We start from the raw sequence: 72,089 nt of genomic DNA on the forward strand, positions 1-72,089 counted from the left end.
TATTGTGAATCATCCTTTATTGTCCCTAACATCTTTCACAGCTTCGCAACAGTTGTGGGATACACACATACACCCATTCACTCACACACACTCAACCCTTTCCACACACACAACCATAGGCTCAAATTCTCAAAAGTTGCACAATCCCAGAGCCCAACTCAAGAAAGGTATTGATTTACGAATGCATATACAGTTGCAGCTGTACGAGAAGGCCTGCCAGACTGTGCAAAAAAATGGGCAGAAATGGAGAGATTTTATTAACCATTGTCACGTCCTAGATGATGGAGGTCAAATGTATACCTTTTCCCTGAAACACCCACAACACGGCCCCCCATATAGACCATATTCCCAAGCATCTTCATGCAGTCAGACTTTGATTTTGTGCCACCAGGGCCATAATAATATACCCCCTCTCTGAATGTCCGAGTGTGACCCCCCATGGGTTACTGCAGCTAGTGTTGCCAGCACTGCCACTGCCTGGCTGCCTGGGTGGGGGCACCCCACCGGAATCCCCACCGGCTAGGTACAAGGTCGTCAAGGTTCTCATTATCAGCTTTGAGAATTTCCTTGTATAGTATGCTCTCCCTTTAGGGGCTTTGGCTTTGCAGGACAAACCCTGCCAAGCAGGCTCAGAATCTTGAGGGGGCAGTGCTGCTCTAGGTCTCTGACCACATTTTGGCTGCATACAGACTGCTTACAGCAGGCCCATAAAACAGTTAGGGACTTCTCCTTAGTATCTGCGTCATTCAGGTGGGTGTCTATGGTATAGGGTTTTGGACCGTTACATCAATATAGGATCATAAAGTATATATCTAATTAATTAATAAATAAATACAAATTTGTTCCCCATTATAGGACAATAAATAGATTTAATGTATAATTTATTTTAAAACACTGTTCCACCATGATAGAAAAATAAATAAATAAGATGTATAATTCATTATAAAAAGTATATCCATCATCTGAACAACATTCAAAGCTCTCTCACACCCCCACTCACAGCAATACATTGGTTCTGGGATATGCAACCATTTCCTTACTCACTCAACACCACACTTTCCCAAACATAAAAAACACACACCACACCATCCACACATACTGTGTCTTCTGTTTACTGAGTTTTTATCTTCACCATGTTGAATTAGTGCTTTTGTGTTCCAATTAGTTATATTTGAAAATATATCGATACGCTATATTTTTTATTGTATTATCACAATCCATTACCGGGCTAGAATTGTGTTTCATTATATTCCTCGTCTATAAGAACTTTGTAATTTTTTAAATAGCCATGGAGTAGTCTTTGTGTCTCTGAACAACTGGTTATCAATATATAGTTTATCGACAACGAGAGCTAAAAGAAAATGGTGACGTCTGGTTTGCTTAATATAACGAATTTGAAATGATCTATACATTTACTTGTGATACTTAAGTATATTAAAACCAAATACTTAAATTTGACTTTTACTCAAGTAGTATTTTACTAGATGACTTTCACTTTTACTTGAGTAATTTTCTATTAATGTATTTTTACTTTTACTCAAGTTTGATAATGGCACTACATGCCATGTGGTGCATGTATTTTGATGCGGACTGGTGCAATACTTTGCTGCCATCTGTTGATTCTGAAAGGAAATTGTCTACCCTCGTTTTCCCTGTGTGTGTGTGTGGTGTGTCTGTGGTGTCTGTGTGTGTTTTAAGTGTGTGCGAGCGCAATTCCAGAGGAGGCCACTAACCTGTAATCCATCACACCATCAAAGAGGAGGTCATACTGACCTGGACTCACAGGAAAACACACACACGTATACAAATAAGTAGTATTGATCAATCACTCCTATCACTTCCTGGGCTGTGGGAGGGGATGGCGAAAGCATGTTTATCCTTCATTTGTAAAGAATTCTGGGATGTGGCTCGAGGTTTCATTCCCAGAAGTCATTGGACATGCAGGGCCGGTGCCAGAACGAATCAGTTGTATGGGCATTTGATTTCCAAGGGGGGCCATGTTTTTTTCACGGGAGCTCCTATGTGTGCATGAGCTGCACACTTTTTTATTGGTGCTATAGTGAATACCATAGGCGGCGCATGAGTTTCAAGTTAGGAAAAGCTTCGATTTTATCCTACCATTTCTACCAATCTGCGTGTCAGTTACATCTGCACGCCATATTCGTGGAACAATTTTGTTTCAATATCTCAAAGTCATTGTCACGTGGTTAATCATTCAAATCTTAATTAAAATGATACAAATCCCAAAGTAAAAATGTAACTAATGTGAAAGCACCAGCCTCTGCCAAATGGACACATTGATACACCGTGATCCATTGGCGGCTAAAGAAATGAGCGCATTGGAACTAAGATATCCTATAGGCCAATGCAACAGTAGGCCTTTAACTTCCACCGCCAATTAAGTAAAATACATAGGCCTAAAGCCGACAAATAAAAACAGTAGAAAATAAACTGATGAAAATGCAGGTTCTTTCAATCGCATTCATCTCTTTACTCTACCTGTCTGCCTTCATTTCTATTGGTCTTGACTTGCGCTATCACTAGTGAAGTGCTACATTGTATGAAATCAATCAACTGGTTCCTGCCTGAGGCTGTGGCTAGCGAACTTGCAACATTGTATCAACAGTCTATTCTGGGCCCTCAGAGTTTCCTGTGCCAAGGGATCCCGAGTGGCGCAGTGGTCTAAGGCACTGCATCACAGTGCTAGCTGTGCCAGTAAAGCCTTTGAGTTTGAGTGCAGTCTTTGTCGCAGCTGGCTGTGACCGGGAGACCAGTGGGGCGGCGCACAATTGGCCTAGGGTCATCCGGGTTTGGGGAGAGTTTGGCCATCAGGGATGTCCTTGTCCCATCGTGCACTAGTGACTCCTGTGGTGGGCTGGGTGCAGTGCACACTGACATGGTTGACAGGTGCACAGTGTTTCCTCCGACACATTGTTGCGGTTGGCTTCTGGGTTAAGTGGGCGTTGTGTCAAGAAGCAGTGTGGCTTGGTTGAGTTGTGTTTCGGAGGACGCACGGCTCTCGACCTTCGCCTCTCACAAATCTGTACGGGAGTTACAGCGATGAGACAAGACTGTAACTACTGATTGGATACCATGAAATTGAGGGGAAAACGTTGTAAAAGTACCAAAAAAGTTAAAATAAAGTTTCCTGCGCCAGGAGAGCTCGCACAGAAAGTTTTGTTGTAATTTTATGGCGTTTCAGTTGGATATATCAGATCATGATATTTTGCTCTTTTACACTTGATGATTATCAAGGCCGGGAGAGTGATGGAAAGATTTTTTAAATACTGTGAGGTACTATTATCATTTGCAAAGTATGTAAAAAAAAACAGACTTTGTTGACTTACTGTGTGAGGTGAAGAAAACATTCCTGAGAAGCTAAGCTTATTAGTGGTGGATGTGGTGAGTTATGGCAATCAGAACTCAGACATGGGCCCAAATGGGCACTTTCCTACATTTGCACGCAGCAGGCCAGGTATTTCTGCATGCTCATGTGCGCGCGCTCCATCAACAATATCAGGACAGAGAAACCAGAAACATGCTCTTTGCTCACAACCCTTACAAAAAAGTCCTACATGAAATCCTGCATGAATCCTACAGAATATGCAGTATATGGTGCATGAATCGGAAGTCCTGCTGGATATCCCACAGGATTTTGGGGTAGCAATTATTGTCGTTGTCCTATAAGACAATTCCTGCAGGAATCCTGCAAGATTCTGTGGGAATCATGCAGGAAGTCATTCAGGAAAACAATCCTACAGGTATCCTGGAGATAGTCCTCAAATAAATATTTTCCAGAAGGGTTATCTGATTTTTGGGGCCATTTCCGTTCTTCATCTTTCAGAGAATTTCATGTTGGACAATCCACAGTCTTTCAAAAGAAAGCAGATTGCATGGCAATTGTATTATTCAATGCAGCAATAGCGGATGTTTTTGATTGTCCATTTCACCAGCACTGCATAAAAGATGATTCTTAGGAGAAAGAAAATATGAGATTTTGAATAAATCTGGTAATGTCACGTTCTGACCATAGTTGTTTTGTATTTTTCTTTGTTTTAGTATGGTCAGGGCGTGAGTTGGGGTGGGCAGTCTATGTGTGTTTTTCTATGTTGGGGTTTTGTGTTCGGTCTGGTATGATTCTCAATCAGAGGCAGCTGTCAATCGATGTCCCTGATTAAAAGTCATACTTAGGTAGCCTGGGTTTCACTTTTGGTTTGTGGGTGTTTGTTGCCGTGTCAGTGTTTGTTCGCCACACGGTACTGTTTCGTTCGTTATTCTTCGTGTATTGTTTTGTTCCAGTGTTGTTGTTTATTAAAAAGACATGAACACTTACGACGCTGCGCTTTGGTCCGATCCTTCTTCCACCACAGACGATCGTTACAGGTAAAATCATACTATAAATATTTTTAAACCTTGTTTTTGTTGAACACACTTTTTTTTTTAAACAACATAAAATGATTTTTGAAAGGTCTGGCAGGTACAGCACACGTCATATGTTCATCAGATTAGTTACGGTAACATCGTCTTTGAATTAAGCAATTTTCAAGTACGAAATCCATGTTTCCCAGTATTCCTGGCATCTCTCCTCGTGAGTTCTTAAAGTAAAGGTCATACGCACCATATAACATATTTCTTTGTTTCACAGTGGAAGGGTCTTTTGGTAGCCATTTCCTAGTGATAGCCTTTTTACTGGCTGCCAGTTGGACCTTCAACAGGTACTTTTCTCTATTCAAATTGTATTGGTCACATGACACATGATTATCAGATGTTATTGCGGGTGTAGCGAAATGCTTGTTCTACTAGCTCCGACAGTGTTGTATTATCTAACAAGTAATATCTAACAAATTACACAACATATACACACAAATCTAAGTAAGAAAATAATTAAGACTATATACATATGGATGAGCGATGTCAGAGTGGAATGGACTAAGATGCAGTTGAATAGTATAGAAAACAGTAGATACAGTTGAAGTCGGAAGTTTACATACACCTCAGCCAAACACATTTAAACTCAGTTTTTCACAATTCCTGACATTCAATCCTAGTAAAAATTCCCTGTCTTAGGTCAGTTAGGATCACCACTTTATTTTAAGTTGGTAGAGCTTAATTGAGTCTCAAATATGTTCAACCATGTTTCATCAGTTATTTCAATGTTAAGTTCCTCCTCCCATTTCAGTTTGATATATTTTGTACAGTGTTTCTTTGAGGATAGAATTGTCACGAATCGCGCTTCCTGAGTCTGTTTTTGCCTGTGTTTTGTCCTGGAGTGTTTTTTCCGGTATCCTGGAACGCACCCTGTCTGGTTGCCGGGCGACGGAGCTAGTTGGGAGATCTCTGAGTACCCGCACCTGTATCCCATCAGCTATCTGCACACCTGGTCCTGATCATCACCCCTCCACTTCATAAGCTCTGACCTCACATCCATTCCCTGCCGGATCGTTAGCCATGAACAGTATGTTGTGCCAGTGTATCAGCCTCCAGTTTGATAGAGTTTGTTTTGTTGTTTTGTACGTCTTGCTTGCCTTGAACTTACCTCCGTTTGTTCTGTCTACAGTCATTCACCCGGAACACTCACCCCATCCCTGCCTGGTCGTCGGTGGTTTCTGTTACTTCCTTGGATCTGCCTATTCACTCCCATCAACTCACCTCCACTGCCCGCTCCGCCACCAGGATCTTCCTACCGCTACGTTTAAACTTGTAAATAATTACTCACCTTCGTCCTACTCTCCTTGTCCTAGTCTGCTTCTGGGTTCAACTTTAGAAGAAGCGTGACAAGAATACCCAAGTAAAGATTTGAAATTGTTTTTTTTGATACTCCCCAAAGGTGCCCGAGGGTCAATCGCTTTTTTTATTAAAAAAATTGTGTAGAACTTGTAGGTACCTGTAAAAAATCTTGTTTATCCAAGCCATGTTTTTTTACTTAGGTCATGGAAGTTCTCTAGATCCCCATTCCTTATAATTGTACAAAATGTTGTGATGCCTTTTTGTGTCCACTGTTTAAATCTGCTATCCTACAAGCATTTCGCTACACCCACAACAATCTCTACTAAACATGTGTATGTGACCAATACAATTTGATTTGATCCTGAATTGCAGAGATAAAGCTGGGTTTGTAAGCGGGCCAGCTCAGTAGTTTTACCTCTCTGTCTAAATGAATTTGCTTAACTACCCTAAACCATGTCTTAAGAGAGAAATGAATCCACAGATTTTGTCTATTGTATATTTCTATTACCATGTCCTTATTACCCAAAACTGACTGTATGGGTATCTCTGTCAAAGTAGTATCGATGTCTTTCCATTTGGATTCGTTTTCTGAATTGCACCAACACACCAGAGCTCTCAATTGGGCTAACACGAAATAATGTTTTAGGCTTGGCAAGGCCATACCCCCACAGTATTTTGGGAATTGTAATGTTGTATATCTAATTCTTGGCCTCTTACTGTTCCAGATAAACCTTGATATCTGTTTATCCCATTCTCTGAACTGTTTAGGTGGGATTTCTATGGGCAGTGATTGGAACAAATACAGTAACCTCAGCAGGATATTAATTTTGATTGTTTCAATTCTACTCCAAAGGAAGTGAATTCCACCTGTCCAGGTCATCGTATATTTTCTTGTTGATGTGAACGTAATTCATGTCATAGAGTTTGGATATATCTTTTGGTATATTTACTCCAAGATATTTAATGGATGAAGAGGTCCACTGGAAGTTATACCTACTCTTCAGCTCTTGCTGTGGGGTATAATTATATACTAGGGCTTGTATATGTTATTAAGCACATACCCTGAATATGTTCCAAATGTTTGTAAAGACATCCGTCAATCTTGGTACACTTGAATCGGGGTCTTTAAGGTTGGCAGGGGATGATGCTAATGATGGGAAAATAGTACCTCCTGAACAAAAATAGACAGGGTAAGTTACAGGTGATGTAGTATTTGTTGGAATGTTCTGATTCATACAGGTTTATTAGTGTCTGTCTGGGGCAAGGCTATAATCACAGTCACCTTTATTTGTCAAGTACATCTACACGTACCAGGAATGTGAGCTGGTGAAATGGTGCTGCTTTTACCACAATAAACAGAATATACAGACATAATATATAGATGAAGACTTTACTCATAATCCACATACAGTATGTATACTATAGTGTAGTAGTTATAGTGCTCGATCACAGAAAAAACAGACGCATTTGTACACAGAATTGCAGTCTTTTTCCACAAAAATAATTAAGCCTAGTCCTGGAAAATGACCTTACTGCAATTACTTTACTGTGGTTGGAAAAGCAGTAATAGCCTTTTCTAAGTTAGTTTCCCCTGGGATTTCATGAGGTAAGGATCATCATCGTCACCTGACCCACTTGCCCTCAGTCATACATATTATTTCTGTATTTAGTTATTTTTGGGGGGGTAAATCAGCCGCTCACACTCTCAGGCCTGTGACGTCAGATACTGTCAACACATAGTGTCATCAAAAATGCCAGTCCTATTTTTGGACAGAATCTGTAAACATTTTGAGGCTGGTATAGAGGGCATTTGAGTATTTGTTTAAAAAAGTGGGTGTCTAGCACATGGCAGCTTTAAAAGTGGATATGATATCTTAGAGATACAGTATCTGGTAGTGTTTGGATTGCGGTTGGGTTTTAGGATGAACTACTTTGGGCATCTGAGGAAAAATAAAGTGGATATTTGATATCCTAGGACATTCAGCTTTGCAGAGTTATATTAAATTGTAAGCCTACTCATTTACTCAGTACTTCACCTCAATATCTATATTTGACTATATTGCTTTCTGCAAGTCCACAGTCTCCACATACTGCCTTTGGCCGAGTCCACTATTGTGTAAACAAGCCATACTTCTCTGTGGAGAGAGAGAGCGGCATTGCATAAGCCCACTTAGTATTGAAGTGTGAGTGAGAAAATAGCACCCCAGTGTTCTAAAAGCAGACTCTCTCTAACGCAAATAGCCCACGCTTTCCGCCAGTGGGTCAGTGGGTAAGGGAGGAGAGGAGTGCAGGGGAAGGGGAGCAATATGGATTTACCCAGGGAGGGAGTGGGCGGCGTGGGCTGCGGGAAATCTGGAAGGTCAGGAGGCTTCCAGGCAAATAGGCAGAGGTTTACATGAAAAGATAAAAACAGAAATGATGCCAAAGCAAGGTCAGGCCAGCTCTTTGTCATCAGCTATTTCAGCACTGTCAAACAAACTGAAGAGAGGGAAGTAGGAAAGTGTTGACATCATCATTCCGTACGTTCCTGCCATTTGCCCCCGCATTCTTCCGTTCTTCCCTTGCATTCTTCTGATTTATTGTGTCTCAGCATACAATGACAAACACTTAATTAATACAATGCATATTATTTTTATCAGTGGACAATATCATCATAACATAACTATTATAACAGTAACTCAATTAATGTTTTTACTTGTATTGTTTAGTTCAGTTTTATCCATTGATCATTTCAACTGATAATGTCCAATACACATTGGATTTCTTTGTTCATTACATAGGCTTGTCATTCTATAGTCACAACTCAACAGCTCAGACAGAGGACGTATGTGGCAGGGTCTACAGACAATCATGGATAACAAAGGGAAAACCAGCCACATCGTGGAGACATCTTGCTCCGGACAAGCTAAACACCTTCTTCACCCCCTTTTGGTGATAACACAGTGCCACGATGCAACCCGCTCTCAAGGACTGTGGGCTCCCGTTCTCCGTGGCCGACGTGAGTAAGTAATTTACATTTACGCGTCTTAACCCATACAAGGCTGCCGGTCCAGACGGTATCCCAAGCCGTGTCCTCAAAGCATGCGCAGGCCGGGCCTCCCGGGTGGCGCAGTGGTCTAATGCACTGCATCGCAGTGCTAGCTGTGCCATCAGATACTCTGGGTTCGAGCCCAGGATCTGTCGCAGCCGGCCGCGACCGGGAGGCCCATGGGGCAGCGCACAATTGGCCTAGCGTCGTCCGGGTTAGGGAGGGTTTGGCCGGCAGGGATATCCTTGTCTCATCGCGCACTAGCGACTGCCGGGCGCAGGGCATGCTGACCAGGTCGCTAGGTGTACGGTGTTTCCTCCGACACATTGGTGCGGCTGGCTTCCTGGTTGGATGTGCGCTGTGTTAAGAAGCAGTGCGGCTTGGTTGGGTTGTGTTTCGGAGGACGCATGGCTCTCGACCTTCGCCTCTCCCGAGTCCGTACGGGATTTGTAGCGATGAGACAAGACAGTAGCTACTAACAAGTGGATACCACGAAATTGGGTAGAAAAAGGGGGTCCATTTTTAAAAAATAAAATAAGAAATCATGCGCAGGCCAGCTGGCTGGAGGGTTTACGGACATATTCAATCTCTCCCTATCCCATATTCAATCTCTACCTATCCCCGCTGTCCCCATATGCTTCAAGATGGCCACCAATGTTCCTGTACCAAAGAATGAAAGATAACTGAACTAAATGATTGCCGCCCCGTAGCACTCACTTCTGTCATCATGAAGTGCTTTGAGAGACAAGTCAAGGATCATATCACCTCCACCTTACCTGTCACCCTAGACCCACTTCAATTTGCTTACCACACCAATAGGTCCAGAGATGATGCAATCGCCATCACACTGCCCTATCCCATCTGGACAAGAGGAATACCTGTGTAAGAATGCTGTTCAAATCAAATCAAATTTTATTGGTCACATACACATGATTAGCAGATGTTATTGCGGGTGTAGCGAAATGTTTGTGCTTCGAGCACCAACAGTGCAGTAATATCTAACAAGTAATACCTAACAAATTACACATATACCCAACACACAAATCTAAGTAGGAATGAATAAAGTCTATATACTGTACATATGGACGAGCGATGTCAGAGCAGAATGGATACAGTAGAATAGTATAGAATACAATATATACATATGAAATGAGTAATGCAAGGTATGTTAACATTATTAAGCGAATGAGATACCGTATAATAGTATAGAAAACAGTATATACATATGAGATGAGACATGAGTAATGCAAGATATGTAAACATTATTAAGTGGCTAAGATTCTAAGACTAAGATTCTAAGAGTATAGCTCAGCATTCAACACCATAGTACCCTTCAAGCTCATCATTAAGCTTGAGGCCCTGGGTCTGAAAACCCGCCCTGTGCAATTGGGTCCTGGACTTCCTGACGTGCCGCCCCCAGATGGTAAAGGTAGGAAACAACACCTCCACTTTGCTGATCCTCAACACTGGGGCCCCACAAGGGTGCGTGCTCAGCCCCCTCCTGTACTCCCTGTTCAACCATTACTGCATGGCCAAGCACTCCTCCAATTCAACCATCAAGTTTGCAGATGACACAGGCTTGATTACCAACAACGATGAGACAGCCTACAGGGAGGAGGTGAGGGCTCTGGGAATGTGGCGCCAGGAAAATAACCTCTCACGCAATGTCAACAAAACAAAGAAGATGATAGTGCACTTCAAGGAAACAGCAGAGGGAGTACCCCCCTATCCACATCATCGGGACAGCAGGGGAGAAGGTGGAAAGTTTTAAGGTCCTTGGCGTTGTCACACCCTGATCTGTTTCACCTGTCTTTGTGGTTGTCTCCACCCCCCTCTAGATGTGGCCCATCTTTCCCATTATCCTCAGTGTATTTATACCTGTGTTCTCTGTTTGTCTGTTGCCAGTTCGTTTTGTTTCGTCAAGCCTACCAGCGTTTATCCCATGCTCCTGTTTTTCTCTAGTTCCTGTATTCTAGCTTACCTGGTTTTGACCATTCTGCCTGCCAGGACCCTGAGACTGCCTGTCGTTCTGCACCTTTCAGACTCTGCTCTGGATTACTTACCTCTGCCTGCCCTTGACCTGTCGTTTGCCTGCCCCGCTGTTTTTGTAATAAACTTTTTGTTACTTCGAAACTGTCTGCATCTGGGTCTTCTCCTGAGCCTTGGTAGGCATACACATCACTGACAAATTGAAATGGTTCACCCACACAGACAGTGTGGTGAAGATAGCGCAACAGCACTTCTTCAACCTCAGGAGGCTGAAGAAGTTTGGCTTGTCACTAAAAACCCTCACAAAATGTTACAGATGCACAATTGCCGCCCTGTATGGCCACAACTGCAGGGCTCTCCAGAGGGTGGTGCAGTCTGCACAACGCATCACAAGGGGCAAACTACCTGCCCTCCAGGACACCTACAGCACCCAATGTCACAGGAAGGCCAAAAAGATCATTAAGGACAACAACCACCCGAGCCACTGCTTGTTCACCACGCTATCATCCAGAAGGCGAGGTCAGTACTGGTGCATCAAAGCTGGGATCGAGAGACTGAAAAACAGCTTCCGTATCAAGGCTACCAGACTGTTGATTAGCCATCACTAGCCGGCTACCACCCAGTTACTCAACCCTGCACCTTAGAGGCTGCTGCCCTATGTACATAGACCTGGAATCATTGGTCATTTTAATAATGGAACACTAGTCACTTTAATAATGTTTACATACTGTTTTATTTATTTCATATGTATATACTGTATTCTACTGCATTTTAGTCAATGCCACTCCAACATTGCTCATCCTAATATTTATTTATTTATTAATTCCATTCTTTTACTTTTACATTTTTGTGTATTGTTGTGAATTGTTAGATACTAGTGCACTGTCGGAGCTCGGGACACAAGCATTTCGCTACACCCACAATAACATCTGCTAAATATGTGTATATGAACAATACAATTTCTATTAATTTGATTTGATATAGGCTCTTCATCTTGACCTTATCTTGGCCTACTCTCACCGAAAGAAGGGACATAGTGCTCTCCTGTGGCAGGATTTAAAATGTTATTATTTTCTTTTTTTAAAGGGAACTAGAAAAGAGTAGTCTTTTTAAGAACACCATAACTCTTGAAGAGCTTAATAAACTGATAATTAGCAGTTACATGAATGACTCAATTTGTTTTGAAATATTTCAAATAAATAAATAGTGGGGGGGAACTTTTTGATGTAGTAAGTGTATAGTAAACATTTCAAAGGGAACTCAGTGCCTTGTCAAGGAAAAAACATAGCCTTCAGTATTATGATGATGGAGCCACACATTCGGATTCACTACAATTAGCTTGGCCCGAAGCCAAGCTCAGGGTTCCTTGTAAAGTTACCAGGTCAACGACCGGATGTGTTACTAGTTAATGGCAGTGGTGGGAAAAGTACCCAATTGTCATACTTGAGTAAAAGCAAAAATACCTTAATAGAAATAGTAAAAGTGAAAGTCACCCAGTAAGATACTACTTGAGTAAAAACCTAAAAGTATTTGGTTTTAAATATACTTAAGTATCAAAAGTAAATGTAATTGATAAAATATACCTAAGTATCAAAAGTAAAAGTAAAGTATAAATAATTTAAAATTCCTTATATAAAGCAAACCAGACAGCATAATTTTCTTGTTTTTTAAATTTACGAGTTTTTTAAATTTGTGAATTGGACAATTTTCCTGTCATGCTAAGCATTCAAAATGCAACAAGTACTTTTGGGTGTCAGGGAAAATGTACGGAGTAAAAAGTAATAATTTTCTTTAAGAATGTAGTGAAGTAAACGTAAAAGTTGTAAAAAATATAAATAGTAAAGTAAAGGACAGTTACCCAAAAAAGCTACTTAAGTAGTATTTTCAAGTATTATTACTTAAGTACTTTACACCGCTGGGTAATAGAAAGCCTCTCTCTTCCTCACACACACAAATAAGCAGTCAACAGACCTTTTCAGTTGTCTGAGCTGTATTGTAGCCTGTATTCTCAGAACCAAAAGAAACACACACATGCACATACATGCTTTAACACCCAAGCTATGGCCTTTTAAGACAGGGTTTGGATATTCAGAGAGTAAGAACTATAGTATGCTCTATCAAGATGTAATGGTGCAGAGTTGAGAGAATTTCACCATCATGTGTTTTGTGTTACTATTATGCATCGCTTTGAATTTCAGAGTTGCGATATTTAGGGCCTGGACACAGATTAAGCTCAGTCATGGACTAACAAACATGCTCATTGGAAAATCACTAGAACTAGCTTAAAAACTTGTTCTATGTAGTATCTGGGATCTAGATCTGTTTATATTATTTACTATGCTGTTACTAAGCAGTGATGTATTACGACAGTGTACACCTAATAGGAAATGCACATGCGCACTAGTGTGCCCGGGAGAACTGTAGAGTGAGGAGGTTTTGACTAAAGGAAAACTAACTGTACTCCCGTCTCCTGCCTTGTTATTTCTCCACAACACAAATATTACAGTGGCGACGAGGTGGTTAAACTTCTTTAACGGACATTGCTTGAAGGGAAGAATGTTGCGTGAGTAATGAAACTCAAAATAATTACGTAATTCGTCAGTTATTTTTTATTTTCTTTCGCCAGTAAAAAAAGGCTGAGCACTGCTAGCAGGTACAGTGTTCAGGAGCTGCCAAGTAGCAAGACTATTGGAGTCCAGAATAGCGACACTGCCCTCTGGTGGTAAAATAAAAAGAACTGTCATTGAACCCATTGAAATTAGGCGATCTCAGTGGAGAAATATTATCAAGAAAGAAAAAAAAAGGAAGAAGGAACGTAACACGGTGTGTACACTATTACAAATGAGTGCAGTGAACGAAGTAATTGCAGAAACTTCTGAAGTGAAGAATTAGATGAAAATTAAGGAATACAAGGAATAAGGAAACTGAACAATTAACTGTGAAAATGGCAACCATTGGTCGAGTACCAGAGTTTGAGTCTACAAAAGAGGATTTTGATTCCTATTTGGAGCGTTTTGAGCGTTGGCTGGCTGCAAATGAAATCAAAGAGGAAAAGAAAGCAGACATATTTCTCAGTGTTTTGGGTCCAACTGAGTATGGATTGCTGAAAGGTCTCATTGAACCAATAAAAGCAGTGGAGTTGAACTATGCAAAACTGACTGAAACTCTTTCAAGGCATTTCAAGCCTAAGCCAATTCTCATTGCAGAACGTTTCAGATTTTACCAACGTCACCAGAGTCAAGGGGAAACCGTGGCTGACTACATCCTTGCTTTGAAAAGGCTGGCAAGTACATGTGAGTTTGCACAATTTCTTAATGATGCTCTTCGAGACAAGTTTGTATGTGGTCTCACAGGTGAAGCATATCACAGAAGGCTTCTGTCAGAGAAGGACCTGACCTTTCAGAAAGCCTGTGATATCGCACTTGGACTCAAGCTTGCCCACAGGGATACTATTGAGCTATCGGGATATGCAGAACGTCAGAAAGGTGTTCACAAGGTCAGTGATGCACATGGTGAAAAAGGCTCACAAAAGTCACACTTTTCTCAGTTCCGTCCTCAAGGTTACACAAGAACAAAGCAGCCCACATCTCAAAGGTCTAAGCCAAGTTGCTACAGATGTGGGGGAGATAATCATCAGCACAGTGAATGTCGATTCCAAAATGTAAAGTGCCACAATTGTGGAAAGGTTGGACATTTACAGAAAGTGTGTAAAGCCTCAAAACGCACAGCAAGAGCGCACAAAGTGTCAGACGCAGCACAAGAAGAGGAAGGTACTACTGAAACAGTATCGGAACTGTCCACAGTGTACACAGCTCAACAACAAAAAGATGGAATCTATCTCAACATGGAGTTAGCGGGAAAACCAGTAAAAATGCAGCTGGACACCGGAGCGTCTGTATCTCTGGTTCCAGAGAGACTCTACAAAGAAAAACTGAAAGAGTGCCCTCTTCAGCCAGCGTCCATCCGCCTTTCTTCATACACTGGTGACACTATTCCTGTGTTAGGGCAGATCCAGGTACCAGTCCGGTATGGGGGGAAGGAGTGGACGCTACCACTTGTCATTGTTAAAGGAGAAAAATCAGCCTTGCTAGGCAGAAACTGGCTACAAAAGATCAAGTTGAACTGGGGAGAAATCTTCAGTCTGAGAAAGGACAAACCAGTGAGTCAGGCTACACTCACTAACATGCTGGAGAAGCACAAAGAACTTTTCAAAGATGGCTACGGCGAAATACAAGACTTCACAGCAAAAGTCAGAGTGCAAGAAGGAACCAAGCCTATCTTTCACAAACCACGTCCAGTTCCCTATGCTCTTAAGGAACCAGTAGAGAAGGAACTGGACCGCCTACAGAAGAATAACATAATCACGAAAGTAGCGAGGAGCGACTGGGCCGCTCCGATTGTTGTAGTCCCAAAGAAAGACAAGACCGTCAGAATGTGTGGTGACTACAAGGTCACAGTAAATCGCTGCATACTACCAGAGGAATATCCACTACCAAACGCTGAAGATCTGTTTGCCACTCTAGCTGGTGGGAAGGTTTTCAGTAAGCTGGACCTGGCATTCGCTTATCAGCAACTGAAGCTGGATCCGGAGTCAGAACAGTATCTGACCATCAATACACACAAGGGGCTATTCAGATTCAATCGCTTGGCCTACGGAATCTCGACAGATCCAGCGATATTCCAACACACAATGGATCAGATCTTGGACGGTATAGACAACGTTGTGTGCTTCATGGACGACATCCTCGTGTCAGCACGAACCATTGGAGAGCACCTTGTAGTGCTGGACAAAGTGATGTCAAGACTGGAGAAATGCAGAGTGAGAATGAAACGCAGCAAGTGTGAGTTTCTCCAGGACTCAGTGGAGTATCTCGGATACAAGATTGATGCACAAGGCCTGCACCCAACCAACAGCAAGGTGGAAGCAATCGTAAACGCACCAGCACCCACAAATATCTCAGAGCTGAGGTCATTTTTGGGGCTCCTGAACTATTACGGAAAGTTTGTGGCAAACTTGTCCACATTGTTGCATCCGCTTCACCAACTGCTGCAGGCCGATACAGAGTGGAATTGGTCCCCACAATGCGAAGAAGCATTCAAGACTTGCAAACAGCGTCTGCTAAAGAGCAAGTGGCTTGCCCACTACAACACAGAGATGAAGCTGAGACTCGCGTGTGATGCATCTCCATACGGAGTAGGAGCCGTCATCTCACATGTTCTATCGTCAGGTGAAGAACACCCTATTGCATTTGCATCACGGACTCTGTCACCAAGTGAGAAAAATTATGCTCAACTTGAGAAGGAAGCCCTGAGCATAATATTCGGAGTGAAGAAGTTTCACAAATACCTGTACGGAAGGAAGTTCCAACTGCTGACAGATCACAAGCCTCTGTTGGCCATCCTTGGACCAAAATCAGCTATACCAACCCTTGCTGCACTTAGAATGCAACGTTGGGCTCTGATATTGTTAGCCTACGACTACGAGATTGAGTACAGACGATCCAGTGATCACGCAAATGCAGATGCACTATCAAGACTACCAGGCAATAGTGACTCCGACAGTGAAGATGATAGAGCAGTCTTCCAGATCTCTCTCATTGACGAACTGCCCATATCTGCTTCAGACATAGCAGAGGAAACAAGGAAAGATCCAGTGCTTTCCAAAGTCTTGGACTTAACATTAGGAGGTTGGCCAAACTTCGTAAATGACGATAACCTTCGTCCATTCATCGACAAGAAAGACCAGTTGTCCACTGATCAAGGATGTGTTCTGTGGGGATCAAGGGTGGTGGTACCTCAAAAATTCCAGAGGAGACTGCTATCTGACCTGCATGAGGGACATCCAGGGATAACTCGAATGAAAGCACTCGCTCGCAGTTATCTGTGGTGGCCTGGACTGGATCAGGACATTCAACAGCATGTAGGCCACTGCTCACCTTGTGAAGCTGTCCGCAACAAGCCTGCTGCTGCACCTCTTCATCCATGGTCCTGGGCTGCGACACCTTGGGAACGCATCCATGTGGATTACGCCGAGATTGACAAGCAACATTTCCTTGTTGTCGTCGATGTCCATTCCAAGTGGATGGAAGTGTTCCCTACTCAACTGACCACAGCTGAGAAGACCATCAATCTTCTCAGACACCTGTTCGCATCCTTTGGACTAGTCAAGGAGCTCGTATCGGACAATGGCCCTCCTTTCATGTCAAACGATTTTGAAATGTTTCTCAAGAACAATGGGGTAAGGCACATCCGGTCACCACCTTACCATCCGGCATCAAACGGAGCAGCGGAGAGAGCCGTGCAAACCTTTAAGAAGGCCTGGACTAGACTCGAGGTTCAGTCTGTGCCCACCCACCTAAGGCTTCCCCGGTTCCTGTTTACTTACCGTAACACACCACACACAGTAACGGAATGTACACCGGCTGAACTGTTTCTGAGACGCCAACCACGTACCCGCCTGACATTGTTGAAACCAGACTTGTCAAGCACTGTGGCAAAGCACCAGCTACAGCAGAAGAAAGCTCATGACAGACACTCAAAGACTGTCAGAGAATTCAAAGAGGGAGAGAGGGTGATGGTACGTGATTTCAGACACCCCAAGAGCCTGTGGAACTCAGGTGTGATCTTGCAACGCAAAGGACCTTTGACTTACCAAGACCAAATTGGTCATCGCCAGGTCAACGTTCATGTGGATCATCTGCTACGGTCCAACGCCCCAGCAGAGACACGCCGAGAGAACAATAACGACCCCCAGGACTATTCTCCTGACTGTGGACGTACGGGAGAGACAGAGCCTGACCTTCCACCCGAACCTGGCCCACCACCGGAAGCCCAGGAGGAGCGGAGATATCCTATTCGACAGCGAAAGGCACCTCAAAAGCTTGACCTGTGAGTTGAGCTGTTTGAGGTAACAGACAGTAAAACAAACAAACACTTTAATATGTCCTAGATAAAAGGAAAGAAAAAGGACATTACCTGGGTTAGTTATTAGGACACAAACTCCATCTTCGGGGCAGAATAATCCCCTGGATTTGTGCTGGGCTCTGAAAAGTCTGCTTCAACCCAGTAGTTGAAAAATGTTAAGAATGCATTGTTCAGATATTGCATTAGTAGTTCCCTAACATATTTACCTTGTTCTCTGGGAGTTAAACACTATGGGGGAGGAGTGTAGTATCTGGGATCTACATTTGTTTATATTAGTTACTATGCTGTTACTAAGCAGTGATGTATTACGACAGTGTACGTTACTACACCTAATAGGAAATGCACATGCGCACTAGTGTGCCCGGGAGAACTGTAGAGTGAGGAGGTTTTGACTAAAGGAAAACTAACTGTACTCCTGTCTCCTGCCTTGTTATTTCTCCACAACACAAATATTACATTCTAGAGGATTTAAAATTACCTTGTTATTTTGTAAACCTCCCGTTTTGGACTCTAAGTCTCAATATATGGCTCATACATGCATAATAAACCATCTGCAGTCCTCTCCCAACGGAGAAAGGCACCAGAATTCTTCCATTCTTACTTGGCATCATTTAGTGCATGAGATATGCACTCTTTCCTGACGTGTAGTGAGCATGCGCTCTGAATCGAGTGGGATTGCCTGGTTACATGAGCTTACCATTAGTTATTTCAATAGCATTGAAAATACATTCAAATCCATAAGTTAGAAAACATTTGGCATTAGAAGTTAGATCTATTAGACCTCGGTATTAGTTTCATTTCTCTCTTTCAACAGCCTACATTTCTCTGGTAACCAAGTGTCATGGTCCCACCTGTCACCAGAGGGAGGCAGAGACCGTCCTAGAGACATTAATGACACTCAGGTTTGTCCTTAGCAGAAGCATAAATTGTTTACCGTGTGTGTTTGTTTCTTGAGTGAGTTTTCGAGACTTGTGTGTTTGTTTGTTGTTTTTTCAAGTGTACTGTGATCCTGCGGCTACCGTTTCTCAGTAAAGTATTATGTTTATCCTTAACCACTGATTCCTCGTCTGTTCTCTTCACCTGGGTCCAACGTCACCACGTCACACCAAGCAGAAAATTATGTGCTCTAAAGATGGCATTGTAGCCAGACAAATACATTAGAAGACCATTGTCAACCCGATCAGAAACACTATGCTCACAAGTCACAACCTGTACAGTATCTCCTAAATAGTTACAATGTTGTATATTGTTAGAATTTCGGAATATATTACGTTAATAGACTATACATTTTATGAATCACAACACAACACACCTATAACTTTGATGTGCTCAAGAAATGTATACTGCAAACTTTCACCCACTTTTTAGATACGAAAATATTGCCCTACCTTTCTGTTGTCAACCATCCATCCAAATCAAACAATTCCATGTTTCCATCTGTCCTGATAATAATCCAACACTGTAGTTGAGTGCCAGCGATCATCATTGATCATAATTAATCACGTAGGCAAATGCTATATACAGTTGAAGTCGGAAGTTTACATACACCTCAGACAAATACATTTAAACTCCGTTTTTCACAATTCCTGACATTTAATCCTAGTAAAAATCCCTGTTTTAGGTCAGTTAGGATCACTTAATTTTAAGAATGTGAAATGTCAGAATAATAGTAGAGAATGATTTATTTCAGCTTTTATTTCTTTCATCACATTCCCAGTGGGTCAGAAGTTTACATACACTCAATTAGTATTTGGTGGCATTGCCTTTAAATTGTTTAACTTGGGTCAAAAGTTTTGGATAGCCTTTCATAAGCTTCCCACAATAAGTTGGGTGAATGTTGGCCCATTCCTCCTGACAGAGCTGGTGTAACTGAGTCAGGTTTGTAGGCCTCTTTTCTCTCACATGCTTTTCCAGTTCTGCCTACACATTTTCAATAGGATTGTGGTCAGGGCTTTGTGATGGCCACTCCAATACCCTGACTTTGCTGTCCTTAAGCCATTTTTCCACAACTTGGGACGTATGCTTGGGGTCATTGTCCATTTGGAAGACACATTTGCGACCAAGCTTTAACTTCCTGACTGATGTCTTGAGATGTTGCTTCAATATATCCACATAATTTTCCTTGCTCATGATGCCATCTATTTTGTGAAGTGCACCAGTCCCTCCTGCAGCATAGCACCCCCTCAACATGATGCTGCCACCCCCGTGCTTTACGGTTGGGATGGTGTTCTGCGGCTTGCAAGCCTCCCCCTTCTTCCTCCAAACATAACGATGGTCATTATGGCCAAACAGTTCTATTTTTGTTTCATCAGACTAGAGGACATTTCTCCAAAAAGTATGATCTTTGTACCCATGTGCAGTTGCAAACCATAGTCTGGCTTTTCTTATGGACGTTGTGGAGCAGTGGCTTCGTCCTTGCTGAGCGGCCTTTCAGGTTATGTCGATATAGGACTCGTTTTACTGTGGATATAGATATTTTTGTAGCCGTTTCCTCCAGCATCTTCACAAGGTCCTTTGCTGTTGTTCTGCGATTGATTTGCAGTTTCTGAACCAAAGTACGTTCATCTCCAGGAGACAGAACACGTCTCCTTCCTGAGCGGTATGACGGCTGCATGGTCCCATGGTGTTGTTACTTGCATACTATTGTTTGTACAGATGAACGTGGTACCTTCAGGCGTTTGGAAATTGTTCCCAAGGATGAACCAGATTTGTGGAGGTCTGCAAAAAAAATTCTGAGGTCTTGGCTGATTTCTTTTGATTGTCCCATGATGTCAAGCAAAGAGGCGCGGAGTTTGAAGATAGGCCTTGAAATACATTCACAAGTACACTGCCAATGAACTCAAATGATGTCAACTAGCCTATCAGAAGCTTCTAAAGCCACAACATAATTTTTTTACATTTTCCAGACTGTTTAAAGGCACAGTCAACTTAGTGTATGTAAACTTCTGACCCACTAGAATTGTGATACAGTGAATTATAAGTGAAATAATCTGTCTGTAAACAATGTCATGCACAAAGTAGATGTCCTAACCGACTTGCCAAAACTATTGTTTGTTAACAAGAAATGTGTGGAGTGGTTGAAAACCTAGTTTTAATGACTAAGTGTATGTACATTTCCGACTTCAACTGTATAATCATTACACAACTTTCAAGGAGTAGGACTTTGATGCAAACACATACTGAAAGTAGGCTATCACTTTTCTATTATATAATTGCAATTATTACAATTGTTTGCTTGCCAGTCTATAAAACAACGAGAATTAGCTAGAGACCAAACGTTAAGGGACAATGTTGATTGGCAGGTGGAATGATGCTCAATGAGGTTGCAAGGTTAAAGTGGGAGGCGGGGTCAGATCGGCACAGCATTGTCCAATGAGTTTGTGGGGTGAGCTCAAGCAAGTGCACAGCTCATGAACGACACACAGGTTATTTTTATTATCTTTGTGTACGCCTCAGAAGCAAAGTGATGACGAAGTACACCATTTTCGGGACCCGTTTTGGCTTTTGAGCACTACTTTCAGAACTACTGGCTAAAAGTATATAAAAGTACCAGAAAATCTCTTTAATTTGGGTCTAGACACTGGCCAATACAGTGGTTAGAACACTGCTGACTTTAAATAAGGAGGGAATGGTAGCCTGGTCCCAGATCTGTTTGTGCTATCATGTCAACTCCATGCCAAACATGTTTGGGACCAGGCTAAGGGTCTGGGACCAGACTAAGGGAATATTTGCATTTGATCAGTATTCGAACAGGGTAATAGGGTATAATAGTGTTTGTAGGGCTGAACAGTGTCAAAGCTCTTCTTTGTGTGTTCTCTCTGCCCTGTGGAGCACTATGTGAATGTACTAGCTCTGATTACATCTGTTGAAATACACTCATTCTGTCTATGACCGGTGAAATTGTAAGTGGCATGTTGGTGGAATAAGTGAATAAAGATGCTTTTGAAATATGGAAGTGCTGACTTTAATCTTTTACTGAAATGACTCAAAAGGAATTGATTCAGAGGTCTAAGGCACTGCATCTCAGTGCAAGAGGCGTCACTACAGTCCCTGGTTTGAATCTAGGCTGTCATTGTAAGTAATAATTTGTTCTTAACTGACTTGCCTAGTTAAATAAAGGTTACATTTAAAAAAAAAAAATGTGTGTCTTTTGGTAGCAGTTGCAAACCATTGCTAACATTTAGCTTGGAACTGGGTTGTGTGAGCTTGTTTCGTAATGAAAATGGACAAGGCCAATGGCAGCCAGCGTGCTGCTTCATAAAGAATATACCCATGACACACGCATGCATGCACGCACGCACACACATATATCCATGCACACACACACACCGTGACACACGCACACACATACGGCGGCACACGCACACATGCATGGACACGCATGAGAAGCATGCACATGCACAAACACAGATTTTGATATGCGGTTTTCGGATAAATCATGTGAAATATGTCACATGTAAATGTTCTTTTTTTTAATATGACATTTTCACATGAGTCAGACATGTGGTTTTCAGACACGTGACATTTCACTTGAATTTTTCACATGTGAACAGACAAGTGTCTGTTCACATGTTTCACGTTTCACAAGGATCAGACACATGTGGTTTCCCAACATTTCACATGTGATATACTGTTAATTTGGCATGTGTGCTTTTGTAACTGGACAAGGGGCTTCCAAGGGAGAAACCAACGTGTTGACCCTGGCCAGGAGGGCCAACACAAATTTTAAAGTCGCAGGCGAGGCTACCTCATCACGTGAGCACCCATGGCACCCATGCATCAACCTAAGTAACATAATAAAAAAATCTCCATAAAAATCTGGAAGTTAGAGATATCCATTTATTTGCATGGGCTGCGTCTCCATTCACCGCATCCACCTATGTCGGCCTTCTTCACCTGCCGCGGAAGGTGGCCGAGCTACAGCGTTGTTGGTCAGACCATGAGACATCCCAAAAATCTGTCTTCTCAATCTGTCTTCTCTACAGACGTTTTTGGAATGTCTAATGGTCTGACAAACAACCCTGTAGCTCCGCCACCTTCCATTGAAGATGCGGAAGGCCGACAAAGGCGGATGCATTGGATTTTTGTGAGAAGACCGATTTATTTGTGAGGAGACTGAACGGTTTAGCCTACAAAACAAATATGACCACTCTATGGAAATGGGAGACTCTGTCAAGGGGACACTTCTGAAGGTAACCCACACAAACAAATGGAAGTGTGGACCACAAGTATGGACCATAAGTATGGCCCAAACAACCATATCCCCGGTGCATCCCGCGAAGGCGGAGGTGTTGCTAACATTTATGATGAAGTTTTCGTCTTTTGAGCTTCTAGTCATGAAATCTATGCAGCCTACTGTTCACAGGCCTCCTGGGCAATGTACAGCGTTCCTCACTGAGATCCCTGAATTCCTATTGGACCTTGTAGTCATGGCAGATAATATTCAAATTTTTTGTGACTTTAATATTCACATGGAAAAGTCCACAGACCCACTCCAAAAGGCTTTTGGAGCCATCATCGACTCAGTGGGTTTTGTCCAACATGTCTCCAGACCTACTGTAACGGCTTTCTTCCTGGGATGAAGGAGAGGACCAAAGCGCAGCGCGGCTAGTGTTCAACATGATTTAATAAAGAATAAGACGTGAACACTACAAGCAACAAAACAATAAATGTGAAAACCGAAAACAGTCCTATCTGGTGCAGAACACAAAGACAGGAAACAATCACCCACAAACCAACAGTGCAAACAGGCTACCTTAATATGGTTCCCAATCAGAGAGAATGACACACACCTGCCTCTGATTAAGAACCATATCAGGCCAAACAACAAACCCAACATAGAAACACAAAACATAGACTACACCCACCCAGCTCACGTCCTGACCAACTAAACAAAGACTAAACCAAGGAAATAAGGTCAGGAGCGTGACACCTACTCACTGTCACAGTCATACTCTGAACCTAGTTTTGTCCCGTGGAATAAATGTTGTTGATCTTAATGTTTTTTTCTCATAATCCAGGACTATCGGACCTCCATTTTATTACATTTGCAATCGCAACAAATAATCTGCTCAGACCCCAACCAAGGATCATCCAAAATCGTGCTATAAATTCTCTGACAACCCAAAGTTTCCTAGATACCCTTCCAGACTCCCTCCGCCTACACAAGGACGTCAGAGTACAAAAACCAGTTATCCCCCTAACTGAGGAACTCAATTTAACCTTGCGCAATACCCTAGATGCAGTCACACCCCTAAAAACAATAGAACATTTGTCATAAGACACTAGCTCCCTGGTATACAGAAAATACCAGAGCTCTGAAGCAAGCTTCCAGAAAATTGGAACGGAAATGGCGCCACACCAAACTGGAAGTCTTCCAAATAGCTTGGAAAGACAGTACCATGCAGTATCGACTGCTGCTTGATCATCCTATTTTTCCAACTTAATTGAGGAAAATAAGAACAATTCAAAATGTATTTTTGATACTGTCGCAAAGCTAACTAAAAAGCATCATTCCCCAAGAGAGGATGGCTTTCACTTCAGCAGTGATAAATTCATGAACTTCTTTGAGGAAAAGATCATGATCATTAGTGTGACGACCCTCCCACTCTGTCTGCCATATTCTCTCTTTGTTCTTGTTTCCTTATTAGGATGCTGGTGGGCGGAGTTGGGAGGGTCGTTAGCTACATGGGAAACACCTGGGCCCACTGTCATAGGATAAATGCACCACTTCCCCATTCATGGAGGAGACTCTCTCCACGCAGACACCTTTATAGATTTTGTTGTGTTTCTTGGTGGTTTTTTGGTTGTTTACTTTAGCATCTTTCAACACCCTGCATTATCACATTCATGCATGCAAAACACTCACTTACACTACTGATTACTGATTACACACACCATTGTATATTATACCTAGTTACTTTATTTAATAAATATATATATTGTTACTCCTTATCTCCACGTTGTCTCCCGTTTGTTACGGGCTTTGAGCCGGTTCGTGACATTAGAAAGCAAATTACGGATTCCTCTTTAAATCTGCGTATTCCTCCTAAGCTCAGTTGTCTTGAGTCTGCACAACTCTGTCAGGCCCTAGTATCAAGGGAGACATTCAAGTTCTTTAGTACTATATCTCTTGACACAATTATGAAAATAATCATGGCCTCAAAACCTTCAAGCTGCATACTGGACCCTATTCCAACTAAACTACTGAAAGAGCTGCTTCCTGTGCTTGGCCCTCCTATGTTGAACATAATAAACGTCTCTCTAGCCACCGGATGTGTACCAAACTCACTAACAGTGGCAGTAATAAAAGCCTCTCTTGAAAAACCCAAACCTTGATCCAGAAAATATAAAAAAAACTATCGGCCTATATCGAATATCCCATTCCCCTCAATTTTTGGGGAAAAAGCTGTTGCGCAGCAACTCACTGCCTTCCTCAAGACAAACAATGTGTACGAAATGCTCCAGTCTGGTTTTAGACCCCATCATAGCACTGAGACTGCACTTGTGAAGGTGGTAAATGACCTTTTAATGGCGTCAGACCGAGGCTCGGCATCTGTCCTCATGCTCCTAGACCTTAGTGCTGCTTTTGATACCATCGATCACCACATTCTTTTGGAGAGATAGGAAACCCAAATTGGACTACATGGACAAGTGCTGGCCTGGTTTAGATCTTATCTGTCGGAAAGATATAAGTTTGTCTCTGCGGATGGTTTGTCCTTTGACAAATCAACTATACATTTTGGTGTTGCTCAAGGTTCCATTTTAGGACCACTATTGTTTTCACTAAATATTTTACCTCTTGGTGATGTCATCCGGAAACATAATGTTAACTTTCACTGCTATGCGGATGACACACAGCTGTACATTTCGATGAAACATGGTGAAGCCCCAAAATTGCCCTCCCTGAAAGAATGTGTTTCAGACATAAGGAAGTGGATGGCTGCAAATGTTCTATTTTTAAACTCGGACAAAACAGAGATGCTTGTTCTAGGTCCCAAGAAACAAGGAGATCTTCTGTTGAATCTGACAATTAATCTTGATGGGTGTACAGTCGTCTCAAATAAAACTGTGAAGGACCTCGGCGTTATGCTGGACCCTGATCTCTCTTTTGATGAACATATCAAGACTGTTTCAAGGACAGCTTTTTTCCATCTACGTAACATTGCAAAAATCAGAAACTTTCTGTCCAAAAATGATGCAGGCAAATGTATCCATGCTTTTGTCACTTCTAGGTTAGACTACTGCAATACTCTACTTTCCGGCTACCCAGATAAAGCACTAAATAAACATCAGTTAGTGCTAAACACGGCTGCTAGAATCTTGACTAGAACCAAAAAATGTGATCATGTTACTCCAGTGCTAGTCTCTCCACACTGGCTTCCTGTTAAGGCAAGGGCTGATTTCAAGGTTTTACTGCTAACCTACAAAGCATTACATGGGCTTGCTTCTACCTATCTTTCCGATTTGGTCTTGCCGTACATACCTACACGTACGCTACGGTCACAAGATGTAGGCCTTCTTACTGTCCCTAGAATTTCTAAGCAAACAGCTTGAGGCAGGGCTTTTTCCTATAGAGCTCCATTTTTTGGAATGGTCTACCTACCCATGTGAGAGACGCAGACTTGGTTTCAACCTTTAAGTCTTTATTGAAGACTCATCTCTTCAGTAGGTCCTATGATCGAGTGTAGTCTGGCCCAGTAGTGTGAAGGTGAACGGAAAGGCACGAGAGCAACAAACCGCCCTTGCTGTCTCTGCCTGGCCGGTTCCCCTCTCTCCACTGGGATTCTCTGCCCTATTCTGTAACCCTATTAGAGGGCCGAGTCACTGGCTTACTGGTGCTCTACCATGCCGTCCCTAGGAGGGGTGCCTCACTAGAGTTGGTTGAGTCACTGACGTGATCTTCCTGTCCTGGTTGGCGCCCCCCCCTTTGGGTTGTGCCGTGGCGGAGGTCTTTGTGCTATACCCGGCCTTGTCTCAGGATGGTAAGTTGGTGGTTGAAGATTTCCCACTAGTGGTGTGGGGGCTGTGCTTTGGCAAAGTGGGTGGGGTGTTATCCTGCCTGTTTTGCCATGTCCGGGGGATCGTCGGATGGGGCCAGTGTCTCCCGACCCCTGCTGTCTCAGCCTCCAGTATTTATGCTGCAGTAGTTTATGTGTCGGGGGGCTAGGGTCAGTCTGTTATATCTGGAGTATTTCTCTTGTCTTATCCAGTGTCCTATGTGAATTTAACTATGCTCTCTCTAATTCTCTCTCTTTCTCTCTTTTTCTCTTTCTTTCTCTCTCCATTAGATGACCTGAGCCCTAGGACCATGCCTCAGGACTACCTGGCCCGATGACTCCTTGCTGTCCCCAGTCACTACACTAGGCTTTACACTAGGCTTCTTCCATCTGTCACTGACCAACGTATGAAAAGAAATAGCTCAGAAATATTATTATTTGGTTACGTTTTACCACTTTTGCTCCCCAATTTCATGATATCCAATTGGAATAGGAAACACCGTACAGCTGGCAACCGAAGTCAGCGAGCATGCACCCGGCCACCATAAGGAGTTGCAAGAGCTTGATGGGACAAGGACATCCCAGCCGGCCAAACCTTCCCCTAAACCGGACAACGCTGGGCCAAATGTGCGCTGCCTCATGGGTCTCCTGGTCACGGCCGGCTGCAACACATCAAACCCGGATCTGTAGTGACGCCTCTCGCACTGCGAGTCAGTGCCTTAGACCGCTGAGCCACTCGGGAGGCCACTAGAAATAATTATTTCTAACACTCTTGCATCCCTATATTCATGTAGGTTAACGTGAAAGTGATATTTTCACGTGGAGTTTTCTTACATGTGAATCTGCAAAAAAGGTGTTCACATATGAATGTTTTTCACATGAACTTTCAATTCCACCTGTGAAAGTGAGATTTTCACATGTGAACGTTTTTAACATGTCAAACCACAAATTTCACATGTAACTGCATTTCAGATATGAGGTGAAAACATGTTTTTCTAAATGTAAAAATGCACTAGCCGGAAATTGCTACACCCTTTCCTGGTTGCTAATATTCTAATAGTTCGCCTAATATCACTTTAAGTGACAAAACAAGCAAGTATAGTGTAAAAAATCATTGTACCATCTAAACCGCTGTGAAATATATTTTCCGAAACCAAAAATATTGTATTTTCAGCTGTTTAAACTGTTGTACAAAACGAAAGTAAAAGACGCAAAACTAAAAAAGGCACAGGAATAGCGTAAATAGAACAGATCCACTGCTTCTTAGACTTGCTTTCAATAAGAATGACATATCTATAACACACATTTCTTTGTGAATATGGTCAGGTCGCCCAAAAAGTTACATGTTGCAGCTTTAATACATGTGAAATTTAAGCTCAACATGTGAAAACGGCATGTTTTTTTGTAAGGGAGAGGATGATGTCATTGAAATACTCTCGCCAATTATTCCGGATTCTCTCTCTATCCTCCTCTTTCTCCCCCTCTCTCTCCCTGTCACTTCTCTTTCCTACCCACATCTCACTCTCTCTAATTTAAGTTCAATTGTCTTCATTCGCATGACAAGAAACAAATCCAATGCTGTCAAAGCTAACACGTCACAGAACCGACCAGAAGCAACTCAAAGTTAAAGTAATAATATGAAGACAATTGTAAGTGACATATACTTAACTCTCCCCCATCTTTCTTCTTACCCTCCCTTCGATGCACTCACTCACTTACAGTAAATGCACAATATGGAATATTTTGTGCTATACAATGGTCATTCAATTTATGATATACCCATTGATTCCTGAAGAAACTAACTTATAAATGCCACATGGGCTTACTAAAACTGTATTACCCTATCATAACTCACAATATAAGTTTGTAATGATGCATTGTTCATATTTTGTGGTCTATTTTTCCATTGTCACGGTTTAATGAATAAATAAAGTGATATTCTATTCTCTTTAATTGTATTCTTTTTTATTCTATTCTAATACATTATATTATTTTATATTTAAAACTAAGTAGGCTATTTTATAGTTCAAATTCGAAACTTGACACACATCATCCTAATGACAGTTCCCAAATCTAAGTAACCCTATTGTTCCTCCAATAGATGAAAATTGGCTGAAATACATTACAGATTTAGGCCGTATATAAACACAAGGCTTATCGTTCCATGAAAACAAGATATGGCTTTAAGAAATAGGCAGTCACCCCTCCCTCTACAGAAAAAACCCGACATAATTCCGTGGAGAAGCCAATGAAAAAGCCGGATCCATAACGGAGAGAAGTAGTATGTCTGTTCTTGTAAACTAGCGTGCCGTGTAGCCTACATTTGGCTGTGTGTGTATGTGTGTGAGAGTGAGTGCTGTGTGCGTGTCTAAATGTGAGCAAGTTCAGTAAAAGTAACCTACATAGTTTGCGCGCTGTTCCTACAATTATTTTTTTGCAAAGCAGAGGAGGAGAAAGTCGAAACTACTATAATGTATTAATTTGGGACATGGGAAACCAGCTACCAGGACTGGCTACGTCGCTACCAAGCTAAATGAACGCACAAAACGTCGGTTTTAGTTCAAATTCGTTCTAATCCAGCCTGTCACAAATAACGGATTTGGTCGCTATCATGTCAAGATTTTGACCTGCACAGTAAATCTTCAACCTGATATCGGGGCTGATTCTTCTCTTCAACAGAAGTTGAGAGTGCCACCTTTGTGTGTGGTGTGTGCGTTCATGTGTAAATGTGTGCGACTGATGTGCGAACTGCTGTACATTCGCAATGAATGCACTGTAGATGTCGCATGGCTTCACGCCAGTGTACATTCAGCAACAAGTTTAGTTTGGTGAAGCCATATTCGTAAAATTTCAGGATGTTGAAGACTCTAACCAAGAAGCTAAGAAGACACTCACTCAACGAGATACATCCCTTTCAGTTCAAGGTAAGCGTAATAGGTTCACAGTATTGTCGAATTTTCCCCTCCCTCCCCCCTACAGTAACATCGTCCCCCTGTCGAATTTACTCTCCCCCCTCCCCCCACAGTAACATCCCTCCCAACATCCAAAAATATACATTGTAACAGTGTTAAGTGCTATTATAATAGTATCATTTAACTAAAATAAAGAATACAACAACCACCGCTTGTGGGTTGATAGCCAATGGATTGCAGCAAAATGATGTAATATTTTTGATTGCAGCAACATTTTGACCCTTCTATATTAATTAGTATTGCATTATGCAGAGTGTTTTTGCTAGGGCCTGTGGTTTTAGGTGAATGACCTGGTTACTTCGAAAGACTGCAACCACACACACCTGAAACAGCATATCAATTACGTGGGCTGTACAGTATTTTTGCTCCTACTTCAAATCAGGCATTTAACGTTCAAAGAAATTTGCTAGACACATACTATGCAAACAATTGCACACACAGGTGTGTGTGTGTGTGTGTGTGTGTGTGTGTGTGTGTGTGTGTGTGTGTGTGTGTGTGTGTGTGTGTGTGTGTGTATGTATATATATATATATATATATATACAGTTGAAGTTTACATACACTTTGTTTGGAGTCATTAAAACTCATTTTTCAACCACTCCACAAATGTCTTGTTAACAAACTATAGTTTTGGCAAGTTGGTTAGGACATCTACTTCGTGCATGACACAAGTTTTTTTTCCAACAACTGTTTACAAACAGATTATTTCACTTATAATTCACTGTATCACAATTCCAGTGGGTCAGAAGTTTACATACACTAAGTTGACCGTGCCTTTAAACAGCTTTGAAAATTCCAGAAAAATATGTCATTGCTTTAGAATCTTCTGATAGGCTAATTTACATTATTTGAGTCAATTGGAGGTGTACCTGTGGATGTATTTCAAAGCCTATCTTCAAACTCAGTGCCTCTGCTTGACATCATGGGAAAATCTAAATAAATGAGCCAAGACCTCAGAAAAAAAATTGCGGACCTTCACAAGTCTGGTTCATCCTTGGGAGCAATTTCCAAACGCCTGAAGGTAGCACGTTCGTCTGTACAAATAATAGTACGCAACAATAAACACCATGGGACCCTGCAGCCGTCATACCGCTCAGGAAGGAGACACGTTCTGTCTCCTAGAGATGAACGTACATTGGTGTGAAAAGTGCAAATCAATCCTAGAAAAACAGCAAATGACCTTGTGAAGATGCTGGAGGAAACGGCTACAAAAATATATATATCCACAGTAAAATGAGTCCTATATCGACATAACCTGAAAGGCCGCTCAGCAAGCAAGAAGCCACTGCTCCAAAATGTCCATTAAAAAAAGCCAGACTATGGTTTGCAACTGTACATGGGGACAAAGATCATACTTTTTGGAGAAATGTCCTCTAGTTTGATGAAATAAAAATAGAACTGTTTGGCCATAATGACCATCGTTATGTTTGGAGGAAGAAGGGGGAGGCTTGCAAGACGCAGAACACCAACCAAGCTAAATCTTGGTTGCAAATAGGTCTTCCAAATGGACAATGACCCCAAGCATACTGCCAAAGTTGTGGCAAAATGGCTTAAGGACAACAAGTATTGGTATTGGAGTGGCCCTCACAAAGCCCTGACCTCAATCGCATAGAAAGTTTGTGGACAGAACTGAAAAAGCGTGTGCGAGCAAGGAGGCCTACAAACCTGACTCAGTGGCACCAGCTCTGTCAGGAGGAATAGGCCAAAATTCACCCAACTGCTTGTGGAAGGCTACCCAAAACGTTTGACCCAAGTTAAACAATTTAAAGGCAACGCTACCAAATACTAATTGAGTGTATGTAAACTTCTGACCCACTGGGAATGTGATGAAAGAAATAAAAGCTGAAATAAATCGTTCTCTCTCCTATTATTCTGACATTTCAGATTCTTAAAATAAAGTGGTGATTCTAACTGACCTAAGATAGGTAATCTTTACTAGGATTAAATGTCAGGAATTGTGAAAAACTGAGTTTAAATGTATTTGGCAAAGGTGTATGTAAACCTCCGACTTCGAATATATACACACTACCTCAATAGTTGCACACTTGCATGCAGAAATCCAAACTCATTCAGGCTGGTTTGACCACCCATAACTGTTGCGCACACAAAATAGCTTACATATGTATAAACATTAACACACATTTGACATTTCAGTATAACATCTGTGTTACACACACCATTGCCCTAATTCAATGTTTTGCACATCTGGTTCTCCTCTGAAAGGGGAATCTGTCTTAGTAACGTGTGTGTATGCCCAGCAGTGTTTCCACCCTAAACTGCCCAGAATGCTTTAACACACACACATGCACCTGGCCTGCTTAAACTACACGTATGATTTACCCATCCAACAGCTGTTCAACTCTGCAGACAGTCTCCTCAGAGTCCAAGAGCTCTAGTAGTGTTTCCCTAGCCTAGAGGTTATCTTAGTTGGAGCGCTAAGGACTTTGCAGCAATATACAAAGCTGGTGTCACCAGTCTTCAATAAAAACACTAACCGTTTGTTGGCAGGGGGCTGCATTATCACTTTTAATACATGTAAAATAATGGTGATTGAAGTCACCCTCCTTTACACTTGCTTTTCTTCAACCTTCAGTGGCAACCAATTCAAGGTTACACGGCAGCCATTTTTTTGGACCATGTTCATTTCGTATGTGCTCAGTCCCATAAGCATTTTAAGTCGAATACGTCTCTATGCTACCTGCAGAATTATCTATTTTATAGCGGGCACAGTTGTTGGTCTGCGTACGCTGAGCCAGAGGCTCGTGAATCAATCATTATTTGCGATTCATTGATTCATTGCGGCCAGCAGTAAAAACCAAAAATAATGATGATTCTCGAGTCACTAAAAAGTCTTTCAAAAATAACGAATCGTTCGTGAACTGCACATCACTACCACAGATTTCCCTGCTGTTGCTTTGGTCATGGTGATCTGCCGCTGCTGTGGTGGCTGTTCGGACATTCTTCTCACACGCTTTGCTGGTTCGAAGTGACCTTGTGTTCCAGCACAACGTTGCATGGAGTGCATTACAATTTGCCCCCACTTTCCTGTAAAATATTTGGAAATAGTTTTGCACGGTCTTTAGTTGTGATTTTTGTTGGTAAATGAGATTCCTGTTCATTGTTCTGTCTGTCATAAACTGATGGTTGATATGGTTGTTAAAACAATGGATTTTCAGGACAAACACTTAAATTATCAAGGAAAACAAAACATGTATGCAAATATTCTAAGTTATTAAATTTAATCAATCACTTACATTTTGTTCAATATGGGAAAACACTAACATTTTCAGAATGTATTAATTTAACTCTCAAGTTGACCCTGACTATTAAAACCTTCCCCAACCAAAAACCGTGGATTGATGGCAGCATTCGCGCAAAACTAGTCTGCTGCTGAAACACATCCACACAGCATGATGCTGCCACCACCATGCTTCACCGTAGGGATGGTGCAAGGTTTCCTCCAGACGTGACGGTTGGCATTCAGGCCAAAGACTTCAATCTTGGTTTCATCAGACCAGAGAATCTTGTTTCTCATGGTCAGAGTCCTTTAGTTTCCTTTTGGCAATGTAAGCCACTTCTCAGTAAAAGGCACTACTGGCCACTACCATAAAGGCCTGGTTGGTGGAGTACTACAGAGATGGTTGTCCTTCTGGAAGGTTCTCCCTTCTTTACAGAAGAGCTCTGTCAGTGACCATCATGTTCTGGTCACCTCCCTGACCAAGGCCCTAATCCCGCCATTGCTCAGTTTGGCCAGGTTGGCCAGCTCTAGGGAGAGTCTTAGTGGTTCCAAACCTATTCCATTTAAGAACGATGGAGGCCACTGTGTTCTTGGGGACCTTCAATGCTGCAGAAATGTTTTGATACCTTTCCCCAGATATGTGCCTCGACACAATCCTGCCACGGAGCTCTACGGACAATTCCTTCTACCTTATAGCTTGGTTTCTCCTCTGACATGCACTGTCAACTGTGGGACTTGATGTAGACAGGTGTGTGTGCCTTTCCAAATGATGTCCAATAAATTAAATTCACCCAGGTAGACTCCAATCAAGTTGTACAAACATCTGAAGGATGTTGTCTAGCTGCACTCCTAGTAGTTTGGTTTCTGCCAATTTGTACCCCCCCCCCCCCCAATACATAATTGTATCCCATGCTGTGTTGGCCTTTTCCTGGTGGAACAGACCGACATAATATTGGTTTTCTTGGTGTTTAAAAAAAAGTTAGTTCCCGCAAACACACTTCCAGATATTTTCCAAATGTACTTGAAGCGCTTGCTGTACCTGTTGAACTTATTGTTTTGCTCTATAAATTGTAGTATCCTCTGCATATATATAGTAGCTGGAGTTCCAAAAATAGGTGGACTGTTTCCTGTCAGTTAGATATGACTGTACCCAATTCAATGCTACCTCCTTAAAACCATAATACAATACTTTTGTCAAAATTATTTTATGATCCACTAAATCAAATGCTGCACTAAAATCTAAAAACAGTACACCCACAAACCTGCCATTATCCTTAGCATTGAGCCACTGGTCAGTCATGTCAACCAATGCAGATGTAGTGGAATGTTTTTTGGGATAAGCATGCTGATTGGCTGTAATCAGATCATTCTTTTCCATGTACTCCCATATTTGTCTACTCACAATAGCCTCCAATATCTTACTGAGTGAAGGTTGACTATTGGCAGGAGTAATGGGTTCTTTGCTGTCTTTCGGAATAGGACACAGTTTAGCAGGCTTCCATATATTTGCAAACGTCCCCTTTTCCAGTGACCAATTAAATATGTATTTCAGTGGAGCTGCAATCTGGGGAGCAGCATAGAAAGTAAACAATTGTCCATAAGATCATAACCTGTAGATTTACCATAGGGTAATTACTTTAATAGGTTTAACACCTCCTCTACTGACATTATTTATAGACTAAAATAACAGTTTTTTTTGCTCATATGATCATCAATCCATTGGACAATGGCTTGTTTAGAAGAATGGGTGTTTACAGTATCGCTCAGTAAATACATTATCTTTGTAAAGAAAAAAAACTGCAAAATGATTAGCAATGTCAGCTGGTTTTGTTATTGTTCTCCCACCAACCTCTACACTTGATGGGCATGATGTAATATATGTACTAAGTAAGCCCTTCACAGTATTCCATATTATTTTAAATTTATTTAAAAAAATAAATAATTATAATCAATATAAGCATTTTTGTAAAATGTATATTTCTTACGATTTAATTTAACTGCATAATTACGTAGTGTTATTTAATTCTATTAATCAATTTCTAGTTTAGATTTGGTTGCTAAGACTTTTGCCATATTTCTTTGAGAAAATGCCTCACCCAGTTCATCAATCCATGGAGATGGACGAGCCCCAACAGCACTCTTTCTTACTGGGGCATGATGGTCCATTACCTCAGTGAGCAAATCAATAAAACATTCTGTAGCGTGATTTAAATCATCCTCCTAGATAAATCAGCTCCCAGGGTACAGCATCAAATCATTTTGAAATAGCTCATGATTAAATGTTCTGAATTTTCTCTTGACCACAATCCTTGGGGGTTTCTTTGGAACCTTGGTGTTCATGGTTATGGTCACAATATTATGGTCTGTCCAGACCCTGGCTTTGATCTGTCTTTTTAAGCATTACAATGGTATATTAGAGAAGATCAGATCAATGCATGTGTCTGAACGATGACCCAACTTAGTTGATGATCTAGTAGTGTCATTAACCATATGAGAACTGTGGTTTGAAACAAATCTCATCAATTTAGTTATTTTAATTATGATCATTCCAATTTATTTTAAAATCATCCAAGATAAATACATCTATTTTACAATATGTGGCCTGGTCAAACCCAGTGCATAAGTCATCCAGATAGGACACTTTAGAGCTAGGAGGTCTATACACACATCCCACCAATATGGGTGCCTGGTGAGGCAGATGTGCTTGAGCCCATAGTGCCTCGATTTGACATTAAGGTCATCCCTCCTCTTAAAAGGTTTCTGATTCTGAATGTACAGTGCTGCACCCCCACTATTCCTGTCCCTTCTAAGTAGACTATCATGAATCTTCTTTTGCCAATCATTTACAGATGCATCTAAATGCGTTTCGGTCAAAGCTAAAATATGAATATTATTTAAGTTGACCAAGTTTAAAAACCTCATGTATTTTGTTAGGAAGGCTACTACATACATTAACCTGAGCTATAAGCAGCCCTTTCCTTGTCAAATGGAGATCAATAGTGCATGTATTCATTATAGTTGAAGTTGTCATGACACACACACACACACACACACACACACACACACACACACACACACACACACACACACACACACACACACACACAGATTTGAACATTGAATTAAAATAGCCAGGGAGTTAGTCTGGAGTCCTGATACAGTTGCCCGTTGATGTAAAGTTTATCCATCACCATGGAGACTCGTTGATTCAGGGAATGCTTTTCCATCATGATGGGATATTTTTTGTTCTCCTTTCATTGATCGCCGTGGGGAAGTGATCATTAATTCCATAATTTGTGTTTCTGAGTTCTCTGCCACTGCTTTTCACTATTTTCCTTTTGCTTAAAAATGTCAAAACATGCAATAATAGCCCGTGGCCTATTCCCAGAGGCCTTACCCATTCTATGGACTCTGGAGAAAGTGACATTACGCACAACATATGTGGGCAGTTTCAGTTGAGTTGACAAAGTCTCAGACGTGTCCTCACAGCTTCTGCTGTTGTCATTCTCCGGTATCCCTGAAAAGATTAGATTGTCCCGCATTGATCGACACTACATCAAGCAAGGTTTCTTTTAGTTGTTTGTTCTCCCTTTGCACCACCTCCACCTTGCATGAATAGAGTCTACAGTACCTTTCAGTTTCGTGTTCTCTTTTCTTAGATCAATCTGACATTGGCTGAATTCTAGACCGGCTCATAATGCATTGATGCCCTCTCAAGTTTGGCAAGCCTTTCATTGATGGGTTTTAACAAGTCAACATCCATATCAGTAAACCTCTCGCCAACTCTACATGCGCACCTTCTTGCTTGGGGATGGTTTAGTGACATCTTTGATACTGCTTGGCCAACTTGGCTTTGGTTTGTTTAGTTGATTGGGTTTATTGTCCTTAACAGTGCTTGAATCCTACGAAACCAGTGACATTTCTTTGAGCTCGTAAGTATCTCTTGTCAATGAATCGTTCAAGCTCTTCAATGGATTCTGAATCATCCAGCGTGTTTGCAAGCAGAGTAAAACACATAACAAAACAACAGATGTATCTTTCCGGACCAGTACTGTCCGTCAGATACATGCAATATACACTGCTCAAAAAAATAAAGGGAACACTAAAATAACACATCCTAGATCTGAATGAATGAAATATTCTTAATATTAATATATAAACAAAATCACACAAATTATGAATGGGAATCAAATTTATCAACCCATGGAGGTCATGATTTGGAGTCACACTCAAAATTAAAGTGGAAAACCACACTACAGGCTGATCCAACTTTGATGTAATGTCCTTAAAACAAGTCAAAATGAGGCTCAGTAGTGTGTGTGTGGCCTCCACATGCCTGTATGACCTCCCTACAACGCCTGGGCATGCTCCTGATGAGGTGGCGGATGGTCTCCTGAGGGATCTCCTCCCAGACCTGGACTAAAGCATCCGCCAACTCCTGGACAGTCTGTGGTGCAACGTGGCGTTGGTGGATGGAGTGAGACATGATGTCCCAGATGTGCTCAATTGGATTCAGGTCTGGGGAACGGGCGGGCCAGTCCATAGCATCAATGCCTTCCTCTTGCAGGAACTGCTGACACACTCCAGCCACATGAGGTCTAGCATTGTCTTGCATTAGGAGGAACCCAGGGCCAACCGCACCAGCATATGGTCTCACAAGGGGTCTGAGGATCTCATCTCGGTACCTAATGGCAGTCAGGCTACCTCTGGTGAGCACATGGAGGGCTGTGCGGCCCCACAAAGAAATGCCACCCCACACCATGACTGACCCACCGCCAAACCGGTCATGCTGGAGGATGTTGCAGGCAGCAGAACGTTCTCCACGGCATCTCCAGACTCTGTCACATGTGCTCAGTGTGAACCTGCTTTCATCTGTGAAGAGCACAGGGCGCCAGTGGCGAATTTGCCAATCTTGGTGTTCTCTGTCAAATGCCAAACGTCCTGCACGGTGTTGGGCTGTAAGCACAACCCCCACCTGTGGACGTCGGGCCCTCATACCACCCTCATGGAGTCTGTTTCTGACCGTTTGAGCAGACACATGCACATTTGTGGCCTGCTGGAGGTCATTTTGCAGGGCTCTGGCAGTGCTCCTCCTTGCACAAAGGCGGAGGTAGCGGTCCTACTGCTGGGTTGTTGCCCTCCTACGGCCTCCTCCACGTCTCCTGATGTACTGGCCTGTCTCCTGGTAGCGCCTCCATGCTCTGGACACTACGCTGACAGACACAGCAAACCTTCTTGCCACAGCTCGCATTTATGTGCCATCCTGGATGAGCTGCACTACCTGAGCCACTTGTGTGGGTTGTAGACTCAGTCTCATGCTACCACTAGAGTGAAAGCACCGCCAGAATTCAAAAGTGACCAAAACATCAGCCAGGAAGCATAGGAACTGAGAAGTGGTCTGTGATCACCACCTGCAGAATCACTCCTTTTTTGGGGGTGTCTTGCTAATTGCCTATAATTTCCACCTTTTGTCTATTCCATTTGCACAACAGCATGTGAAATTTATTGTCAATCAGTGTTGCTTCCTAAGTGGACCGTTTGATTTCACAGAAGTGTGATTGACTTGGAGTTACATTGTGTTGTTTAAGTGTTCCCTTTATTTTTTTGAGTAGTGTATATTGCAGGTCGTAGAACCATGTCAAACTAAGTATAGAATCAATCTTTAGGATGTTTTTAACATAAATCTTCAATAATGTTTCAACCGGAGATTTCCTTTGTCTTCAGAAAAGCAAATGGAACAGAGCTCTCTCACCTGAACGAGCATCACGAGCTCAAAGCATTCTGCCAGACCTCTGACTCATTCCCCTCTCATTCGGCCCCACTTCACAGTAGAAGCATCAGACAAGGTTCTAAAGACTGTTGACATCTCGTGGAAGTCTTAGGAAGTGCAACATGACCCATATCCCACTGTATCTTCAATAGGGAATGAGTTGAAAAACGACCAACCTCAGATTTCCCACTTCCTGGTTGGATTTTTTCTCAGGTTTTTGCCTGCCATATGAGTTCTGTTATACTCACAAACATCATTCAAACAGTTAGAAACGTCAGAGTGTTTTCTATCCAATACTACTAATAATATATATATATATTAGCAACTGGGACGGAGTAGCAGACCGTTTACTCGGGGCACGCTTTTCATCCAAACGTGAAAATGCTGCCCCCTATCCATAAGAAGTTAATCAGCCTCTTGCTATGCACACCTGTCAAGTGGATGGATTATCTTGGCGAAGGAGAAATGCTCACTGACAGGGATGTAAACAAATTTGTGCGCAAAATATGAGAGGTGAGATTTCTGTGATCTTTTATTTCAGCTCATGAAACATGAGACCAACTTTACATGTTCCGTTTTATTTTTGTTCAGTATACATTTAGGAGACTCTGAGTTGTTGTTTTAGTTTGTGTAGGTTATGTAAAACTTTTTTTTATATCTGTCTTGGCCTGTTGGATATAGAAGAGGGCACTTGGGGTGGATCTTCCTGACACGTGTCCTTGACAGGCAGTGGGTAACCAGTCTCTGAAAGGGGACTAAAACAGGGATATAGCAAAGTCCAGGCACAGTTTCTCTCTTCTCTCATGAAGTGAGGGTAGTGATAATGAAGTCAGAGCATCCGGCTATTCAGAATATGCTGTGCTGAGGATGATTCTGCAAGCATACTTCTGGATACGCTCCAGTTGATCAGAGAGGGCTTGAGTTAAGGAGCAATGCGAAGCTGGTGTTGCGTATTCCAGGCAGGGGTGAATGTAGCCTGTGTATATAGCTACCAGGTCAGCCTTTGGCACGTTGAACCTTTTTTAGTTTGCGTAGGACGGACAATTTCTTGTTTCTCTTTCTAATCATGAATGTTACTTATTCGTACCACTGCAAATTCTTTTGTACAATGACTAAGAAGTTTGACTGACTCAGACTTGCAGGTCTTTACCGTTGATTCGTAAAGGTACTTGGAGGGTGCGGGTTTATCACAAGTAGTGTATGCGGCTTGCTCGAGGAGGACTGGTTCCTTTCTCTTTCTCTCCTTTTCACTGTTTGAGGTGCTTCAGTAGGAAGGGGAGGTGTTGAGTCTGTGTGTGCATGTGAGCACAGATGGCACCTGCTCGGCCTGGCCTCACTCAGTGTGGTGCGTTACTTAACTCAGCGCTGCCGTCTGCTGGGTTTCTCTCCTTTTGTCGTCGTAGACTCCTCCAAAAGGAGAATGCTCTTAAAGCACAACTGAAGGCAATAAAATACCTATCTGATAAAAAAAAATATGTGGCATCGATATTAGTCAAACATTTATACATAGTGTCGAAATTTACGACAAAATGTAAATAGGATAATTTTGTTCATAAAGTCAGTCTCGTCCAAAACGGAGTTTTGTGAGTTCATGACTTTCTTGAGGGTTGTTTTGATTTTGACAATGCTCACTTGCCCACTAACATGGGATACACAGCTGCTGGGATTGCACTCTATCCAATCTTACCGCAGAACACAGACAGTGAGACAGACCTGCCCATCAGATCTGACTTTAACATAAGATGACACATTGGTGCAGTATTTCTCAAGTAAAAAAAATACATACCTTAGCTAGATGTAAAATTGCTCTACTAAAACCTCTGCAAAAACGTCAATTAATTACAGATTTCTTTAGTTATCTTAGATTCAATCTGACTACAATCTGTTTGAGGAAGAGATACTGGTTTTGTTCTCATTGGGGACTAACATCACTAACTGCCACATCGAACCACAAGACTGAAATCAAATTTTTTCTTTAAAGGGACAGTCTGGGACATGGAAATGGCATCATCAAGAGCTGCCAAGGGTTTACATTGAACTGAAGAGGCTGTCTTGTTTTGGCCTAGATTTAAGCTTTTTGTAACTTCATCCATCTTCCAAATTCCAACTTCAGTGTAAGGCATTTTTCAGGAAGAATAGGCCATTTGACCAAGTTTAGGTGTTAGCATGATATGCACGCTACATGTGAAACAGAGTTGTGCTAATTTTGACCTTTTTTACATTGCACAATTTCTTTAGATAAATCATGTTGATTGAGCTTTGGGTTAGTGGGCCTGGAGTAATTTTTTATTTAGATGGGAGCTTGAAAATACGTTCTTTAATGACAACTGTTGCAAATCTATAAATGAACATGTTGTTTTTTTTGTTTTGTTCAAGTGAGTAACTTGAACTCATCTTTTGTTTAGTGGGCCACCATGCTGCTTAAAGCCCCAAAGAGTGGCTTGTACTGATGCTAACTCATTTAACTTGTTGAAAGCCATATGTTAGCTGATGTCATAGTTAACCTTTAACCATTTCCTTCTAGATTTCCTACCATTGCAGTGGGGAGGGAGCGGAGAGCGACGATTCCGAGGGGGAGAACCAGGAGCTTGCACAGATTGACAGAGGTATGTGGCCCGCTCGCTCAAACCAACCCAAGTCGTCTATGGTCTTCATTGTTACATGGATGTGTACAAGATGGTCATTTAACAGATAAAGCTACTTCTAGGTAGCACAGTATAGAAGAAGACAATAAGCTTATCGCTATCTCTGCCTCTTCAACTTTGACCTATACTCTTGGTCGCCCCCCTCAGAGAGGTGGCGGAACTGCGGCCTCACCCCTCTGGCCACCAGCCAACAGCACAACCAGGGTCCCCTCTCCCCGGCATGCCTTTGTTGCCTACGCCTCCTTCTAGACCCAACTCTGGACCACCACTCGTCCGAAGAAGAGCTGGAGCGAATCAGCCGCGGCGTTGGAGATGGCAAGAAGTGGATGCTGCACCATCACCACGTCGAGCACCACAGCAGTGCCTCCAGCGACGAGGAGGTACGGGACCTGTTCGGCTGTGGTCCGGTGGTGGCGGCCTTGGAGCCTGGGACTTGCCTGGAGGCCTCCCCCAGCCCAGTGCTCTGTAGCTCCAGCCCGCCTCGCAGCCTCAAGCCCCCACCCCCCATTCGGCTCCAGTTCCAGGTGGTGCAGCCTGCTGCCAGGCCCATTATCTTGACCCACTTTGACCAGTCAGCGGTTCCCTATACGAAGCACAGGCACACCTACGGGGGAGAAGTTGGGAGGCCGAGTCTGGACCTGGAGAAAATGCAACAGGTTAGTGTTTCTACACAGTGTCCAAAATTCTTAAATAGCAACCGTTAGTATAGCGTTGTTCATTCTCCAATCAGCCTAGTATTCTGTGGTTTGGATAGAATCTCACATAAGTATTTGGCAATCATAGAATCACATAGCTGGGTCATGCTATGCATAGAGTGCCTTTTGGGTAGTTAAATTTTTATATAAAAGTGAAAGGGTTGATGATTTCATCTTAAATTGGCTTGTTGTGTGGAAATCAGGGAATTGAATGCAGTCTTCACAACAATGTTTGAACTTTTAAGAACATTTGTAGCCTATATATTTATGGGTAACAGGGTTCATGTGTTATGTTCAGTTTTCCACCACAAAACACCAGACAATTACTAAACAGAGTATAACCTGGGCCTCCCGGGTGGCGCAGCAGTCTGCATTGCAGTGCTTGCGCCGTCACTACAGATCTAAGTTCAATACCGGGCTGTATCGCAGCTGCCCCGCGACTGGGAGACCCATGAGGGGCGGCAGGTAGCCTAGTGATTAGAGCGTTGGGCCAGTAACCGAAAGTTGCTAGATCGAATCCCCGAGCTGACAAGGTAAAATTCTGTCGTTCTGCCCCTGAACAAGGCAGTTAACTCACTGTTCTTAGGCCATCATTGTAAATAAGAGTTTGTTCTTAACTTTTTTGGGGTAGGGGGCAGTATTTTCACGTCCGGATGAAAAGCATGCCCAGAGTAAACGGCCTGTTACAAAGCCATAAAAGCTAGAATATGCATATTATTAGTAGATTTGGATAGAAAACACTCTGAAGTTTCTAAAACTGTTTGAATGATGTCTGTGAGTATAACAGAACTCATCAGGCAGGCAAAAACCTGAGAAGAAATCCAACCAGGAAGTGAGAAATCTGAGGTTGGTCGATTTTCAACTCAGCTCCTATTGAAGATACAGTGGGATATTGGTAATGTTGCACTTCCTAAGGCTTCTACGAGATGTCAACAGTCGTTAGAACCTTGTCTGTTGCCTCTACTGTTTAGTGGGGCCGAAGGAATGAGTCAGGACTGCCTGTTTACTCTGGGCACCTTTTTATCCAAGCTACTCAATACTGCCCCCCTGGCCCAAAGAAGTTAACTGACTTGCCTAGTTAAATAAAATAAAAAAGAGGCAGCGCACAATTGGCTCAGCGTCGTCCGGGGAGGGTTTGGCCTGCCGAGATGTCCTTATCCCATCGCGCTCTAGTGACTCCTGTGGCTGGCCGGACACATCCATACTGACAGTCGCCATGTGTACAGTTTTTCCGCCGGCTGGCTTGAGCGTTAAGTGAGCAGTGTGTCAAGAAGCAGTGCGGCTTGGCGGGTCGTTTTCCAGAGGACGCATGGCTCTTGTACGGGAGTTGCAGTGATGGGGTAAGACTGTAACTACCAATTGGGGAGAAAAGGGGTAAAATGTATGTATGTACGTACACAGTTGAAGTCGGAAGTTTACATACACTTAGGTTGGAGTCATTAAAACTCGTTTTTCCAACCACTCCACAAATTTCTTGTTAACAAACTATAGATTTGGCAAGTCGGTTAGGACATCTACTTTGTTCATGACACAAGTCATTTTTCCAACAATTGTTTACAGACAGATTATTTCACTGTATCACAATTCCAGTGGGTCAGAAGTTTACATACAATAAGTTGAATATGTCTTTAAATAGCTTGGAAAATTCCAGAAAATGATGTCATGGCTTTAGAAGCTTCTGTTAGGCTAATTGACATAATTTGAGTCAATTGGAGGTGTACCTGTGGATGTATTTCAAGGCCTACCTTCAAACTCAGTTTTCTTTGCTTGACATCATGGGAAAATCAAAAGAAATCAGCCAAGACCTCAAGAGAAATTGTAGACCTCCATGTTCATCCTTGGGAGCAATTTCCAAACACCTGAAGTGAATTATGTGGATATATTCAAGCAACATCTCAAGACATCAGTCAGGAAGCTAAAGCTTGGTCGCAAATGGGTCTTCCAAATGGACAATGACCCCAAGCATACTTCCAAAGTTGCGGCAAAATGGCTTTAGGACAACAAAGTCAAGGTATTGGAGTGGCCATCACAAAGCCTTGACCTCAATCCTAGAGAAAATTTGTGGGCAGAACTGAAAAAGCGTGTGTGAGCAAGGAGGCCTACAAACCTGACTCAATTACACCAGCTCTGTCAGGAGGAAAAGGCCAAAATTCACCTAACTTATTGTGGGAAGCTTGTGGAAGGCTACCTGAAACGTTTGACCCAAGTTAAACATTTTAAAGGAAATGCTACCAAATACTAATTGAGTGTATGTCATCTTCTGACCCACTGGGATTGTGATGAAAGAAATAAAAGCTGAAATAAATAATTCTCTCTACTATTATTCTGACATTTAACATTCTTAAAATAAAGTGGTGATCCTAACTGACCTAAGACAGGGAATTTTTACTAGGATTAAATGTCAGGAATTGTGAAAAACTGAGTTTAAATGTATTTGGCTAAGGTGTATGTAAACTTCCGACTTACTCTGTATATAAAAAGTCGAACCAGCTCACCTGCTTGACTATTAGATGTTCAATGTTTCTTTTAAATAGAAATACATAATTTTACCATGTTGAAACGAAAGTTCAGTTCATATTACAGCGTTGACCTTAAACCTGAAGGACTAAATGTAAATTAATCACATTAAATAAGTACCATTGAGAATATCTTTCCCAAAGTAACAAAATAACTAGGGCTTTAAAATGGTGCAAATCTTGGGGTTAAATCTTCCCAGAAGTTGGACGAACGTGACATGGGATATTCCAAAAAGGGGTGATTTGAGAAAGAAATACAGTTATTGACATGTAAACACACTGCTATTTGAATTTTTAACATGTTTTACTTTAGTTTGAGTCAGAGTATAGATGTAGGTTATCCAACTGTTAAATTAAGTGCTTTATCAAAACTTACACACAATGTTTGAGGGACAAAAAGGCACTCGCGGAACAACCCATTTCCCTTTGGGATTTTTATACATTTATTATTTTGGTATGCTAGTTTTCAATGCGAACTGAGGCCTCGCGCAATTAGCCATGCTAACTACAGCTCCCTCCCAGAAAGTTAGGTTTAAAACCTATTGTGGAATGCCATCTGTTCCCTGTAGACTACATCCAATCTTATAAAACAAACAGGAAAGTATCATATTTGGATGGACTAACCATTTAAGGTTCATCGAAGGGGCATTATTTTTCTTCGTTTGCCGATGATGCCATGTTACAACTCTTGTTTGGGTATGGAGTCAGTGGACCACACCTCAGATCTTCCAAGATGACTCAAGTGTATTTTTTTAAAATATTTTTCTCAACCACATCTGTTATGGGTTCAAGTAAAGTATGACCTAAATTTAACTGATGAAGGTTTTCACAAAGGACAATTGACCAACAAAGTTGTGAGTATGTTATATAACTCAAACTGTATTAAGTACACTGAAGAACTAGGCTTTACTTTAGGGTAGCCTTGTACCACCAGCCAGACTGTGCTTCATTACATTGAGTTTGGGATTAGGTAAAGGGACACAATAGCGTTGCTCTCGTGCACACACACACCCACACAATCCATGGCCGGGCGCTTGCCACCTCGGTGGTCCGGAGAGATGAGGGAGGCACGGACGGCAGATGTCTGCCCTCGTTTCTCACAAAAGCCAGCAAGGCAGAAGGAGAGGATTAAATAAACAACAGAAAACGACAATGACTAATGAGTCACAGAGAAGCTGGTCCAGTGATCGTTAAAATCCAATAGCCACATTGGCACAGACTATGATATTGGAAGTGTGTGTATGCGTCTGTGTGTAGGGGAGGATTTGAGGGGTCCATATGTCCATGGGTGTTTTTGGAAAAGGGAACAGATGAGAGACAGCGAGCAGCAGTGACAGGGGCTAGGGGAAATAAAAGGAAAGGATGAGGTTGTGTGTGTTTCTGTCTGATCGGCATCTGAGTGTGTGTCCGTGTGTGTTTCTACATCTTTATGTGTGTATGTGAGCTCAGTCAAGTGGAACGGGAGGTGCTGGAGGGAAAACAATAGGGGGGTCTTCAGAGGTAGCTGCCCGACAATACTCTCCCATTAACCCTTTTCTGGGCAACTCCAAGTGTGCGTCCCTATGAAACCTGGTCAGAAGTAACGTACTGTATAGGGAACGGGGTGCCATTTGGGATGCGTTCTTGGAGACTCCAAATTATCAATCTAAACAAATGTCTCGACTTCTCCATCCTTCATATCAAATGTTCTCTACCTCTGTTTTGCCTTTCATGTCTGAACTGTCTAAAAAGTAATTTCCTGCATCTCAACCTTTCTCTGTTCTTTCTCACAAACTATTTTAGTGGACAGCACTTTCTCCATTAGAAGAACCTAGAGTACATTTTGCGACTATGTTTCCCGAAATTTGGAACTAGAGCCCCCCCACTCCCACTATACTACAATTCTGCACCAAATCAAGGACATTGTAGTCACTTGCCGACTGCTGGAAAGATGGCTGAACTGCAACGTAAGATTTAAACACTTAACACAACTCTTTAAAGGAAAGTAATGGTAATGCCAGTGCACGGTGCTAGGACATACCATGAATCCAAACACCTCAACGACAAATAGTAGTAGCACCTTTGCAATAGGCTGCTAAAATAAAAGGAGAAGCAATTTAGAGGGTTTGCTATTGTCAAGGATACAGTTAAGTAGTTGAGCGAGAAGCAAACGTGATAGTCTAAAATCAGCATACAACATAAGTGTGACAATGTACAGTCATTTACCTGACAAGGTAAAAATCTGTCGTTCTGCCCCTGAACAAGGCAGTTAACCCACTGTTCCTAGGCCGTCATTGTAAATACGAATTTGTTCTTAACTGGCTTGCCTAGTTAAAGGTTTAATAAAAAAAGATCTTGTAATATTCTTAAACGGGTCAAAAGGGTCACACGGTTGTTTTGTCTCTACTACTAATCCACCGTGCTCACGGTAATCCGAACCCAATTGCTCAGATGTGGCACGACCCATTGTGTGTAGGAAACGATTGTCAAAGCAAACAGTTTATATGGCAGATGTCTTTTTTGCCTGGCTGGCCACAAATGATTGGTCTGTCAGATATGCATTAAGTTCATAACTGTGCGCCTCAAAAAAAATCGGAATATCCTTTATGGTCCTCAAATGACAGATGTATATATGGTTTCAGGGATGATACAGAGCACATTTTAAGAGCTATTAAATGATCACCGAACTTTCAACTACTAAACGGACTGTACAAACATTGTTGGGAAGGTTAGGGCATGTGAGGTTGGGCATGTGAGCCACTGTACCAAATCTACCTCCCTCCACAACAGCAGGAGTCTGGCGTTTACATTCTAACTTGGACTGGGAAGACTGGTCCCGTGTGGCTCAGTTGGTAGAGCATGGCGCTTGCAACGCCAGGGTTGTGGGTTCAATTCCCACGGGGGGACCAGGGTTCAATTCCCACGGGGGGACCAGGATGAATATGTATGAACTTTCCAAGTTGTAAGTCGCTCTGGATAAGAGCGTCTGCTAAATGACTTAAATGTAAAATGTAAAAGTAGTCTTTGACAGGATATTATACGCTTTGTTGACTGCCTTGTTTGGTTTAGCAGCAGCTGCACTTTCGTCACTTTCTTGATTTATAATTCTTATTTGACTCACAGTGGACAGTTGCTGTGACATCATCGAATATGAATTTACTTCTAATTGTCAATGAAACCCATTGGCTGCTCTCGGAGGAATACAGTGGCTTGCGAAAGTATTCACCCCCCTTGTCATTTTTCCTATTTGGAAAAACGCCTGTGGGGGTGAATACTTTTGCAAGGCACTGTAAACTGCCCTCTAAGTATGCAGTTTAAGCTGCATTCTTTGTATGAAATGGGGTATACAAATCAATTCATTATTTATTATAGTTATTATTCAGGTGTGTTTTGAAATGTTTCAGTAAGACATGGGACAGTATGCTGAGGGATAAAGTTAGTTTAAAGAGGGATGTTTGCTGTTAATTTTTTCTCATTTCTTCCCCTCAGAAAATGCTCCTTAAAAAGAACTGTGGTGGGAAAACACGGACCATAAAGATTCGGGTGAGTTTAGATTAATCTTCTGGTTCCCACAAGGATAGTAAAATTTGGACTCCCAAGTGGCGCAGTGGTCTAAGGCACTGCATCTCCGTGCTAGAGGCGCCACTACAGACCCTGGTTCAATTCCAGGCTGTATAACAATCGGCCATGATTGGGCCGGTGCACAATTGTAAATACAAATTTGTTCTTATTTTTAGTAAAATAAAGGATATAAATTCAAACACAAACACACAGTCCTTATCCTTTCAAACCAAGCGACAATACCCAGTCAAGATGGCCGTGTCCATTAAAGTCGCAATAAAACTGAGAGATCATGCAGCCCCATGAACAGTCTGTCTCGCTACACCTAAATGCCTCTCCAAATGCATGCTGGGATAGAATCTGACACCAGTGTCATGTAAAAAATACTCAGTGTGAAATAGCTTATTATTGTGAGTATTTTTACACTTATGATTGCCTGTGATTGTGACATGAAAGTGTGAAAAAGCTCATGGCTTGAGAATTCTCACTGGTCAATTGCTTCTGCTTCAATTTTGCTTCTGGTTTATTTTGTTGCTTAGGTGGATAACATCAGTGCCTGATTGAAATTGACACTTGAATAAATAAGTAATGATCACTTTTTAAATATATTATTGATTATTATTTTGCGCTTCTGTCGGGGCTGGCTAGCTAGCGTCAGGTAACTTTAGCAACTGGTTGGAATGGTGAGAGTTTATGCATTAGCATAGCGATTTAGCCACAAACCTGTTAGCTAGTTGTGAAAACTGTATAAATGGCTGAGCTCGTGGCTGTGCCACTGCGCTTGTGCGGATTCGTCTCCTCTCACCCACATCTCCACTACAGTCACTTTGATTTGACATTGTTCAAATATGTTATTTTGATAACCAAATTTATTGATCTAGCTAGCTGCCATTCTGTCCATAATATTATATACCAGCTCGCTATTTGCATTTGCCACAACTAGTCCTGACGTTTCTTATGCAGTCAAGAGTATGTGACCACAACCCACCGTCTTTCAGACTTAACAGTAGGCTACCGTGGTTGCCTCTGCTGGAGCAATCCGTGAATGGAAAGTAAACACAAATAAATACATTTGTTGTAAAGCCATGTAATCATCTATCAACCACTGAGGTATATAGCTTGCTATCGATCAACACTACTATGATTGCCATGGTAGTACAATTTCACCAAAATCATCTGTTAAAACCTCTCTGGGATATGTGGGACGCTAGCGTTCCACCTGGCCAAAATACAGTGGCAATGCAGAGCGCCTTATTCAAATAAATTACTATAAAAATTTAACTTTAATGAAATCACACATGCAAGATACCAAATTAAAGCTACACTTGTTGTGAATCCAGCCAATGTGTCAGATTTCAAAAAGGCTTTTCGACAAAAGCAAACGATTTCAACTATCCTATTTCAACCCTCCAGGCGTGACACAAAACGCAGAAGTAAAGATATAATTCATGCCTTACCTTTGACGAGCTTCTTCTGTTGGCACTCCAATATGTTCCATAAACATCACAAATGGTCCTTTTGTTCGATTAATTCCATGTATCCAAAATGTCCATTTATTTGTCGCGATTGATCCAGAAAAACACTGGTTCCAACTTGCGCAATGTGACTCCAAAATATCTCATAAGTTACCTGTAAGCTTTGCCAAAACATTTCAAACTACTTTTGTTATACAACTTTAGGGATTTTTTTATGGAAATAATCAATACAATTTAAGACGGGATGATCTGTGTTCAATACCGGAGGAAAACTAAGTGTAGCTAGCTTTCAGGTCATGCGCCTCTAACAAAGAGTACACTTCCTTCTACCCTCATTCTGAACAGCCTGCCTTCATTTCTCAAAGGAAAAACCTCAACCAATTTCTAAAGACTGTTGACATCCAGTGGAAGCAATAGGAACTGCAAGAAGGTCCCTTAGAAATCTGGATTCCCATTGAAAAGAGTGACCTCAAAAACAAACAAAAAATTATGAATGGTTTGTCATCGGGGTTTGCCTGCCAAATAAGTTATGTTATACTCGCAGACATGATTCAAACAGTTTTAGAAACTTCAGAGTGTTTTCTATCCAAATCTACTAATAATATGCATATCTTAGCTTCTGGGCCGGAGTAGCAGGCAGTTACTTTGGACACGCTTTTCATCTGGACGTGAAAATACTGCCACCTATCCCAGAGAAGTTAAATTCCTCTCCTTTCTGTAACGAATGATCTCTACTGGCGTAATGTGGAACTGAAGACTCAACTTTGTTATTTCTTCCATGTTTGTCTCGATAATGCCATGGAGAAAACAAGACCTTCCTTGGTGTCCTTTGTTAGTCCATGGCCATATGCTTAATTAGTAGGTTGATTTTATTTCAGGTTATGAGGTACACATTACAGGCTATCTGGAAGAAAACTATTCATCCTGGCAGGTATCAGACCAAAAGCAAAAATATACATGAACAATTCCCATGTCTCATATTGATCTGCTGTTATTGATGACACTAGATAAGTCAAAGATTAAGTTTATTCTTGCTGCCTAGGCAAAAAAATGTCTAGCTACAACAACAGCCCAACCCAATACAATGTGTCATGCTCTTACTGTTACACTTACCCACTGGACCAACTTAATGTTAGGTTAATGACAGCAAACATCAACACCGAAAGATGTGACCGGTTTTTATTTCAAGGGTGGTGGGAGAGGAAGAGAATACATTCCCCAATTTAAGACAAAACAATAACGACAAAGCCAAAAGACATGAATAATACAATTGACTTCCAATTGACTTCCATGACTTCCTCCTTGAAGTCATGGTGATAAAGGGATCCACAAGAGACAAACCTAGAAATGGGTATGGAAAAGAATGCATGAATACCCAGTGATTTAAAAACCCATGGTAATGAGTCCCATTATGGACCAAGCTGATTTACTGTTTACTAGGAGTGAACAGGGGAACAGTATAGAATTTAATACGTTCCTTGGGACCCCAGTCATTTTCGATTTTTGTACAATTCCACCAGAAGTACAACTGAGGTATATTCAGTGACATCTCAGATGAAACGTACAGAACAGTGCAGGTACTGAGTATATGCATAGATGCATAGAGTGTGGCGGGAAAGTGACCGGATTCTCTGTGGGTTCCAAACTGGGTCGTTTTGAAGGTAAGAACGCTAAATTAAAAACAAATGTGCACCCATTTGGATCCCCAGGAACAGGGTTTAAGAAACATTGAGACAATAAGGGTAACTCAGTGTAACTTAGTGTGATTGGGAAAGTCTCAACACTTGCGTCCGGTCCCAAATCGCTCCCTACCACTCCCCTTGGCCCTAACCATTTGTTTCTGTTAGGTGTGAGATCCATAATTGCACTGCTTATAGCCTACCTGCCAAGACCCTACAGATCTGCAAACATCGAGGGGATAGGACCAAGGGGGAGAGAGTGATTTAGGACTGGCTTTAAATTGACACAGTACCTAGCTGCCAGTTGGTAGATGCAAAGATGATATTTAGCTGACCAGCAATCCTGCCTTGTGTAGGGTTTCTGGAGGTGTATAGCTATTAGCTGACTATAAGCCTAAAAAGGGTCTCCATTTTAGGAAATCTCCCACTGACAACTATGGCTAGCTAGGATCATTATATTAGCTTAGCTAACATTGCATTAATGAAATAAGCATTACCAGCTAGCAAGCTAGGTGAAAGTTGTTTATACTTTGTCTGAAAACAAGCTTTACATTTGTTCATTTAGCTATACAAGCAAGATACAACTGCACACCTGAGAACAAGCCACCTCGACCAGCTGACAGCTTATTATGCTAGCTAGCTAATTCAAGGGTGGGTGAGACGAGACATCCAAACGAGCGCTGCCATCTACACAGGAGTGTTCACAACTAGCTAACAGGCTTGCAGCAATCGCAATGCTAACACACTAAATCTCGCCATTCCACCCAGTTGTTAAAGTTACCCGACACTAGCTTGTCGGGTAATTTTGTTATAAGTGTGAAAAAGATCACAGTCAATCATAATCATTGATTGTGAGCTATTTCACGCTGTGAGCTTTTTTACATGTTAACCGGCACTGGTTTCTAGGACCCTCTGCTACAGCCACTATGTCTACTCTAACAAGAAAGCAGAAACTCTATATTAAACAGCAAGCAATTATCCTTTCATCACAGCTTAAAACTTACAATTTACTTTCCTTTAGGTCCAAAATTACTATATACTGTCATCGCTGGGCATTCAGTTTATTTCTGAACCAAGGGTTTATTTAAGGCAAGTGACACTAGTTAAAGGATATTTTATTGCAATGGCTCAGCGAAGATGCAAGCTATATACACTAGCTCTAAAAATTCTCGGTGCAGAGACCACTCTAGGGTGTTTTTGGAGCGCCATGTGTCACCAGCAGGGTAAATGTGTGTGGGCCATGGGTTGTGTAAGTTGTGGGGGGAGGCAGGCTAGGCAGCTCGAGTTGAGTCAATGGCACCTGGGCATTTTGGCACAAACCAGCACAGTCCAGAAGGATGCATAGAGTGTGGCGGGAAAGTGACCGGATTCTCTGTGTGGGTTGCAAACACACGTTTATGACACACCATTGGTGTCAGCACAGACACACTCGGGTTACAATTTTGCACTCATAGGCTAACCCTTTCTATGTGGTCGAACGCTACTTTCGCTGTGTCTAAGCGCTGACTGAAATAAATAATTGAGGCTCATGTTTCAAAGTGGTAGAAGAAGAGGAGAGATGGAGGAGTGTCTGTGGTTACCCTGTGGTGTATCACCAGGGATGAAGTCACTTTCCATCTTTAGCCCGACGGCTGCTCTGTGTTGTGTTCCTCTGCTACAGAGATGATGTTCATGATTTTTTATTTTTTTATTTTTTATTTTACCGTTATTTTACCAGGTAAGTTGACTGAGAAAACGTTCTCATTTACAGCAACGACCTGGGGAATAGTTACAGGGGAGAGGAGGGGGATGAATAAGCCAATTGTAAACTGGGGATTATTAGGTGACCGTGATGGTTTGAGGGCCAGATTGGGAATTTAGCCAGGACACCGGGTTTAACACCCCTACTCTTATGATAAGTGCTCTGGGACCTCAGAGTCAGGACACCCGTTTAACATCCCACCCGAAAGACGGGATAAAAAAAAATGTTTAGACCAGAGGAAAGAGTGCCTCCTACTGGCCCTCCAACACCACTTCCAGCAGCATAGCTTAGCTTCAGAAACAAGCCAGCAGTGGTATGCAGGGTGGTATGCTGCTGGCTGTGCTGAATTAAAGGGTCTAAAAACCTGTTTTTGCTTTGTCATTATGGGGTATTGTGTGTAGATTGTTTTTATCCATTTTAGAATGAGGCTGCAACATAACAAAATGTGGAAAAAGTCAAGGGGTCTGAATACTTTCCGAATGCACTGTACATGTTCATTTTCTTTTTTGTCAATGTACCTCATCAGTATCATTCAGTCTTTTTTTTCATCCCTTGCTGCTGCTCAAATGGACTCTCTCAAGAACCTCAAGGAGAGCACAACTACAAGGATGCACTTTCATGCTAGGTTTAGGACATTTTGAAGCTTGTCGAGAGACCAACTAATGAACAAAACAATCTTACAACGATCTACTTTGGTTTAGACTTTTGACTTTGTGAAAGTCTGTTTTTTGGACAACTTGCTTACCACTTTCTCCATGTGGTTTCTTCCTTCACAGACTCCATTTTGTTTATGCTTTCCTAGTAACAACTTACCCCACTCTCCCCTACTCCTGAAACTTCAACTCTGGGGGTGGGAGAGAGTAGGAGGAGGTGGAGAGAGCTCTTTCCCAGGGATGTAGCCGCCAAGAGCAGTATCTGGTTTCAACCCCCGAAGAGGAGGTGGAAGAGAGAAGGGGGGATTGTGAGTGGAAGAGCAAGTTCGAGACAGAGGGATGCAGAGCTGGATGAAAGACTCCTGTTATGAGGCGTGAGACTGGCATCACCTCAATGTGTCCATTAAAAGTTAGCGTTATCGTGCTAGCTGGCAATATTAGTGTGCTTTGATCCAACCTCAGGTCAGGATACGGGAGTGAAGAGGAGACATAAATGACATCTTATTAGAGCTGCTGGTCAGAAAAACTTACCCCAAGGTATTGCAGAGCTTTATTTAACTTTTTAATGCACTTTACACTTGTGGAATTCAGCACATTACAGTAACAGCATGCACAGTATATTGAGGTGATGGAGAAGGCAGAGAAATATGATACTGAAGGGATGTGGGGTGGAGAAACAGGTTCAGGTTGAGGGAGAGATAAAAAAAAGAGAGGAAGGATGATGATAGAATGAATCGCACAAACCCCAGACTTTCTCATTCTCCTCTGTTTGCCCTCTATCCACGGAGGCCAGTTCCTGATTACAGTGTGTGGGGCCTTGTGATACTGTAGGTCAATCTTTCACCCTAGAACTTCCACTACCCCCCTGAGTAGGCCGGAGAAAGTGCTGCCTCACTGCCAAATGACACAAAGCCATTTCCTGTCGAGGGGAAAACGACTGGGGCTAATTTTAGACAGACCCTGCAATCCTTCACAACAGAGAAGAGTGAGAGTCCTGCCCAGGGCTCTGTACAGTATGCAGTGGAACAGTGTTATCTCACTAGCCCTGTTATGAATATAAAGTCTCATTGAAAATGTAGAAATGAAATATCATACTCTTCCATTCAGTTCTCTTCCTGCGTGTCTGTGGTTTTGGTTACATTTGTCATTCACTTGCAGAAATATCAGATATACTTAACAGGAATGGTTCAGTTCTTGGCGTCACTATTCAAGTCACTAAAGTAATTGTTCTAAGCTCAGTTGAAGCAGAATTTGAGTTGAGTTTCAATTATTGCTTTATGTACCCTATCTGCAGTTATTCTGGTTGCAATGGAATGATTACCAAAGTCATTCTGGGGTAACTCGGTGTAAATTGTTGCCTTAGTTTCTACTCCATCCAGCCTAGTTGAATGAAAGGGCTCCATCCCATAAATAGTTCTCTTCTGCCTACTGTGAATCTTGGCACCAGCTAGTATCACATTAGCCTCGAACTCTGACCTAGCTGGGTGGCTGACCAGTATATTACCACTAACTAATGCCTAGAGAAGCAAGGTAAGCCCTGCTCTTTCCATCTACCCAGATTCATAGAGGATAGAAAAAAAACAGATTAGCCAAAACACTAACTATTCCTTCCTTTGGTTAACCATACTCTCTCTTTTTCTGTCCACAGAACTTGACTGGCACTCGCCCTCTACCCAGGTATGCCTACGATCCCTCCATTTTTGCCTTCCGGTCCCTCAGCACGGTCCCTCCTTGCGGTCCACTGACTCCGTCCGAAGACCGCCCATGTATGTGAGGGGATAACACCAACAGACCCCCCCCACACACTTATTGACTCTATAGGAGACCCCCAGACTATAACTTGTCTCAGCTTTGAAGATGAGACTGTGCTAAATAATGAGTAATAATGACCGATAGGACAATTTGACAAAGCCAATGTTTGAAAGGTTAATATTGTACTCTCAGGTAATCCCACTCTGTCAAGTCATGCTCTTGCTCGGACAACTGCTCAACGGACAGAAGCATCTAAGACACACCAAGAATGGTGTGATCTTAACCCTGATATTGAATGATGTGAGACGTGCAGATTGTATGTACTGGGGAATGACAAGGCTGCAATAGAAGTCTTTTTGAAAATACACCGCTTCACTCAAGCTCTTAGTTCTAAGGACACTTCAGATATTTCATACATTAACAGCTGTCTTTTGGATGTCTGTTCAGAAAATGGACTTCACTATCAAATATATTTTCAAAGGACAACACAAGCATTGGAAAGCGTTCAAAGACTACTCTGATGCATTTGATATTCACAAGAGAAATGAATCTTGACGACAATCAAGGGTCAATCAAACTCAAGACAGGTTCATTGTCTCGACTGGAAAAAGCTCATTAGGACCACTCATTAACAGAGGGTTTCTTGATACATTGCAAGCTGTACACTGCACAATATATGTAGAGTCTATTTCTTTGTATGTATCAACCAGTTAGAGGGAAACTTGCCTGACAATCTGTCCTAATACACATGAATAGGTTGTGGTGACAGAGGACACGCCTGACACATGCAGTCATTTGAAAGTAAAGTAGATGTTGTCTGTCTGCTTTACAATTTGTGGATGATATTTTAATTGTCCAGGTAATAAGCTACTACGGCATGTATGATCGTAGTTCGCGATAACCTTACTTTTTTTTTTTTTTTGCCTCAACCTGTCTGAGTTTAATTTTCACTGTAGAGGCAAACCATTGTCCTCTTTTCCTGCATGCATTTCACTGTGCTGAGTTGTGGAAAAGAACAGTATGTGAGCATTTAAGGGAAGTATATGAAATCCACTGACATGACATGAAATTTCGAACCCCGTACCTTCTTTTTTTGTATGAGACAACCAACATTATGCTTCTGAATGACATTCCTGATGGATTGAATGTAAAACTGAAAGTAGTCTTAACTGTAGAGTCGATATGCTAGGGTAATCAGAGGACAGATATGAGAAACCTTTTCTCAAGTGACATGACAACCTATTTTATGCATATGAATGTATACCTTGATGGACATGTTGATATCAAAACGGTGTCGTCACCGTAACCAAGCTCTTCTACTGCTGTGATTGCTGTGCTGTTTCTGTGTCCCTCGCATAACTTCTGAACAAATAAACGCCCTGTGGCCTCTTGATTCTTCGGAGTGATTTTTATTTTTACATTTCTACATTTGCGTCAATATACAGTGCGTTCGGAAATTATTTTAGACTCCCATGTTCCACATTGTTACAGACGTATTCTAAAATGCATTCAACATGTTCCCTCATCTACACACAATACACCATAATGACAAAGCAAAAATAACCCGATGGTCGCTGACAGTGCTCCTCTGTGTAGATGGTTGTCCTTCTGGAAGGTTCTCCCATCTCTGCAACACCTCACCAATCAGGCCTTTATGGACTGGTCCATTTTTATCCCTATGGTGAAGCATGGTGGCAGCATCATGCTGTGGGGAGACTAGTCAGGAACGAGGGAAAGATGAACGGAGCCATGTACAGAGAGACTCTTGATGAAAACCTGCTCAGGATCTCAGACTTGGGGCAAAGGTTCACCTTCCAAAAGAGACAATGACTCTAAGCACACAGCCAAGACTCTGGAGAGACCTGAAAATAGCTGTGCAGGGACACTCCCGTCCAACCTGACAGAGCTTGAGAGGATCTGCAGAAGAATGGGAGAAACTCCCCAAATACAGGTGTGCCAAGCTTGTAGCGTCATACCCAAGAAGACTCAAGGTTGTAATCGCTGCCAAAGGTGCTTCAAAAAAGTACTGAGTAAAGGGTCTGAATACTTATGTAAATGCTATATTTCAGTTTTTTATTTTTAATACATTTGCAAACATCTCTAACAACTTAGTGTGAATACTTTCCAAATGCACTGTACAGTGCTGTCATCAAATAATTGTCCTCGCAATTTCCATTTTAGAGCAGAGCACATTACAGGGACTAATTCTACATGCATTGACACAGATAACCATTTTATATTACTTTAGCTGTGTACCAGGGTTGGTGTCAATTCCATTTCAATGCAGGAGGTGAATCCAAAAACAACTTAATAATTTATTTTCAATGAGGATATGCTCCCATGCTATCTCTTCCGTGTCTCTATACTCTGTGTGGCCGTCCTTGTTGCCCTGGCCCACTCAGCCCCTGGCCTACTTCATCTCTAGCCCCAGTACTGGAGGAGCTCTGGGAGTTGAATCCTGGGTCACTCAAATGGACTGCATGCAGCCCAAACAGATATTTGATTAAAACAATCATTTCAAATCTTGCTTACATTTGTGTACGATCACGTATCTCTATTATTTGTGGGAATAGAACAGATTTCCAAAATTAAATTTACTTGGAGATAAAAAAAAATGTTCTGAAAACTTGGGGGGGCCAAATAAAACCACCCGGGGGCCAAATTCGGCCCACGGAATGCCAGTTGAGGAATCCTAATATAGGTCAGGCAGCATGGTTCAACTGTGCTGGGCCAGGAGCTTAGAGCTCCGGAGTGGCGCGGTGGTCTAAGGCACTGCATCTCAGTGCTAGAGGTGTCACTACAGACCCTGGTTTGATTCCAGGCTGTATCACAAATTAAAATAAAACAGAGGTGGATCTGGAACCAGGGGCAGACTGGTCCATTTTTAGCCTAGTGGGCCTATTTAACTTTGTTTGTTTTTTTACACAAAATTTGAATTTTCTGACTAATAATGTGGGCCTCAAGGAATAAAATGGGGTGGTGTGTTAGAAATGCCAGGAGCAATTTTTGGTTCCAATCTGCCCACCTGGAGCTAGAGCCCAGGGCCAAACCTGTCTGGAGGTCCAGCAGGACACTTCCCAATACACCTTAGGAGTGGGTGGGGAAGTGGGATTTGAATGTATGTGATTACAGTATGTGCTTGCATACAGTATTTGTTTATGCAACTGTGTGTATTTGCAGAGTGTGTGTGCAGCTTGTGCACCTGGTATGTGGGTTATATGCAGCTAAGGCATCTGCAGATATATATTAATATTAAGAATCAAGATTAACATACAGTATATGACTATTTAACAGCAGTATGTGTCTCTGTATGTGCAGAGGTTGAGTGGTGGCATAGTAGACTGAGGCAGGACTTCTGTTGTATCACATCAAAGCCTGCCAAGACTGCAAGGTTCACAACCCTCCTCACTGGGTCACAATAGAACATCTCACCAAATGGTGCAAGCCAATCCTGCAAGCTTTTTACCGTCAGTGTGTGTGTGTGTTTGAGAGCCACTGACGTCAGCACCACTACTGGGTTGGCTGTGAGAAAAGGGCCTGTAGTGAGGCAGATGGGGAGGGTGGAAGCTTTGGGAGAGAGGGAGTGTGAAAATTGAGTGGTAGATATGGATGGAGTGGTTGAGCTGGAGATGAGACGGCACGAATGGCTACAAACATGTAGCTATTTCTGGGGTGTAATTAATATTCACTGCAAACCTTCAAAGATGAAATCTTAACAATCCGTGGGCTAAGTACTGTGTGGTCAACTTTATTGTACAAATATAAAGTAGCAAAATATGTGACTTTTGGAAAGGGTAATACTTTTAACCTTCCAGGTTGAAGTCTGAGTTGAAGGAGGGGATAGGATAGAATAGTAGTGAGGTGGAGGAGGAGAAAGAGGGAGAGAATGAAGAGCACAGGAAGAAATGCCGTGTGGTATTTCTGAGGCAGAATAATCCTACTCTAGGCAGCTTGCCACACACACACAAAACCCTATTTCACACACAAACCAGCCTGCCAAACCAGCCTGCCAAACGCTGAATCACTCACTCGTAATGAAGATCTGGTTAAAAAGAGACTTTGGAGGGGAGGACACACACACAAACACACACACACACACACACACAAACTACTGTTGACGACTCATTATCAGCTTGCGTTTTATCTGGTAATGCCACACAAGTGTCCAGATGGCCTGCAAAGCTGCTTCAATGCTCTCCCTCCCTCTCCGCCCCGCTCACTCTCCTTTGAAAGAGGGTTACGCCAGCAATCGACAGAGTGAAACCCAGCAGGGAACCCATACTGTTCGGACGTCAGGTGGGCTTAGCTGCAAGAGAGCAGCCAAAGTAACAAAGCTGACCTCAGATGAGTGAATATCTGCGCTAAAGCTAAATATTTCGCTGTATTCTGTACAGTCATCAGACATACGATAGGGCCAAATCAAATTTCAGTGAGAGACTAGGTTTAAGTGCAGGCTATCTTTGTTATGTACAAGAGGGTGAGCCTTTCCAGAATCTGAGGACTGATATCTAAACCATAATGGGACCTGTCCTTATTCACACTGTTCAAGGATAAGTAATGCAAAACATTCACCAAGTTGTTTCAATTTCATGATTATTGTGAAAAAAGGAGGCAATGGTTACCACGAGTCAACTGCAAACCGGCTACCACATAAACATCCAAATCTCATAATTTTCACAATGAGGAAAACATGGCATGTTTTACCAGTTTCAGTCTGTTTCAGCCTCTATAATGTTGCCATTTACTCCAAAAAGTTAATTAAAATATGGTAAAACACAAGTTGTATGCAATCTGGAGAGGGGGTAAACACTGAGGCGACAGTTACCGGTGTGTGTGTTGCTGCTAAGTTTGCAGGTGGGTGGAGTCGACAGAAGGGTCAAACATTTATGCCTTGTGTTCAGAAGCCGTTGAGGTGGGTATGGCCATCCCCAGACTGACCTGTACACTTGAAGGACAACATTTTAGGCATATTAGTCTGAACACGAACATGTACAATAAGAAAGAAGTGACAGGGCGGTGACCAAAGAATCTGAAGTTCCTGCTTGAATACTTAGTGGCCTCGCAAGATCACACATTTAGTATGTTGGCCTGTTTTGGCATGTTGCTATATGACGTTTCTGGCCATCTGCTCCATGAACAAAACCCTATGTAATCACGTGTGTAAAAGCTATGGGGAAAAATAAATTATTCCATCTGACCATGCCAACCTGTCTCATGTCACAGTGTCTGCCAATGACATACGTTTCTCTGTAGGCACTCGGATGCAAATGTATCCCTCTAATCGTCCAAGAAACAAATGGTGGGTTTCTTGCTAGTTGCTACATACAATGAGTTTTGGCAATGAATCATGCCAGTGTTTATAGCTCATTTGCAGAGAAACAACCCCCCCCCCAAAAAAAAAAAGAAAACATTAAAACCTTATCTTATGGTAACAGAGTGGCTTTGATCTACATTCCTTGGCCATCCAATGAAAATGCGGTCTAAACTCTCTCTTTTCACAAATTGGCCATAAAGCCCGTTTTACTTCCCTTTTCTCTATCTCCCTCGCCCAGTCATCCCAAGGGGTCAGGGACAGTCTTATTTCTCTAATTTAGGAGCGTCAGAGCACACAATAAAGTCTCTGATGAGGAACACGGTGCAGTGAACAACACTAGGTTGACAATAATCTTGCTTTGTACTGTACATTTCCTTAGCCTTGTATTGCGTGAGAGAAACTCTTGCTGTAACTCTACAGTAAATGTCACCTAGCTGCCAACTTACAAGCCTGTGAGATTGCTTAGACAAAAAGGTCTTATGTCTTGGGGAAGGTTCTTCAGCAACATCAAAAACTTGACAGAAATTACATTTCTGTTAAATGGATGAACTACAGTTGAGAAGGTTAAGGTCCTTGCTTATTAGACAAAGCCGAGCCAAATTTAGTTGTCTTTGACCCCTACCTACAGTAGAGTTCACCTCACAACATGGCCGCACTAAGTCAAGGGGCCAGGTGGTCTGTAATTGAACTCACAAGATGAAATAACTATAAACTAAGAACTAACAGAAGAATAAACAAGTGAATATGAATAAGATGATTAGTGGCACCCAGACACAATAGTCAGGGCCATCCTCAGGGTACTGTTCTGATAAGGCGGCTGGAAGACAAAAGCACATGACACAACATGAAACAGCATTTCTCTAACGAGTGTCAGAAAATGCAACAACACTACAAAGTAGCACTCTTTACGCATGGTACAATTCAGGTAGCAATTTGAATATATACTGAATATAATACAGAGACTAAGAGTGTGAATGTCAACATGGTACAATAGATATCACAGAGTAGCTTAGTCTGTATATTGCAACACTGTTACTTAGTAAATTAATTCTGCCCAAGTGTATTGCAGTATCAGCCCAGTTTCTTTGTATACCTCATGTTGATCTAACAGTGAAATGGATTTAGGGGGAATTGTGTAGAAAGCCAGCATACTTGAGTAACAGTAACATAGAATTAGAATATTCTCCAAGTTTTGGCTTGTTATTGGCTAGTGTGCATTGTGCATAGTCTGAGTGTGAGTGAGAGCGAGAGAGAGAGGGGGGCACTGAGCTCTAAGCTCTTACTCTGCTGGGGTCCCTCTTTTTAAGAGCTTCTTAGAACTGTGCTTTGCCGCTGCCTCTCCCTCGTCTCCTTCTTTAGGGTCTAAAGAGAGATGGCAGCAGAAACACCTTCAGACCAGGAACGAAATACCATGCACACATTAACAGAAATGTGGACATAAGTGCACATACATTGGTTCTTCCTTTAAAATGTGTGTTGTACTGCAGCACAGCTTGGGTGCTGCTGCAAAATTCTATGGCACGTTATTTAAGTGTCAGCCATTGTTGCCATTAATGGTAGTTAGTGCTAGTTTGCCCACCAGAGGGCCTCTTTGAGAAGCTAAATTAGTGAAATGACATGGAGCTGTAGGCCTAAGTCAAAGGGAGCCTTGAATAGAACAGACTATATGGGATACATTTTTTAGAAATGTAGCTTAATTATTTTGATGACTATTATGTTTTTTCTATTCCAAGAAAAACTAAAATGCATTTCTTACTGTAGACAATGTACTGTAGGCCTAAGGGTTTCCGTAAGGAATATATGTCACTGTATAACGTGTTTCTATTCCAAGAAAATGAAAATGCATTTGTTACTGAAGCTGGTTTACCGTAACTTACTTATTGGCACAAAGACCTACTTAAATATACATTACATCAATCAATCACTCATTAATTTGTGCATGTCATCACACAGCATACAAAAGATCTATGTCTTTAAATACAGTCAAGTATTTTAGTTATAAAACTAAATAACAAAGGGAGCCTTGATTAATTTTACAATCACGGCTAAAGCGATTTAATTAAGGGTTTCAGTTAGAAAAATATGGCTCTGTACAACGTGACCAGTCGGGATAAGACCTAGGCCACTAAGTGACTGAGAGTGACTTACATTTCCACATAAAAATGTGATTGATTTATTAAGACCAGTCCCCATGTACTGTCATTCAGTGATATGTATTCCCTATTGTTCTGCTGATAGTTGAAATAAACATCTGCATTTTGAAATAAACTCAGCAAAAAAAGAAACGTCCCTTTTTCAGGTAATTCGTAAAAATATAATAATTCGTAAAAATTCAAATAACTTCACAGATCTTCATTGTAAAGGGTTTAAACACTGTTTCCCATGCTTGTTCAATGAGGTCTTTATCCCAGTAAGTAAGATACGGTAAAACAGCTTCAGTAACAAATGCATTTGAATTTTCTCGGAATAGAAACAAGTTGTACAGTTACATATTTTCCTAACGGAAACCCTTAGGCCTACAGTACATTGTCTACAGTAAGAAATGCATTTTAGTTTTATCTTGGAATAGAAAAAACATAATCGTCAGCAAAATAATTAAACTTCATTTCTAAAACGTCTATTCCATATAGTCTGTTCTATTTAAGGCTCCCTTTGACTTAGGCCTACAGCTCCATGTCATTTCACTAACATGCACCTGTGGAATGGTCGTTAACAGCTTACAGACGGTAGGCATTAAGGTCACAGTTATGAAAACTTAGGACACTAAAGAGGCCTTTCTGCTGACACTGATAAAAACACCAAAAGAAAGATGCCCAGGGACCCTGCTCATCTGCGTGAACGTGCCTTAGGCATGCTGCAAGGAGGTATGAGGACTGCAGATGTAGCCAGGGCAATAAATTGCAATGTCCGTACTGTGAGACGCCTAAGACAGCGCTACAGGGAGACAGGATGGACAGCTGATCGTCCTCGCAGTGGCAGACCGCGTGTAATAACACCTGCACAGGATCGGTACATCCGAACATCACACCTGCGGGACAGGTACAGGATGGCAACAACAACTGCCCGAGTTACACCAGGAATGCACAATCCCTCCATCAGTGCTCAGACTGTCTGCAATAGGCTGACAGAGGCTGGACTGAGGGCTTGTAGGCCTGTTGTAAGGCAGGTCCTCACCAGACATCACCGGCAACAAAGTCGCCTATGGGCACAAACTCACCGTTGCTGGACCAGACAGGACTGGCAAAACGTGCTCTTCACTGACGAGTCGCGGTTTTGTCTCACCAGGGGTGATGGTCGGATGCGCGTTTATCGTTGAAGGAATGAGCGTTACACCGAGGCCTGTACTCTGGAGCTGGATCGATTTGGAGGTGGAGGGTCCGACATGGTCTGGGGCTGTGTGTCACATCATCATCGGACTGAGCTTGTTGTCATTGCAGGCAATCTCAACGCTGCGCGTTACAGGGAAGAAATCCTCCTCCCTCATGTGGTACCCTTCCTGCAGGCTCATCCTGACATGACCCTCCAGCATGACAATGGCACCAGCCATACTGCTCATTCAGTGCGTGATTTCCTGCAAGACAGGAATGTCAGTGTTCTGCCATGGCCAGCGAAGATCCCAGATCTCAATCCCATTGAGCAGGTCTGGGACCTGTTGGATCGGAGGGTGACGGGCCATTCCCCCCAGAAATGTCCGGGAACTTGCAGGGGCCTTGGTGGAAGAGTGGGGTAACATCTCACAGCAAGAACTGTTTCTTTTTTTGCTGTTTAGTATTTTTATCACTATTTTATTGACAAAAGCATAAACATGTTGATGAACAAATACTGTACAGTATATGCTTGATCGGACATTTTGCGGTTGCATTTGATTTGGAGTTAGAAATGTAAAGAAATGTAAAGAGTACCTAATACATTGCAAATTGGGGGGATTTATTTGTCACAGCCGAGCTATTAGACTATTCTTTTGTAAATTAATATCTAAGGGGCATTTTTCATTAGGTCAAATCTTGTCTGTGATATTGATTTAGAAATGTAAAACCTTACAGAGAATATCTAAGGTGCTTTTATATAATTACAATGCTCCCCTTACCCTCCTTTCCTACCATCCTTAGCAAGAGTCTATTGTCCTGCTAATAGCCCATCATGGGTGGATGGCTTCTTTTGTATTCCAATGTATTGAATGAATGTATTACTTACAGCCATTTACCGTTCTCATTCTCAAAGTTCATAATCTAATTTTCAAGTCTTCTGGTGGTTACAGTCCTATCCCTGGAAAGGGTAGCACCATAGAAAGAAGCTGGCTTGACGAAAACTATGTCAATTTCGTCTGTTCTCTTAGGTTGCAATGTCATTTTTTTAGGTAAAGAGCTCATTGTTTCATTGTAACTGTGTTAAGGGTGGAGTTTGGGGTGGGGTGAGGAGTACTGGAAAGGTGTGACTCCAGGTTACAATAGGCCATAAGTATACAGCAGATCGCCGATTCTCCTCACTTTGATTATGCTGTAACAACATACTGTAGCACCATGACCGGGATCTCTATTCATTTAAAGCGAGCAGATTAGGGCTTTCAGGAGGAACGAAAAATTGCGTGTCAATTCATAAACCCTGTGCCATGGATTCGGTACATCGAAAATCTCTTCACAACTATTTTGCAATCTATATGGCACAGCTGTCCATTATTTGTTTCTTAAATTAAACTGGTATATATTTATATTTATCACAATTTTCTTTAACCAATTTTGGTCTTTAATCTTGGTGACAGGGGGTCAGTATTGAGTAGCTTGGATGAATAAGGTGCCCAGAGTAAACTGCCTGCTACTCAGTCCCAGTTGCTAATATATATATATTATTAGTAGATTTGGATAGAAAACACTCTGAAGTTTCTAAAATTTTGAATGATGTATGTGAGTATAACAGACCTCATATGGCAGGCGAAAACCTGAGAAAAAATCCAACCAGGAAGTGGAAAATCTGAGGTTGGACGATTTTCAACTCAGCCCCAGTTGAAGATACAGTTGGATATTGGTCATGTTGCACTTCCTAAGGCTTCCACTAGATGTCAACAGTCTTTAGAACTTTGATTGAGGCTTCTACTGAGAGGTGGGGGCGAATGAGAGGGGAATGAGTCAGAGGTCTGGCAGAATGCTTTGAGCTGACCACGCGCGGTCATGTGAGAGTTAGCTCGCGTTGCATTGCTTTTCTACAGACAAAGGAATTCCCCGTTTGGAACATTATTGAAGATTTATGTTAAAAACATCCTAAAGATTGATTCTATACTTAGTTTGACATGTTTCTACGGACTGTAACCAAACTTTTTGGACTTTTCGTCCGACCTTTCTGCTGGACTTGCACGCGCGTTTGGATTTGTTTACCAAACGCCCTAACAAAGGAAGGTATTTGGACATAAATTACGAACTTTATCGAACAAATCAAACTTTTATTGTGGATCTGGGATTCCTGGGAGTGCATTCTGATGTAGATCATCATAGGTAAGTGAGTATTTATAATGCTATTTCTGACTAATGTTGAGTACACAACATGGCGGATATCTCTTTGACTGTTTTGGTTTTTGAGTGCCGTAGTCAGATTATTGCATGGTGTGCTTTTCCGTTAAATTTTTTGGAAATCTGACACAGCGTTGCATTAAGGAGAAGTTTATCTAAAGTTCCATGTATAATAGTTGTATATTTTATCAATGTTTATTATGCGTATTTCTGTAAATTGATGTGGCTTTCTGCAAAATCACTGCATGTTTTGGAACTACTGAACATAACACGCCAATGTAAAATTAGATTTTTGGATATAAATATGCACTTTATCGAACAAAACATACATGTATTGTGTAACAGGTAGTCCTATGAGTGTCATCTGATGAAGATCATCAAAGGTTAGTGATTAATTTTATATATATTTCTGCTTTTTGTGACTCCTCTCTTTGGCTGGAAAATTGGCTGTGTTTTTCTGTGACTTGGTGGTGACCTAACATAATCGTTTGTGGTGCTTTCGCTGTAAAGCCTTTTTGAAATCAGACACTGTGTAACGGCTCTCTTTCGGTGAGTGAGTTTACCAAGGAGCAGCGGGTGATGAATACATAATGTTTTAATGACAAGACGGAAAAACACGAAACGAAATACACTTGAATGATTTACAAAATAACAAAACGAACTAGACAGACCTAAACTATGAACTTACATGAAACGAGGAACACAATAAACAGGAACGACCGAACGAACGAGACGAGACAGTACCGTGTGGTGCAAAATACACAGACACAGCGACAATCACCCACAAACAAACAGTGAGAACCTCCTACCTTAATATGACTCTCAATTAGAGGAAAACGCAAAACACCTGCCTCTAATTAAGTGAAAGTTTACCAGGCAACCCAAAACCAACATAGAAACGGAAAACATAGACTGCCCACCCAAAACTCACGCCCTGACCATCACACACATACAAAACAACAGAAAACAGGTCAGGAACGTGACACACTGTGGCTGGATTAACGAGAATTGTATCTTTAAAATGGTGTAAAATCCTTGTATGCTTCAGGAATTTTAATTATGAGATTTTTGTTGTTTTGAATTTGGCGCCCTGCACTTTCACCGGCTGTTGGCCCAGAGAGGTTGCAGGGCCGACGGACAAGTTCCTTACTTTTTCCCTGTTCCACTTGATAAAGGTTCCAATATATAACGTTTTTTTTAATCAATTAGTATATTTGAGATTTACCACAATATTTGTTGTATTATTTGTTCTGTCTTTTCTGGTGGATTAAGCTGAATTTGCAACCAACTTTCTATGGCTAGTTTAAAAAAAATAATGATATCTTCTTCACATCAGCAAAGAAGGACTCTGTGTTACAGAAACTCACTTTATATAGGGGCTATCACTCTTTCACACTGTGGTAAATAAAACCAGTTTGTTATTTAGAATGATTTATTTCTGTTTTTAGAGGGAGAGAAACCAAAAGCCCACCGTGGCTATTTTTCGAAAATTGTCAGTCCACATGTCAAGTGTAATTCCCCATTGTATTTACCCAAGTTCTCTCTTAACTCCAGGACCACTGATATTTTTTTTTTGTTGTTGCCTGATGCAGGATTCTAGTGGCAGAGAAGAGAGTCTCTCAGACTGAAAACGCCTCCATTAATTTATAAAAAGATAGTCAATTTGTGCCACAGTTTAGACTACCGATAGATCAGCGTTCTAACTCCCCCTTGTGATAGTGTGGTGCAATGACAGAATGCCACCATCTACCACTAATGGTTGTGACATAAGCTCAAAACTTTTAAAGGAAGAACCACTGAGAGAGAAAGACAGCATACCGTCAGAAGAGCAAACAGACACAAAAAGTGTGTCCCTGTACCTGGTAAGAGCTTTAAAAAAGAGGCATTTTTTGTTTCCATGGTTCTATCAGAGTCCTTTACGTCTTTGCTTTTCTGGGAGGGATTTTTCCAAACGCAAACCAAATAAAAACACTGTTGAATGACCACTGCTAAATAATCAAATCAAATTGTATTTGGCACATGCTTACTTACAAGCCCTTAACCAACAATGCAGTTTTAAGAAAATACCTAAACAAAGTAACAGATAAGAATAAAATAAAAAATCTTTATTTATTTTTTATTCTTATCTGAGCCGGTGTCGTGTCAACTTCTTCAGGTTCGGGGGGAACGTAGGCTTGGTTGAGCTAACGTAGGCTAATGCGGTTAGCATGAGGTTGTAAGTAACAAGAAAACTTTCCAGGACAGACATATCTGATGTTGCCAGAAAGCTTAAATTCTTGTTAATCTAACTGCACAGTCCAATTTACAGTAGCGATTACAGTGAAAGAATACCATACTATTGTTTAAGGAGAGTGCACAGTTTTGAACAGGAAAAGTTATTAATAAACAAAGTAGGCACATTTGGGCAGTCTTGATACAAAATTTTGAACAGAAATGCAATGGTTCACTGGATCCATCTAAAACTTTGCACGTACACTGCTGCCATCTAGTGGCCAAAATCTAAAATGCAGCTGGGCTGGAATAATACATAATGGCCTTTCTCTTGCATTTCAAAGATGATGGTACAAAAATATATTTTTTTAATCTTTTACCAGATCTAATGTGTTATATTCACTTACATTGCTTTCACATTTCCACAAACTCCAAAGTGTTTCCTTTCAAATGGTACCAAGAAAATGCATATCCTTGCTTCAGGGCCTGAGCTACAGGCAGTTAGATTTGGGTGTGTAATTTTAGGCGAAAATTGAAAAACGGCCCATTCTTATTGAAGTGACTATGCATAGATAATAACAGAGAGTAGCAGCAGCGTAGAAGGGGGGGGGGGGGGGCAATGCAAATAGTCTTGGTAGGCATTTGATTAGATGTTCAGGAGTCTTATGGCTTGGGAGTAGAAGCTGTTTAGAAGCCTCTTGGACCTAGACTTGGAGCTCCGGTACCGCTTGCCGTGCGGTAGCAGAGAAAAAAGTCTATGACTAGGGTGGCTGGAGTCTTTGACAATTTTTAGGGTCTTCTTCTGACACCGCCTGGTATAGAGGTCCTGGATGGCAGGAAGCTTGGCCCCGGTGATGTACGCACTACCCTCTGTAATGCCTTGCGGTCATAGGCCGAGCAGTTGCCATACCAGGCAGTGATGCAACCCGTCAGGATGGTCTCGATGGTGTAGCTGGAAAAACCTTTTGAGGATATTAGGACCCACGCCAAATCTTTTCAGTCTCCTGAGGGTGAAAAGGTTTTGTCATGCCCACTTCACAACTGTCTTGGTTAGCTTGGACCATGTTAGTTTGTTGGTGATGTAGAAGCCAAGGAACTTGAAGCTCTCAATCTGCTCAACTACAACCCCATCGATGAGAATGGGGGCGTGCTCGGTCCTCCTTTTCCTGTAATCCACAATCATCTCCTTTGTCTTGATCACGTTGAAGGAGAGGTTGTTGTCATGGCACCACACAGTCAGGTCTCTGACCACCTCCATATAGGCTGTCTCATCATTGCTGCTGATCAGGCCTACCACTGTTGTGTCATTGGCAAACGTAATGATGGTGTTGGAGTCATGCCTGGACGTGCAGTCATGAGTGGACAGAGAGTACAGGAGGGGACTGAGCATGCACCCCTGAGGGGCCCCTGTGTTGAGGATCAGCGTGGCAGATATGTTGTTACCTACCCTTACCACCTGGGGAGGTGTTTAGTCCCAGTGTCCTTAGCTTTGTGATGAGCTTTGAGGGCACGATGGTGTTGAACGCTGAGCTGTAGCCAATGAATAGCATTCTCACTTAGGTGTCTCTTTTGTCCAGGTGTGAAAGGGCAATGTGGAGTGCAATAGAGATTGCATTATCTGTGGATCTGTTGGGGCGGTGTGCAAATTGGAGTGGGTCTAGGGTTTCTGGGATAATGGTGTTGATGTGAGCCAAGAACAGCCTTTCAAAGTATTTCATGGCTACAGACGTGAGTGCTATGGGTCGGTAGTCATTTAGGCAGATTACCTTAGGCACAGGGACTATAGTGGTCTACTTGAAACATGTTGGTAGTACAGACACAGACCGGGAGAGGTTGAAAATGTCAGTGAAGACACTTGCCAGTTGGTCAGCGCATGCTCGTAGTACAAGTCCTGGTAATCCGTCTGGCTCTGCGGACTTGTGAATGTTGACCTGTTTAAAGGTCTTACTCACATCGGCTGTGGAGAGCGTGATCACACAGTCGTCCGGAACAGCTGGTGCTCTCACGCATGTTTCAGTGTTACTTGCCTCAAAGCGAGCATAGAAGTTATTTATCTCGTCTGGTATGCTCGTGTCACTGGGCAGCTCTCGGCTGTGCTTCCCTTTGTAGTCTGTAATAGTTTGCAAGCTCTGCCACATCCGACGCGCGTCAGAGCCGGTGTAGTACGATTCGATCTTAGTCCTGTATTGGCGCTTTGCCTGTTTGATGGTTCATCGGAGGACATAGCGGGATTTCTTATAAGCATCTGGATGAGAGTTGAAAGCGGCAGCTCTACCCTTTAGCTCAGTACGAATGTTGCCTTTAATCCATGACTTCTGGTTGGGGTATGTACGAACAGTTATTCTGGGTACGACGTCACTTATTGATGAAGACAGTGACTGATGTGGTGTACTCCTCAATGTCATCGAAAGAATCCCGGAACATATTCCAGTCTGTGCTAGCAAAACAGTCCTGTAGTTTAGCATCTGCTTCATCTGACCACTTTTTTATACAGTGGCTGGCGAAAGTATTCACCCCCTTGGCATTTTTCATATTTTGTTGCCTTACAACCTGGAATTAAAATGGATTTTTGGGGGGGTTTGTATCATTTGATTTACACAACATGCATACCACTTTGAAGATGCAAAATATGTTTTATTGTGAAACAAACAAGAAAATACACACAAAAACAGAACTTGAGCGTGCATAGCTATTCAACCCCCCAAAGTCAATATGTAGAGCCACCTTTTGCAGCAATTACAGTTGCAAGTCTCTTGGGGTATGTCTCTATAAGCTTCGCACATCTAGCCACTTGGATTTTTGCCCATTCTTCAAGGTAAAACTGCTCCAGCTCCTTCTAGTTGGATGGGTTTCGCTGGTGTACAGCAATCTTTAGGTCATACCACAGATTCTCAATTGGAATGAGGTTTGGGCCTTGACTAGGCCATTCCAAAACATTTAAATGTTTCCCCTTAAACCACTCGAGTGTTGCTTTAGCAGTATGCTTAGGGTCATCGTTCTGCTGGAAGGTGAATCTCCATCCAAGGTTTTCCTCAAGAATTTCCCTGTATTTAGCGCCATCCATCATTCATTCAATTCTGACCAGTTTCCCAGTCCCTGCTGATGAAAAACATCCTCACAACATGATGCGGCCACCACCATGCTTCACTGAGGGAATGGTGTTCTCGGGGTGATGAGAGGTGTTGGGTTTGTGCTAGAAATAGCGCTTTCCTTGATGGCCAAAAAGCTCAATTTTAGTCTTCTTCCATATGTTTGGGGAGTCTCCCACATGCCTTTTGGCGAACACCAAACGTGTTTGCTTCTTTTTTTATTTAAGCAATTACTTTTTCTGTCCACTCTTCTGTAAAGCCCAGCTCTGTGGAGTGTACGTGTCACGAATCCCGCTTCCTGAGTCTGTTTTTGCCTGTGTTCTGTCCTGGAGTGTTTTTTCTGGTGTCCTGGAACGCACCCTGTCTGGTTGCCGGGCGACGTAGCTAGTTGGAGGATCTCTGAGTACCCGCACCTGTATCCCATCAGCTATCTGCACACCTGGTCCTGATCATCACCCCTCCACTTCATAAGCGCTGACCTGACATCCATTCCCTGCCGGATCGTTAGCCATGAACAGTATGTTGTACCAGCGTATCAGCCTCCAGTTTGATAGAGTTTGTTTTGTTGTTTTGTACGTCTTGCTTGCCTTGAACTTACCTCCGTTTTTTCTGTCTACAGTCATTCACCCGGA

General features: G+C 42.1%; 1 protein-coding gene across 4 annotated transcripts; it reads left to right on the forward strand.

Annotated features, from left to right (window-relative positions):
* Positions 1 to 28,919: 28,919 nt before the first annotated feature.
* On the forward strand, positions 28,920 to 56,735 carry LOC129812011 (uncharacterized). 4 transcript variants are annotated; one of them, XR_008752971.1, is made up of 6 exons: positions 28,920 to 29,591; positions 41,171 to 41,252; positions 41,439 to 41,947; positions 47,971 to 48,024; positions 53,714 to 54,127; positions 55,239 to 55,325. XR_008752971.1 is itself a non-coding variant. In XM_055863888.1 (5 exons), exons 1-5 carry the CDS (start codon positions 29,523 to 29,525, stop codon positions 53,834 to 53,836), a joined length of 837 nt encoding a protein of 278 aa, XP_055719863.1. In that variant the 5' UTR covers positions 28,920 to 29,522; the 3' UTR covers positions 53,837 to 55,330. The 4 variants fall into 4 exon arrangements, 3 of the variants coding, with proteins under 3 accessions (XP_055719863.1, XP_055719864.1, XP_055719862.1); XM_055863888.1 differs by having other exon boundaries at positions 53,714 to 55,330; XM_055863887.1 differs by lacking the exon at positions 53,714 to 54,127 and having other exon boundaries at positions 28,922 to 29,591; positions 55,239 to 56,735.
* Positions 56,736 to 72,089: the final 15,354 nt, after the last annotated feature.

The sequence above is a fragment of the Salvelinus fontinalis genome, chromosome 15 (genome assembly GCF_029448725.1).
Source record: "Salvelinus fontinalis isolate EN_2023a chromosome 15, ASM2944872v1, whole genome shotgun sequence".
Lineage (NCBI taxonomy): Eukaryota > Metazoa > Chordata > Actinopteri > Salmoniformes > Salmonidae > Salvelinus > Salvelinus fontinalis.

Coding starts and splice junctions, on each gene's coding strand:
- LOC129812011 (XM_055863887.1), top strand. CDS start 29,523: ATGTTGAAGACTCTAACCAAGAAGCTAAGAAGACACTCACTCAACGAG. Junction 41,948..47,970: donor ACCTGGAGAAAATGCAACAG/GTTAGTGTTTCT, acceptor TCTTCCCCTCAG/AAAATGCTCCTTAAAAAGAA. Junction 48,025..55,238: donor CACGGACCATAAAGATTCGG/GTGAGTTTAGAT, acceptor TTCTGTCCACAG/AACTTGACTGGCACTCGCCC.